The sequence below is a fragment of the Bidens hawaiensis genome, unplaced genomic scaffold, assembly GCF_021521415.1.
Source record: "Bidens hawaiensis isolate Kalapana, Puna unplaced genomic scaffold, B.hawaiensis_p1.1 tig00026291_1, whole genome shotgun sequence".
Classification (NCBI taxonomy): domain Eukaryota; kingdom Viridiplantae; phylum Streptophyta; class Magnoliopsida; order Asterales; family Asteraceae; genus Bidens; species Bidens hawaiensis.
In genome coordinates, this window is record NW_027494235.1 from 11,422 (window position 1) to 83,510 (window position 72,089).

At 35.9% G+C, this 72,089-nt stretch overlaps 3 protein-coding genes, 1 non-coding gene and 3 pseudogenes across 6 annotated transcripts in view; 5 read left to right on the forward strand and 2 right to left on the reverse strand.

Moving 5' to 3' along the window:
- The window catches only part of LOC143573277 (polyadenylate-binding protein 2-like), a 4,817-nt gene extending 1,130 nt beyond the window's left edge, over nucleotides 1–3,687 (forward strand). Inside the window, exons 3-9 of the mRNA XM_077058202.1 lie at nucleotides 428–1,084; nucleotides 1,181–1,258; nucleotides 1,908–1,997; nucleotides 2,065–2,205; nucleotides 2,280–2,456; nucleotides 3,054–3,239; nucleotides 3,315–3,687. Coding sequence (XP_076914317.1) covers nucleotides 428–1,084; nucleotides 1,181–1,258; nucleotides 1,908–1,997; nucleotides 2,065–2,205; nucleotides 2,280–2,456; nucleotides 3,054–3,239; nucleotides 3,315–3,551 — 1,566 coding nt within the window. The 3' untranslated portion in view covers nucleotides 3,552–3,687. The remainder of the gene's footprint in view (nucleotides 1–427; nucleotides 1,085–1,180; nucleotides 1,259–1,907; nucleotides 1,998–2,064; nucleotides 2,206–2,279; nucleotides 2,457–3,053; nucleotides 3,240–3,314) is intronic.
- Nucleotides 3,688–5,566: 1,879 nt separating this feature from the next.
- On the forward strand, nucleotides 5,567–6,943 carry LOC143573278 (putative acetyltransferase At3g50280). Its single transcript, XM_077058203.1, has one exon. It carries the CDS (start codon nucleotides 5,587–5,589, stop codon nucleotides 6,922–6,924), a length of 1,338 nt encoding a protein of 445 aa, XP_076914318.1. The 5' UTR covers nucleotides 5,567–5,586; the 3' UTR covers nucleotides 6,925–6,943.
- Nucleotides 6,944–8,525: 1,582 nt separating this feature from the next.
- Nucleotides 8,526–9,934, forward strand: LOC143573288 (uncharacterized; annotated as a pseudogene).
- Nucleotides 9,935–12,373: 2,439 nt separating this feature from the next.
- Nucleotides 12,374–14,433, forward strand: LOC143573284 (putative acetyltransferase At3g50280; annotated as a pseudogene). Its single transcript, XR_013142402.1, has 2 exons — nucleotides 12,374–13,414; nucleotides 13,904–14,433. The product of XR_013142402.1 is annotated as a putative acetyltransferase At3g50280 (transcript).
- A 3,002-nt stretch (nucleotides 14,434–17,435) lies between these two features.
- Nucleotides 17,436–23,747, forward strand: LOC143573289 (putative acetyltransferase At3g50280; annotated as a pseudogene). The gene is made up of 2 exons (XR_013142403.1): nucleotides 17,436–18,373; nucleotides 23,320–23,747. The product of XR_013142403.1 is annotated as a putative acetyltransferase At3g50280 (transcript).
- A 6,782-nt stretch (nucleotides 23,748–30,529) lies between these two features.
- On the reverse strand, nucleotides 30,530–35,561 carry LOC143573285 (E3 ubiquitin-protein ligase MBR2-like). Its single transcript, XM_077058207.1, has 6 exons — nucleotides 35,352–35,561; nucleotides 33,718–34,891; nucleotides 33,078–33,128; nucleotides 32,902–33,000; nucleotides 32,681–32,818; nucleotides 30,530–30,912 (listed from the first exon to the last, which is right to left on the reverse strand). Exons 2-6 carry the CDS (start codon nucleotides 34,882–34,884, stop codon nucleotides 30,757–30,759), a joined length of 1,611 nt encoding a protein of 536 aa, XP_076914322.1. The 5' UTR covers nucleotides 34,885–34,891; nucleotides 35,352–35,561; the 3' UTR covers nucleotides 30,530–30,756.
- A 7,430-nt stretch (nucleotides 35,562–42,991) lies between these two features.
- TRNAK-CUU (transfer RNA lysine (anticodon CUU)) lies at nucleotides 42,992–43,064 on the reverse strand. Its single transcript has one exon. It is a non-coding gene; the product is annotated as a tRNA-Lys (tRNA).
- Nucleotides 43,065–72,089: the final 29,025 nt, after the last annotated feature.

The following is a 72,089-nucleotide window of genomic DNA, read 5'->3' on the forward strand; positions in this document are numbered from 1 at the left end:
TCGTTTGTTAATTTTATTACTTATAAACGAACGTAAGTGAAAACAAACAAACAGTCACCAACTAAACGTAAAGAGTTAAAGGTGAATATCCAAATTCTAGTCTAACATACTGTCTGCATCTTTACATTTACATCCAACATTTTAGAACTTAACAAAAATATCACTCGTTTTAAATAGGTCTTAAAAGGTTCTGAAGTGTATAAATCAAATTGATTTTTAATTAATGTTAGTAATACATATGTTTTAATGATTATTTAAACAGACGTAGAACAATGAACATAAATGAACAAATATAAATAAATGTAAAAGACATTTGTTTTTGTTTAATTACATGAACAAAAATTTGTGTTCAAATTCGTTCATTTGTGAAGTAAACAGATTTTTCACCAACCGATTCACTTAATATCATTTTCTTTATCTTGTGTAGAATTTGGATAAGTCGATTGACAACAAAGCATTACACGACACGTTTTCAAGCTTCGGAAACATACTTTCTTGCAAGATAGCCACATACAACACCGGTCAATCCAAAGGTTATGGATTCGTGCAGTTTGACACCGAAGAAGCCGCTCAAACTGCAATCGACAAACTTAACGGTATGCTGATTAACGACAAACAAGTCTACGTCGGTCACTTCCTCCGTAAGCAAGAACGTGACTCGTCTTTAAGCAGGGCAAAGTTCAACAATGTCTATGTGAAAAACCTTTCTGATTCAGCAACTGATGAAGATTTGAAAAAGATGTTTGGTGAGTATGGAACGATTACAAGTGCGGTTGTTATGCGAGATGCAGATGGGAAGTCTAAAGGTTTTGGATTTGTTAACTTTGAGAGTGCGGATGACGCTGTTGTTGCGGTTGAGGGGTTAAATGGTAAAAAGATTGATGAGAAAGAGTGGTATGTTGGTAAGGCTCAGAAGAAATCCGAACGTGAACTTGAATTGAAGAGTCGGTTTGAACAGACTGCGAAAGAAGCTGTTGATAAGTTTCAAGGTGTTAATTTGTATGTTAAGAATTTGGATGACACTATTGATGATGATAAACTTAAGGAGCTGTTTTCTGAGTATGGTACAATCACTTCATGCAAGGTTTAGTTTTGGTTTTTAAGTTTTAACTGTTTTTTTGGGCGTCTTTGACTTCTTATTGCATTATTATGGGTTGACTTGAGATTGTCTTGTTAATAGGTTATGCGGGATCCTAGTGGAATCAGTAGAGGGTCTGGATTTGTGGCGTTTTCGTCTTCTGGAGAGGCTTCTCGAGCTGTAAGATTCATGTTGGTTTATAATGTTATGTGTATGATATTCTATCTAGGCTTGTAAGTGAGCCAAGCCAACTTTAACCGAGCCAGGTTAGGCACAAGCTCGAGTTTGAAGTTAAACGAGGTGGCATGGCTCTTTTGTTTTCACGAGCTAAAAAGCCGAGCTAGAGCTTGGCTTGTAAAAAGCTCAAGCCAGCTCGTGGCTTGTCGAACTTGCTTGTTTTTTATTTTAAAATTTTCCTAAAGATTAAGACAGAACTTATAATTCTTTTTTACATATATTGATATATAATAAACGAATAATTTTTTTTAAACGTACACATAATACAGATAAACTTGGGAACTTATTACATTATACGTATTATTTTTGTTTTTTAAGGATTGAGAGACAGAATCAAAGTAATATATGTATCATTTTTTGTTTTACTTTTCATTATTTTTGTATGATATATTATTCATATTATATGTTCAAATTTGGGGTTTAATATAAACGAGCCATGAGCCTGACCAACCCTTACTTGGCTCGGCTCGTATACAAACAAACTCAGCTGTCTCTGCTCATTTACAAACAAATTTCATCAAGCCACGAGCTTTTTAAACATCCTAAGTTGCTATGGGTGAAACTAACATACTTTACTTGAAATTATGTATAGCTTTCCGAGATGAATGGGAAAATGATTGTGAGCAAACCACTTTATGTTGCTCTTGCACAACGTAAAGAAGAGCGAAGGGCTAGGCTACAGGTAAAGTTTATCAGTCTATTATAAGTTTTTTAAGTTAATGACTACAAAAGAATTTGGTTGTCACCAGGCACAGTTTTCACAAATGAGGCCAGTTGCAATGACACCTTCAATGATGGCTCCTCGGATGCCCATGTATCCTCCTGGTGGGCCCGGTATGGGCCAACAGTTATTCTATGGCCAAGCTCCCCCTGCTATAATTCCTCCACAGGTATTTCTTAATTCTTGTTAAACATGTTTGTGTGTTTTTTGCATCTTTAAACATGTTGTGTCTTTTGTTTGCAGGCTGGTTTTGGTTACCAGCAGCAATTGGTACCTGGAATGAGGCCAGGCGGCGGTCCAATGCCAAACTTTTTTGTGCCCGTTGTTCAACAAGGGCAGCAGGATCAACGCCTTGGCGGGAGGCGGGGAAGCGGTCCTGTGCAACAGAATCAGCAGCCTGTTCCAATGATGCAGCATCAGGTATAATACATATGGTTTGAACTTTGAACTAGAAATTTTAAAACGATCAATATGTTTTTATAATAATATAAGTATAACACGTAATTACTTGACTGTGTTCTCCAAAAATGAAAAAAAGTGAATAAGTAGGGGGTGTAAACGAGCCTAGCCTCTTGTGAGCTATTCAAAATTGGATCGATAAAGACTTGAATCGAACCTGAGCCTATTAATAAGCTTGTTCACTAAACGAGCCTATTAGTTATATACTTTTTTATTTGATATACTTAATATTGTATAATAATAATGATTATTATTATATATAAAGTTATTATAAAAATAACAATATATATTTTGTTATTTATAAAAATATACTTAAAATAATTATAAATATAGATAAATAAATTAATATAAATACTAGACAAGCCGAGCTTGAGCCTTTCAAACAGAGCTTAAAACTTGCTGTAAGTTAAACGAGCCTAGTCTAGCTTGGGCTCGACTTGTTTACATGCGCAGGTCGACGTCTTTGCATTGAAGTTGGTTAAAATGAGCAAACTCTATCACCATGCATCAAGTTAAGCAAAAATAAGTAGTTTACACTTTCTAATATTCTTTTTTCAGATGGTTCCAAGAGGCCGCATGTACCGTTATCCCGCAAGGGACACATACGCATCGGCAGCGGCTGTTGGTGGAGGAATGCTTCCAGTACCTTACGACATGGGCGGCATGCTTCCACATGAACCGCCAATGCCCATCACAGCATTGGCTTCCGCCCTCGCTAACGCATCACCCGAGCAGCAGAGAACAGTATTCATCTCTAAACTAACCAAATAAAACACTAGTAGTCAATTAACAATTTGACTTTGACTTTGACTTTTTCAGATGCTGGGTGAGAATCTATACCCGTTGGTAGACCAAGTGGAACACGAGCACGCGGCTAAGGTGACTGGGATGCTGTTGGAGATGGACCAGACCGAGGTGTTGCATTTGCTCGAGTCACCCGAGGCGTTGAAGGCAAAGGTTGCAGAGGCTATGGAGGTTCTTAGAAATGTGAAACAAGCTAACAGTCCATCAGCTCAGCTTGCTTCACTATCACTCAATGAAAACCTCGTTAGTTAATGATGATGAGTTTTTATTCATTTATTTATTTTTTGAAAGATGGTTAGGAGATTTTGGTATTGCTTTTGTTTGTTTAATAAATGAGTGTTTGTAACCTTCACTTTATTGATGGTGATGGTTTATTTTTGTTGAATAAAGGGGAACGGTCACATTTTTTGTTCTTCTTATTCGAGTTTGTTACAAGGAAAGTTATTAATTAGGGTTTATATATTTAAACACCACGTCTTGGTGTGTTAATAACTTTATAGTTTATACGGATCGTATAGAGGCTATATGAGTTGTATAGTCTCACATGATTGACAAATATACGGAAATGACATGATGACAAATGTTTCAGTAGGCCGTATAGCCCATATACGAGCCATAAAGGCTTCCTGGCTCGTATAGCCTCTCATATCATATCTGACATATGCGATTTGTATAGGGTCTATACGAGATTCCATGAAAAAAGTTCGGCATGTCAATTTGTACTTTGACCCACGATTTGTATCCATTTTCTTTAGCCTATACGAGCTGTGGGTTGTTTAATTAGTATGAAACAAAATATGTACTTTTAAATTGCGTGTTTTTATTTTATAACTAACTCGGTTGTTATTTCAAATATTTATAATTTTAAAGTAATTCAAAACAATAAAAAATCAACCATACGAGTCAAATAAGTGTTATACGAGTCGTATAACTTTATACGGTTCGTTTAGGGGCTATACAATACAAGGAAACACCATCTGACACAACGACACAAACTGACAAACTGATGGCTATGGCTAGTGGCCGTTGATTAAAATCATTATGGGCCCTTTCCGGTTTTGGGCCCAGTGTGGCTGCACAGCTTGCACAGGCTCAAATCCGAACCTGGCTAGGAGCATTGTAACATCCTGGTATTCGACCACTGGGCTATAGGCCGAAGGATTGATAGATGTCCCTGCATTGATGTCATCGATTATGGGTTGGAAAGTTTCACATTCTGCTAGACAACTGTCCAATCTTTCCCATAGTAGTATTGCTGCAGTTTCTTGTGATGGTTGTGGTTTAGGTTGTGGTGTAGTTTATGTAATAATGACTTTCTTTCATCTTTTCTTCCTTTCTTCACATTTTCATTACAGATATCTTCTTTTCATATTCTCCAAGAATATTTGTAATTATTATTGTTAAATTGTAACATAAATTTTCATCAAATGTGAACTCAATATCAAATTAGTCTTATTTCGAGGACCGAGTTATGAGCTAGACATGTAGAGTAATAATCAATTTATTGTAAATATATTTTGGAAATAATTATAATAAAAGTTAATAATTTTAATAGGTTGATTGAAAAAACATTATAATGAGCAGGTTAATTAATAAAATAAATAATGGTTTGATCGAAGAAAAGAGAAAAAATATAGAACACCAGCTAGGTTTTTTTTTTAAATATCATTTTGTTAAATAAATCGTAGCCAAGGACTTTTGCTAAAAAAAACTCTTGTATTGACTATTGACTATTGAGAAAGTGCCTTCAAGGTATGGTAGGTTCGTCGAAGAAGTTAATAAAACAAAAAATTGTTTGGTCATGCACACCACTTGATAAATGATTATTATCATTAGTTTTATATTTGTTGTATACTTGTATCCTTGATATTTATAAGTCTTTTATAAACTTATTCGTAACAACATTCACATCTCATTTTTCTTTTGTGTAAATAATTAAAAAAATATTTTACTTTAAACTTCTTTCATGTTTTAAAACCTTTCACATCTTATTCTTCTCTCTCTCTCTCTCTCTCTATCTTTGATCTTTGTAAATCGTAAGCGTCTCTTTTCTAAGTCACCATGACCGTTCTTCATGGGCTTTTCCAATAAGAAGACCTTGTGAATAGTCTTACGTAGAAAAATACAAAGCAAAATTTAATTTGAATAGCTAAAGTAGCAAAATATTTAAGTTTCTAGAATATTTCCTATATTCAACGTACTATGACGCGTACACCCACTATAAATAATTAAACATATCCCCTAAATACATCAATTATTGTAACAAACACCTATCCATTTTAATCCAATGAATTCTACAAATGTTGAGATCATCTCTGATTGCTTTGTCAAACCCAAATACCAATCAGAAGAATCAAAGAAACCTATATACTTGTCATCATGGGATCTCGTCCTGGTGTCTATAAATTACATTCAAAAGGGTCTCCTTTTCGGGTTACCCGAAAATAAAGAGTTCTCAATAACCACTTTCGTGGACGACCTCAAAGACTCTCTTTCCGCCACGCTTACTCACTTCCACCCACTCGCAACCCGTTTATCCACCCGCAAACACCAAAACCCGCCTTCTTTAACCATCTTTCTAAACCCCGAGAATAGCCCAGGAGCTAGATTTATCCATTCGGCTGTTAATGTAACAGTGGCTGATATCCTTACACCCACTGACGTCCCGCTTATTGTTCAGTCATTTTTCGATCATCACAAGGCTGTCAATCATGATGGTCATGAGCAGTCGTTGTTGTCCATAAAAGTGACCGAACTAATCGATGGTATCTTCATCGGTTGCTCGATTAATCATATGCTAGTCGATGGAACCTCGTATTGGCATTTCTTCAACTCCTGGTCAGAAATGTTTAAATCAAGAAGCTTTAACATCTCACGTCCTCCGATTCTGGACAGATGGATTCTAGCAGGTTCCGACCCGATCGTCAAACTCCCGTTTACGCATGAAGATCAATTCATCAACAGACCAGACTGCCCAATGTTAAGAGAAAGGATCTTCCACTTCTCTTCAGAATCACTCGCTAAACTCAAAACAAAAGCAAACTCCAAGTGTAATACAGCAAAGATTTCCACTTTACAGTCGTTATCCGCCCTCGTGTGGAGGTGTGTCACACGTGCCAGGCGGATAACGGCTGATGGAAACACAAGTTGCTCACTAGCTGTGAGCAATAGAAGCAGGATATCCCCACCTATATTTGAAAACTACTTGGGTAATATGGTTCAGACATTGAAGGGAATAGCAACGGCTGGGGAGTTGCTTGATCATGGTCTCGGGTGGGCCGCATTACGGTTGCATGAAGTGGTGGTGAGCCACAATGACAAGGCAATTGAGCAATTGATGGATGCGTGGGTAAAGAGTCCGTTTGTGGTTAACCCGGGTGTGCATTTTGATAGAAATGGTGTGCATATTGGAAGCTCGCCGAGATTTGATATGTATGGAAACGAATTTGGATTGGGGAAAGCGTTGGCGGTTTTGAGTGGGTATGCGAATAAGTTTGACGGGAAGGTGACGTCGTATCCTGGACGGGAGGGTGGAGGAAGCATCGATCTGGAAGTCTGCTTGTTGCCCGAGAACATGGCGGCTTTTGAAGCTGATGAAGAATTCATGAGTATTGTTAATGTATAATTCATAAATTGTATGCTTTCCTTTTTTTAACTCTGTTCTATTTTCCTTAATGAACTTTACAAATATTTTTGTATTACAATAGGCATTTACGATTTTTATTGATTTTAAATTCATACCAAACAACTTTTGTGAGTTTATAGTTTGCCTGCAACTCTGCAAGCGGTCCACGGTTATGGGTGTTCTTCACGGTTAGCGCAGAGAGTAGTTGAGACATTCACAGTTCTTTTATTAATACAGTTCGTTAATAAATGTTCTTCACAGTTAGTGTCAATATCAGTTTATTAGTTTGGATCATTTTTATAGGTGCAGTTTTGTTGGTTTATAGCAATTATCAATCCTATTAACGAACTGTATTAATCAACGAAACTGCACTTAAATAAATGATCCAAACTAATAAACTGATAATATTGACGGTGTTTTATTAAAACCAAAAATGCATTTCGGATTCAATATATATACCTCGTTCCAAAACCTAACCATACTGAACCGAACCAAGCCGCATCAAAACCCAGGCCAATTTTATAATTTTGTAATCAATCCCATTTGAATTTGGGCATAAATGAATTAATCAAACGTTTTGGCTGAAGTGTTAGAACCCTTTGGTCAATTTCATAAATAATAAGTGAAAACAATTGATTCTATCAAAGGTAACACTCTACCTATCAAAGCTCACACAAACAAGTTCACACAATATTCACAATTGATGATAAAACAATGACTAGAAGCAAGTTGTTTATAGCTCAAGTAGGACATGCCCTTCGAGAGTGAAACATAACTTCTCCTCGGCAAAGGATATCACCATTGAGATGTCGCAGGTTGCAACTTATCTTCATTAGCGGAAACCCTTTGACAATGGTTACTTGCCATTAGCGAAAAATTCTACTTTGTACTTCATCTATGTTTAGCTATCCATCATCTATAACCTAAACGATTAATAGTAAGTTGTTATCACTAGCAAGTTGTTTTAAGATCTTTGATGATCGTTGTACCTTCAACTGCTAATTAATATCAACATAATACCAAGTTGGTCGATCTTTCTAGACCAAGTTTTCATCAGTGGTAAGTAATCATCACAAGCTACCAAGTGAACATCTGAAACTCACTTATCCACGTACGATCAGCATATCTACGCTTGTAGTAGGGACATGATCAGTATGATGATTATTAGTTCCAATAAATGTGAACATGTGCTTTCTGGCCACTTCTGGTCCCCATTTTTAATGAAGAAAAAGGTCAAATTTTGCTTCTTGTGGGCCAAAATTGGATTGCTATTAAAGATTCTAGGCCAAGGTTATAATATATGGCAAATTCTAATTCAAAGTTTTCATGAACAATTTATTATTTTCCCCTTTATTTGATGGATTCTCCAAATGTTGAAACTATCTCAGCTTGCTTTGTCAAGCCCAAATTCAAATCAGAAGAAGCAAAGAAACCGATCTACTTCTCGCCTTGGGGTCTCATCATGATTTCTTTGAATTACATTCAAAAGGGTCTCCTTCAAGAATGTTAAACGATAATTAACGCACAACTTAGAAATAACCGACTTATATTATAACCAGAAAATATAACTCAAAAAACTGATTACAACATCTTTGATAGTGATGGTTGTGATTGTTGTTGTATCTGACACTAACTTTGTACATGTATATATACTAGTAATCCAACTTGGTCACCAAGCATAAGATGTGTCCACCACTCAACTTGGCCAACAAGGTGAACTTGGCCACCAAGCAAATGAAAGAATGTTTCATAATACCCCTTAGACTTTAACCGACTTGTTAAAACCTCTTAGGCCCGGTTCACCGACTTGTGACCAGGAATAGAAATTAATCCAACACTCCTTTTCCACTTGCCCGAAAATAAAGATTTCTCCATAGCCACTTTCCTTTAAAGACTCTTTCTGCCACACTTACTCATTTCCACCCACTCGCCGCACGTTTAGCCACCCTCAAACACCAAAACCCGCCTTCTTTAACCATCCTTTTGAACCCCGAGAATAGCCTAGGAGCTAGATTTATCCATTCAGCTGTTAATTTGACAGTTGCTGATATACTTACACCCACTGACGTGCCATTGGCAGTTCAGTCCTTTTTCGATCATCACCATGCTATCAACCACGAAGGCCACGAGCTTTCGTTGGTGTCGATAAAAGTAACCGAACTCATGGATGGTATCTTTATCGGTTGCTCGATGAACCACGTTGTAGTCGATGGAACTACCTACCGGCATTTCTTCAACTCCATGTCAGAAATGTTTCAATCCAAAAGGCAAAACACTCGTTTAACTCGTCCTCCGATTCTGGACAGATGGATTCCTGGAGGATCCGACCCGATCTTCACCCTTCCATTTACCAATGAAGACCAATTCATCAACAGACCAGACCACCCAATGTTAAGAGAACGAATCTTCCACTTCTTGTCCGAATCACTCGCTAAACTCAAAACGAAAGCAAACTCCGAGGGTAATACAACAAAGATTTCCACTTTACAATCGCTTTCCGCCCTTATCTGGAGGTGTGTGATGCGTGCCAGGAGGATTCGGGCCGATAAAGAAACCAGTTGCTCAATGGCAGTGAACAACAGAAGCAGGCTATCCCCACCTATGCCTGAATACTACTTTGGTAATATGGCTCAGACAGTGAGGCGAATAGCGACTGCTGGGGAGTTGCTTGATCATGGTGTCGGGTGGGCTGCATTGCGGTTGCATGAGGCGGTGGTGAGTCACGGTGATAAAGAAATCAAGCAAGGGATGGATGCATGGGTGAAGAGCCCCTTTGTGTATAACATGAGTGTGCATTTTGACGAAAATAGTGTATACGTGGGAGTTCGCCCAGATTCGACATGTATGGAAACGAATTTGGATTGGGGAAAGCGTTGGCGGTTTTGAGTGGGTATGCGAATAAGTTTGACGGGAAGGCGGAGGAAGCATAGATTTGGAGGTATGTTTGCTGCCAGAATACATGGCAAGTCTTGAATATGATGAAGAATTCATGAGTGATGCTAATGAATAATTCATAAACAAAGTTTGTTTTGGTGTCGAACTGTTTAAGTTGAACTAGAGTATGATTCGAATTGCAAGTGTTATTAATTTTTTTTAAGTTTAATATTTAATAATAAGAAAAAGGATCCGGTTACAACAGAGAGGCAGGTAAGCGGGCAACAAGCTGCGCCGCCACCCCCTTTTGAATGGCAACCCGATCCTACTGAAAACATGGTTATCGTTCTTCGGCATCGCTGAGTTACTGTGCACGACCCGCTAAACTTTAAATAAAAACGAAGCAGCATCGGGGGCGAGAGACCCAAATGTATCAAAAGCAAAAGCGATGAAGGCATGTTGATTCTCAACACACGCCTTATCGTGATTAGTAATTTTTCATGCTTCAGCCTTTAGCACCGCTTGCTAAGCAACAAACCCGGTGTCCCTAAGCCCGTCGAGAGGGGACACTCCAGTAAGGTCCACACAAGCATGCTTCCCCCCCACCCATCCAAACACAATAATGTCCGCTGGTCGGAGAGTGGACCTTCCTTCACGCGGATCCGACAAGAAATTCACAGAGCCTCTTTTTTTGCCGAGATTCCCGCCCGTTTTAACACATCACAAAGGACATCCCTGACCAAATCATGTCTAAATTTAAACCCCGGGAGTTCTTTGCAGTGAACCGCGTGTTCACCAAAATTATCTAAACAAACTTTACGGCAGACCGGGCATGGCTCAGCAACTGGGAACATGGGATCATTAAACGATACTTAAGAATGGCTCGGTACTCCACTGCTGACATGTGCTGGCCTAACCCGTAGGATTTCTTTTTTAATTGTATTCGCTTTTCTTAAGTTAATCAAGAAAGAGTCGCATAAATGTTTTATGCAGTTACCTTTTGTTCTTCTCTTGAATCTTTTTTTTGATTTGTTCAAATACAGGAGCCAATTAACTTACCAAGCCATAGGCTGACCGGAGATGTAAACTAGTCGAGTACAAACTTACTCGTATAGGTTCAAACTCAGTGATCAGCTCAAAATAAACTCAGTATAACTATCAGTGGATTTTTTGTGTACACATACTATGTTGTCAATGAACAAATTCGTTAGTATTTTTATAAAGTTAATTCTAGTTTTGTCATTTATTTATAAAATTGTGTGGCCAAATAACTATAGGGGACCAGGGGTGGGGTAGAAATATGTTCCATTTATGGCATAAAATTTCGAAACTTGTATCACATCAATAATAACGATGGTAGTGTATTTAAGCTATCGGGTGTATTTTCCTCGTCGCGTTCATCCAGCCTTGTGTCACCGTCAGGTAAATACTCTACTCCCCTTCTCTTTTAAAAAAAATAAAATGTAAATTAGTGTTTAAAGTATAAAAATAAAAAACTAATTAAATTGAAATTTAAAATTTAAAATAACTAATGATAAAAGTACATAAGCTAAAATTTAAAACAACTGAATATAAAATTACTTAACTGAAAGATATTTTAGTAATTTTAAACTAGTCAAAGATGTTTTTTGACGATTTGATCTTGCAACTTCTTCAATGCTGGTGTACGCCACTCATTCGTGGCAACGATATTCTTCATTATGATTCTTATTCCTCCTCCTTCCCCACATCCTCATTCCGTCTATTTCATATCTTCCATTATTTTTTCTCTCATCTGAATTTTCTGTTCTTTATATTTCGTATACTTGGCGTTGAAAGCCTCGATAGTGCCTCCTGAGCGGGCGTGTCGATTCGGGTGACTCGGGGATGTCTAAGGGAGTGTTTGGGATTGTTTATTTTCACCAACTTATAACTTATTAACTTTTTTAAAAACGTAATAAGGTGTTTATGATTGCTTATATTGTAAGAGGAAAAATTTCATAGTTACAATGTTGTAATTTATTAATTAATTAAAAGTTATAAGGAGGTAATATAAGAAATTCCAAGCACACCCTAAATCCTCCATGTTGAGATCATGTTGATAATCTACATTGGAATCATTGAAGAACTGGAAATTTAAACACCTCGGGCTAGGGCTGGCAATTGATAACCTGTTAAAGACACGATAAAACTTCTTAATAAAAAAAGTGTGGTATGTGATTTTTTTATTTTCTTAAATAATTGAAATTAGCAGGCTAGACTCCCTCGTTATCCCATATTGGTACACAAAACTTAAAACTGTCTTATAGTCATGACTTATAAAGTAGTTAAACGAGTCGTATTCAAGTTTGATATTTGTGTTACGCGCGTCGCCTCTTACCTGTTAAACCTATTAAAACACTAATTGTCAGCCCTACCTCGGGCTAGCTAGGCATGCCATTTTGCCTTATCCTTGACAACGTGCCAAAACACAAACTTAGTGAAACTTCATCCCTCTATGGCTATAATATTTCTCTTCTCATTTACTTTCATTTAGAAAGTGGAAAATTGCGTGGCAACCAACATGCATATATATTGCATATAGATAATACAAAGGATTAAGTAAAAAATATTGGCAGATTGCATTTGGAGTCTTATCCTTTATTTGATCTCCCCCCGATTCTACTTCATGAACAAAATATGAATTTCCACACCATACTTTTCAATGGATTCCCCAAATGATGAAATCATTTCAGATTGCTTCATCAATCCCAAATTCCAATCAGAAGAATCAAAGAAACCTACATACTTGTCACCATGGGATCTCTTCTTGATTGCTATAAATTACATTCAAAAGGGTCTCCTTTTCCGCTTGCCTGAAAATAAAGATTTCTCCATAACCACTTTCCTAGACGACCTCAAAGACTCGCTTTCCGCCACACTTACTCACTTCCACCCACTCGCAGCCCGTCTAGCCACCCTTAAACAACAAAACCCGCCTTCTTTAACCTTATTCCTAAACCCCGAGAATAGCCCAGGAGCTAGATTCATCCATTCAGCTGTAAACCTGACTGTGGCTGATATTCTTACACCCACTGACGTGCCGTCGGTTGTTCATGAATCGTTCTTTGATCTTAACAAGGCTGTCAATTATGACGGTCATGAGCTGCCATTGCTGTCCGTAAAAGTGACCAAACTAATCGATGGTATCTTCATCGTTGCTCGATTAACCATATGTTAGCTGATGGAACCTCCTTCTGGCATTTCTTCAACTCCTGGTCAGAAATGTTCAAATCTAAAAGTGATCAGTTAACTCAAATCTCACGTCCATCGATTCTTGACAGATGGTATCCGGAAGGAACCGGCCCGATCTTCACACTCCCGTTTTCGCATGAAGATGAATTCATCAGTAGATCAGAATACCCTTTGTTAAGAGAACGATTATTTCACTTCTCCTCGGATACACTCTCTAAACTCAAAGCAAAAGTGAACTCCGAGTGTAATACAACAAAGATTTCCACTTTACAGTCGTTGTGCGCAATTTTGTGGAGGTGCGTGACGCGCGCCCGGAAGCTTTCCGCAGATCAAGAAACCAGTTTCAAAATGGCCATCAACAACAGAGGCAGACTATCCCCACCTGTACCTCAAAGTTACTTTGGTAATGTTAAAACAATGCAATTGTTTTGGTTAACTTAAAGGGTTTTTTTTATTAGTATTATTTTCTTTTATCGTGGATATATAGGACATGTTTTTTAAGGCCGTCTGTAGTGGGCGGGAAATGTAGGAACATGGGGGCGATTTTGATATGGAACACCGCCCCCTGGTGACAAATAGGGCAATAGGGGGATGAGTTTTACTTGCCCACTTTTATTATTATATTCAAATGTGTGTGATATATATATACACACACACATATATATAGGGGCTACAACACCACTACACCCCTAAAACAAAAACTCATATTTTGCTGATTGGACGGTACATGGCACAAAACGCCCCATTTTGTAGCCTATGAATTACACATAGCCTAACAACTAGTATTTATTTCTAGAACTACAAGAATCATACAAAACAGTTATAACATAGTGAATTAATATATACTTGAGAAGAATAAACCTTTGCCTGACCGGTATCCACAAAATTTCAGGTAATATGGTTCAGTCGGTGAGGGCGGTAACAACTGTCAAGGAGTTGCTTGATCATGGGGTAGGTTGGGCGGCATTGAGGTTGCACGAAGCGGTGGTGAGCCATGGTGATAAGGAAATTAAGCAATTTGTGGCTTCATGGGTAAAGAGTCCACATTTGGCAAAATTGGGTGTGCATTTTGACAAAAATAATGTACTTGCAGCGAGTTCTCCGAGATTTGACATGTATGGGTGCGAATTTGGATTGGGGAAAGCATTGGCAGTTTTGAACGGTTATTCTAATAGGTTTGATGGGAAGGTGACGTTTTATGCCAGACAAGAGGGCAGGGGAAGTATGGATCTTGCAATCTGCCTAAATCCGGAAAACATGGCGGCTTTTGAATCTGATAAAGAATTTATCAGTGTTGTTAATCAGTTAATGAATAAGGATTCAGTGTAACTTTTATATCTCTACTTTATATAATGAACTTTATAAAAATTAATCATGCAGCAGATTTATATGTATATGTAAAGTGTTGGAAAATAATAGTTTAAACTTAATGTTAACCTTAATGGTTTTAATAATGACCAATTAACTTAATGTTACTTGAAATGTTACTAGTTCATCAATGGTTCTATATATATGTCACATACATGTCCCTAGGCCTAAACACTTGATTAATCCAAACAAGTACGATTAAATCAACCAATTGTTAATTGAAGAATCTACATCAAATAATGAAGATGATGTAGTTGCAAGTCCAACCCTTTGGGCAATTTCACTAAAGTGAACCCTGTTTTCAAAACACAAATTCATCAAATAATTGACCGCAAATGAATTAGAAAAGTTACGGGATATATGATTAAACATGATAGGCATTGAATTTTGGATGCATACCATGTGAATCTAATTCAAATTATGGAATATCCTTACATCAGATAGTTAATCAATTGATTGGATTCATGATTTCATTGAATGCGATCACAATGAAAAATTATAAACTATCAAAGAACATATGTAATGATACCATGCTTTTTAGAAACAACTACTGATTTACTCGGCGGAGCAAGTCGGTAAAACCTAGGCGGTGGTAAAACAAAAGTGTTGTCGGTCACAAGAGTTGAGGTGGTAAGTCGACGCGATTTCGATCAGTTTCGGTTATGTGCGATAGTGTATCGTAACTAAAACCAAATATATATATATATAAATTAAGGTGGACCAATGGGGTGACGTCGGTAGGTGAAACTCAAGCATTGGTAAAACCTGACTATTTTCGATCTCGGGCATTGAGGCGACGAGTCTACACAATTTCGATAAGTTTCCATCACGTTCTTTACGGTACAGGAAATAAAACAAAAAACAAAACGGACATTCGGTCGGTTTTCGTTATGTTCGTTACGGTACCGCACCTAATATAAAACACGATGAGTCTACACAAATTCCGTCAGTTTTTGTTATGTTCATTATGCTATAAAACTAAAATAAAACAAAAAAAAAGAGCAAAAACAAATATCACTTCATATTTTACAAATCAATAGTCTCCCAACACTAAAGATCCGATATAAATAAGAAAAAAATACAAAAGAAAAACAAAATTACTCCTTGATATTTATCATAACATCCATGTTTTCTATTACATACATGAAGAACTGATCAACATGTTTTCTAATAAATGATTATTTGGCCAAGTGGGAGAATGTAAGAATAAATATATGGATATGTATATTTATGTATGGCCTACATGATCATTTATATTATAATAGATCAAAGTTAATTAAATTATACCTTATTATTATGTTAGCTAGGTAATTGTTGATGGACCAAATTACCCTTTCTTGCTAACCAAGGATTTCCCCTTGGATGTATAAATATGGAGAGACTAATTAACATCAAAGAACTTAACCCTAAACCCTCACATCATATTTCGTGAGCCTCTCTCCCTCTATATTATTCGGTTTCTCAAGAACCCTAATCCCCATCACTAATATACATCCTAAAGGGGAACCCGACCAAGCTGACTGTCATGTCGTCTGGATCGCTCTCATCAGTTGTGGCCTCTCTCTCTGCTGTGACAGGTATGTTTTAGTTGTAGGTTTATCATAACATCTATGTTTTCTATTACATACATGAAGAACTGATCAACAGAAAAATTCTACTTTGTTCTTCATCTATGATTAGTTATCTGTCATCTATAAAGCGTTGGCGGTTTTGAGTGGTTAAGTTTGACGGAAAGGTGACATCGTATCTTGGACGGGAGGGCAGGGGAAGCATAGATTTGGAGGTATGTTTGTTGCCAGAAAACATGGTAGTTCTTGAATCTGATGAAGAATTCTTGAGTGTTGCTAATGAATAGTTCATAAACAAAACTTATGTCTTTAAATTCCTGTACTTTATTGAATGAACTTTATCAATCTTTGAATTGATCATGATTTATCAAGCATTATGGTATTCTATATATGTTCTTATGAGTTATGACTACTCACCACCAACTTTTCCTTTGATTTTTACCATAAATTAAGCCGCTAGACTACTCACTACCAAACATACAATATTAACTACAACGATTCAGCCTCTTGTAGGAAATATATCCCTTTAGAAATCTCTTGAGTTGGAAATACTCCTTTTATTGTCTATTGCAAGTTACAAATATATATATGGCCATATGCCACTAGCCATGCTATCAAAAGGCAGCGACGCTAAAGCAACAGTATCGCTTGTGAGCCATGTGAAACGTAATCAACACTCAAAAACGTTAGGGCGGTTCGGTTTAGATCATGTGGGGTGGCTTGGAGGAGATCAAGATAATAGTAAATCCATTGTTTTATCATTGTCCATTTATTTAAGTTTTGGTTTACCAATTATATAGGTATTTGTTTCATTTGGTGTCAAACTGTTTAAGTTAATCAAGAATGAGTCGTATAAACGTTTTATATAAGTGATTGTGTTCTTGGTTTGTGATTCACTTGTTTATGTTTAACAAGCCACGACTCTTAATTTATTGTTTCCACCAAAAAATCGGGAACAATTAGTCACCTTTTGTGTTCTTTCGAAATGTTGAATCTGGTTTTAATATATTTTTTTTAAATACAGGAGCCAATTAACTTACCAAGCCATAGCCCATCGGCTGACTGGGGATGTAAACTCTTCAAGTACAAACTTACTCATAGGGCCGGCTCTGAAGGAGGGTAGGGAGTCGAATTTTGTATCTCAATCAATACAAATATTGATTCGAGTTATCATTTATTTGCTTCCACATATTGTCTTTAATTTCATTTTAAACTCCTGATAGCAACATATATGACAGGTTGCATATCAAGCCTTAATTATCCTTTATTTGATCCACACAAATTCTCTCTCTCCATTCAAGAAAAATAATACTCCAATATTTACTTCCGGTGTGTATTACGGCACGTGTTAGCTATAAAATGAAAAATTGTATGGCAACCAAAATGCAGATAGATGATTTTCTCTTATATATAAGACCACGAAAGAGTGAATCATATATGACAGATTGCATATCGAGCCATTACTCAACACAATTAAATTCTACTTCAATGGATTTTCCAAATGTTGAAATAATCTCAGATTGCTTTGTCAACCCAAAATTCCTTTCGGAAGAAGCAAAGAAACCCATTTACTTGTCGCCCCCTTGGGATCTCTTCTTAGTTTCTACAAATTACATTCAAAAGGGTCTCCTTTTCGGGTTACCCGGAAATAATCAAGATTTCTCATAACCACTTTCTTGGACGACCTCAAAGACTCGCTTTCCGCCACACTTACTCACTTCCACCCACTCGCAGCCCGTTTATCCACCCTCAAACACCAAAACCCGCCTTCTTTAACCATCTTTTTAAACCACGAGAATAGCCAAGGAGCTAGATTCATCCATTCGGCTGTTAATCTGACGGTCGCTGATATCCTTACACCCACTGACGTGCGTCGGTTGTTCATGAATCGTTCTTTGATCTTAACAAGGCTGTCAATTATGACGGTCACGAGCTGCCATTGCTGTCCGTAAAAGTGACCAAACTAATCGATGGTATCTTTATCGGTTGCTCGATTAACCATATGTTAGCTGATGGAACCTCCTTCTGGCATTTCTTCAACTCCTGGTCAGAAATGTTTAAATCCAAAAGTGATCAGTTAACTCAAATCTCACGTCCACCGATTCTTGACAGATGGTATCCTGAAGGATCCAGCTCGATCTTCGAACTCCCGTTTTCGCATGAAGACGAATTCATCCACAGATCAGAGTACCCATTGTTAAGAGAACGATTCTTCCACTTCTCTTCGGATACACTCTCTAAACTCAAAGCAAAAGTGAACTCCGAGTGTGATACAACAAAGATTTCCACTTTACAATCGTTGTGCGCAATTTTGTGGAGGTGTGTGACACGCGCCAGACAGATTCCGGCAGATGAAGCAACCACTTTCAAAATGGCCGTGAACAACAGAAGCAGGATATCCCCACCTGTACCTGAAAATTACTTAGGTAACTTATAACTACAATTTAATGTCGCTAAAGTATTTTAAATTTATTTTCAGTGTTTTTAACAACATTTTTAACACTGGACGTTCACCAAACGTTACATTAGTTGCGAGTTTTTTCTCAAACTAGTGTTGGTGGAAAAAATATTTACCAAAATAATGCTAATTAAAAAATATTTACCAAACTAGTGTTTTAATCACATGTTTATTTCTCTCTCCTCATATTATTAGATAACTTCAACTATTTATTAACTACTGAGTTAATTAATTATAAACTAATTAGATTATTGTTTGTGCCATGGTATTCTAAACTTCTAATGCTTAAAGTGTACCTGGAACAAAGCAACACTATTTTCCTTAATGAATATTATTTATTCGTACGATTCATTTCACTGGTTCCATAAAATTACATTTAAGTTCATAAATATTACCATTATTATATACGTAAAAATAAAAATGAATCATTATAAATCTCTTAGATTTAAGATATATATGAATGTTCTTTTAGTATTTTTAATCTCTTAATTTGTAATTGTATGGCAACTTATTAGAAAAATCTTTATAAATTCGTTGTGCACAACAAAAATTTAGATAAAGATTTGTTATATTTTAAACAATATGTATGTTACAATATCTCTTGATTAATATTCAACAAAAAACCAAACTAGAAGCCAGTAATTCTAACATGCAAGCATCAAATTTGATAAACCTAACTAGGAGCTTATTTTCTTGACATGATATAAATATAACTTGAATGTACAAGTTTACTTTGATAAAAAGTTTTTAAAAAATATGTTTTTTGCCCTAGTTAAACCTACGGTGCTATAATATACCTTAAAATAGAAATTATAATCATGTTTTACAAATACAAAAATAGTCATTTATACACATTAGTATAAAATTCATATTTTAATAAAAAATGTTATGAACCTTGTCACATCTAGAAACTATAAATTTTACAACAAGTAACTAAGACCATGTGTAGTCATAACTCTCCACATCCAGACATTATGCGCCACGTGGCGCCCAGTCAGAGTTATGGTTTTTTACAAAAACAGGCTGTAGTCATAACTCTCCACCCCCAGGCATTATGCGTCACGTGGCGCCCAGTCACCTTTACACTTTTTGTTTTTTTTTTAATTTTTAATAACAATAATCAAATAACAATAATATTTTATTAAATAAATATTACATGAAAATAAAAAAAAAACTATTCGTCGTTGTTGTCGTCGTCGTCTTCGCCCTCTTCGTCGTCGTCGTCCCCGTCCTCGTCCTCGTCTTCATCGTCTTCATCATCGTCTACATTGTTGCCCTCGTTTTGATCATCGTTCTCACCAGGCAGAGGTCGATACATCCAAAGATGTTGGACAAAATCCTCCTTTAGTTCGTTATGTATCTCTCTTGACCGCACGGAATCCGAGTTTTCCAGTCGTTGCTCCATACTTGCCGGAGTCCGTGGTGGATCCGGGTCCGGTATGAAAGTTTGACATATTGCTCTTCCCTCGTCCTCGATGATCATGTTATGCATTATGATACACGCATACATAGCACATCTCATTCTTTCTAAAGACCACAGACGACAAGGATTTTTAACATAATGCCATCGTTGTTGAAGAACACCAAAACACCTCTCGATATCCTTTCTCGCAGACTCTTGCACTTTCTTAAAATACTGCCTTTTTTCATCCATCGGGTCTCTGAATGTTTTAATGATTATCGCGAACTCTGGATATATTCCATCAACCGATTGTAGGCTTCGGCACGATCTCGTTCGATATATGCTCTTTTTGAAACGGGGGGTGGCGAGCTAATCGCACTCGTAACGGAAGTCATATACTTTGTCGCGAGCATAATCGCACTCGTAACCGCTTGTTCCTCCTCCACGTCCTCGGCTTGTTGGTCGGGCCCGAAAAACTGTTTATATATAGATGGAGGATCCATATATAGTGATTTTTGTGTAAGGAATTATAGAGTTGTAGAGTTGAAAGAGAATTTTTAGAGAGTTGTAGAGTTGAAAGAGAATTTTTATAAATTTGATGAGTTTTGATTGGGATTTAGTTGGTTTAATATATAAAGAAATAATTTTTTTTAATTCTCTAACTAGTGACATGCAACGACCATTTTTTTATTTCCGTGCCCTTTTCACGCGTTTTACATACAACGCTTAAAAAAACACACATAACGCGGGGGGGGGGGGGGGGTGTACCCCCTGCGTTTTCACCCATAACGCAGGCCACAACGCGACCACTACACATGGTCTAATATCTTTAAATTATTTAGTAATTTATGGCACATTTAAGAATTTTAGTTATTTTGTATTACGTATTCACAAAAAGAACAATGTGGAATAAAAAATACTGATTAAATACTTTATATTCTTTGATCCATGTTCATGTAAAAAAATATTAGTGTTAAGATATGATAATCGTGTTATAAATAATAATTTTCATTTTACCTTTTATTTAAATAAATAGAGTGGTTTGAAAATTATAAATATAGTATAGTTAATATAATAATTAAGACAATAATCATTTAATTAATGTAATTCAATAACATTAGGAGAGAGAAACTAGCATGTGATTAAAACACTAGTTTGGTAAATATATTTAAACCAACATTATTTTGGTAAATATTTTTTCCACCAACACTAGTTTGGGAAAAAACTCATGTTTTTAACAAACATCTTTAAAAAAAACTTTTTTTTTCCTAAAACACTCATTAATTATAAAGGACGACGTGGGGTGACCGGCTAGGGAATTTAATTTTTGGGGAAATTTTTTTATATATGTTTTTATGAATATATATATATATGTATATATATATATAGGTTTAAGTTCAAGAAAAAAAATCAAATTATTGCAAGAAATGAGAGAAATGAATATAAGCCACTAGTTTTATTTTAAGTTTTAAATATTTAAAAATAAATAAAAAAGATGTAAATGCAACAATAAATGCGTTCTCTCTCTCTCCAATTAATACAAATAATATAACCATAATAAATATCTCTCTAATTAATATATCTAACTAATTTAACTATAATAATTAAAAAGATAAAAACACTACTTTAGTTTTATTTTTTGTTTACACATTCTTCATTTTATTCAACATAAATACAATTTGTTCATATAATACTTTTATTTATATTAAAAAAATAATTTCCACTCAATTTATTAGCATATATCAACGTATTTTTTAACACTAAATATCAAAACATAATACATATTTTTTTTCAATTGGTATGCATATAAAAATTATTATCATAAATAACAATAAAAAAATATCATACAAATGTGTCCATTAAATGTAAGCAATAAATATACAACCTACACAAAGTTATATACTACACTTGTTTTGAGCAATAAAAACGTACAACATACAAAAAACATATAACTTGCTTATGTAATTCGACATCAACAATTATATAAACTACACAAAGATACACATACCCTACATATGCATAGGTCATATGTTTTTCGTATGTAAGCTATATGTTTTCTTATTCTTAGAACAAGTGTAGGTTATATGTTTTTGTGTAGGTTGTATATTTGTTATTGATATTTAATGCAAACATGTGTAAGATAGTTTTGTGTATTATTCATCACAATGTAACTACGTGTTGATGGATATTGATATGTTGAGTTTGAAGAAATTGGTTTTGAACAGAAATTAATGTATGAATAAATTGTGTTTGTGTAAGATAAAATTTTAGTGTGTAGGTTATATGTTTTTTGTGTGTATGTTATATGTTTTCGTGTGCATGTGTATTTTATTAATGATGAATTTTGTGTGTGGGTTAAATGTTTTTTCATATGTTGGTTATATGCTGTCTTATTTTTAGAACAAGTGTAGATTGTACGTTTTTGTGTAGGTTGTATGTTTTTTGTTGATATCTAATGCAAACACATGTAAAATAGTTTTTTGGTATTATTCATCATAATGTAAATATGTATTGATGGATATTAATATATTGAGTTGATGAAATTAGTTTTTGATAGAAACAAATTTTAATGTATGAATAAGTTATACTCGTGTAGGATAAAAATTCGAGAAACAAAAAGTAAGTTATAAAAATGAGTTCTTAATATTTTCTAATTATAATAATTTAATTAGTTATATTAATTAAATAGATAAATATTATGGTTTATTAGTTATATTAATTGAAGAAAGAGAATAATTAATATTTTCTTTATTTAGCTTTAAGCATTTAAAACTTAAAATAAAATTAGTGGTCTATATTTATTTCTTACATTTCTTGCAATAATATCATTTCTCTCTTGAACTATCTCCTATATATATATATATATATATATATATATATATATATATATAATGTTTTACCCTAATTATATATACAGAACTAGTTTGGTCTAATTGTAAAAGGGTATGACTCTCAACCAAAAGGTTGTAGGTTTTACTCTCAGTTGAGACATTTTTAAACTTATTTTTATACAAAAAGGTTTTTCCACAAGCTTAATCATAACCAAGTTAGCTCATTTAAAAATTTAATTGTTTAAACCAAACAAAAAACCATTTACATAAGGCCTAAGAAAAATTTTCCTATATTATTTCGTTACTCGTTAGGATCTGCGGGTATTTTATTTCGACTCGAGCGAGACATAAATTCTTGAAGACGGCCCTGAAAATAGTTTATATTATATATAAATATATGAAGTGAGCGCTCAGAGAGTGGTGGCCAACCCCCACCATTGCCGTCCATCTGCAACCCAAAACTTCCAAGCCAGACCTGAGCTCCACAAAGCGGGATGTCCATTTAGCACTTGTCCGCCTAGCTCCACGTTGGCCATGGACAGGAGCACTGGAGATGCTCTAACAACTAGTATTATGTATAGCACTACGAGACCATATATGTAAAACAATTTTAACATATTGTATTAATATATGCATGAGATGATTTAACTTTAGCGTGACCGGGGATCCACAAATTTTCAGGTAATATGGTTCAGACGGTGAGCGCCAAAACAAGTGTCGGGGAGTTGCTTGATCACAGTGTTGGGTGGGCGGCATTGCGGTTGCATGAAGCGGTGGTGAGCCATGGTGATAAAGAAGTTAAGCAATTTGTTGACTCGTGGGTAAAAAGTCCATTTGTGGCAAACATGTCTGTGCATTTTGACAGAAATACTGTACTTGCATCGAGCTCACGGAGATTTGACATGTATGGGTGTGAATTTGGATTGGGGAAAGCATTGGCGGTTTTGAACGGTTATTCTAATAGGTTTGATGGGAAGGTGACGTTTTATGCCGGACGAGAGGGCAGAGGAAGCATGGTTCTTGCAATATGCCTAATTCCGGAAAACATGGCGGCTTTTGAATCTGATAAAGAATTTATCAATGTTGTTAATGAAGAAATAAAGGATTAAATGTAACTTTTATATCTCTACTTTATATAATAAACTTTATTAAAATTATGTAGCGGATTTTATATGTATATGTAAACTGTTGGAAAAAAAATAATGGTTTAAACTTTAATAAACTTTAATGGTTTTAATAATGAATAATTAACTTAATGTGACTTGAAAGTTACTAGTTCATGAATGGTGCTATTTGTCACGTAAATGTCCCTAAACACTTGATTAATCATCATTAGTCACCAAACAAGTATGATTAAATCAACAAAGTGTTAATTGAGGAGTCTACATCAAATAATGAAGATGATGTAGTTGCAAGTCCAACCCATCAATGATAATTTTATAAAATGAAGAAAACTAGTTTTATAAACTCAGAAAAAGTTTACAAACTTATTTTAATAAAATTATTACAAAATTGTTTAAAAAATATTTTTCAAAGAAATGGAATGAAATTGGTAAATCGAACTGATTCAATCTACCATAATTGTTTTAATTCACATAAATAAAAACATTAAAACCACTATAATGAGGTGGCAAGTAAAAAGGCAACAAGCAGCGTCGCAACCCTCTTTCGGATAGTAAACCTAATCATACTAAAAACAAAGTTTTGTTCTTTAGGGACCAATAAATTACTATGCAAGACCCATTGAATGCGGTTCAAAATATCAACGGCCTCCGAGGCTAAGAAACCAAATGTGTCAAAAGAAAAATGATAAACATGTGTTGATTTTCTAACCAAGTTTTCTCGTGAACCTTGTCATATGTCGCCTTCAACTCAGCCCGACCTGCTACAAACTCATTGTCCTTTAGCCCAACAAGAGGAGACACTCATGTGAGGTCCACACATGCGTGTTTCCTCTAATCCATCCAAAAACAAGTATATTGGTCGGTCGTAAAGTAGACATTTCTTCAAGTAGATATGTCAGAAAGTTAACAAGGGCCTCCGTTTTAGCATAACCGTTTTAGCAGAAATTCTTGCTCGTATAAGAACATCATATAGAACATCCCTCATCAAATCGTGCATGTACTTAAATGTGGGTAGCTCTATGCAGTAAAACACATGCTCACCAAAAGAATCTACCACAATGAAAGACACGCAAACCCTATCTAGCGCTTGATGATTCTCATAAAAGTGGCACAACAAGTTTGCTCGAAAAGGTTTCTAGGTATGCTTGAAAGTTGAAACAACCTATGTTTTCTAAATTCAATTGTTTTATAATATTTTAACTTGTACTGGTATTTATCTCAAATGGTTTAGTTTGCATTGTGTTTTATCTCAAACAAGTCGGTTTATATTGGGTTTATCTAACGGTTTAGTTTGCATTGTGTTTTATCTCAAACAAGTCTATTTGTTTTGTGTTTATCTCAAACGGGTCAGTTCACATTGTGTTTTATCTCAAACAGGCCAGTTAGTATTGCGTTTTTATCTCAAACGGGTCAGTTCACATTGTGTTTTATTCCAAATAGATCAGTTCAGATTGTATTTCGTCTGATCGTCTCAAACGGGTCAGTTTGGATTCTGTTTTATCAAGATTAATACGTAAATTCATGAAAGGGACACCAACATTAAGATTAAGATTTCATTTTAAATTTATATTATTGTTGCTGCAGGTTACAACACATTTATCAACGGGCACACATAAGGATACTGAGGTACTCGACGGAATATGGAGAAAGGGTAAGTATGCTAATGGCTCACTGGCAGTGACTACAAGTCTGAAATTTTCGGATAAGTTTAACTATATCCCTAATTTGGTTCAGTCTCCTGCACGTATTCTGTTTTCGTTTCATGAGATGATGAGAACCTGACACACGTTTACGCGTTTTTGTTATTTATTTATTTTTTTTTTTTTTTTGCTCAAGGAGGTTATGTTATATTTATATGATCAATTTGAAGTAATAGTTACCCTTTTCTATATGTTCTAATACTAATAGTAAAGTGAGCAACAAGATATCAAATACATATTGTTAAAACTAATGATCCGTACTTCTTTTTATTCAGGCTCATGATGTTGAAAAACGTTTTATGTTCTAATTCTGATAGTTGTGTGACCAACAAGATATCAAAATACAATTTGTGAAAACTAATGATCTGCTTTTATTCGGGCTCTTGGTGTTGAAAAACATTAACATTGTCTTTTTTATGTTTTAATACTAATAGTTGAGTGAGCAAAAAGATATCAGACACATTTTGTGAAAATTAATGATTTGTACTTCCGGCTCTTAGTGTGTATAAGGTGGTGATTACTGCAATCCTTGAACTTTTTTATTACTTGGGTACAGGTAAAAGAACATCTGTTATTGAGATGGAATTAACATTTGAAAAGGCTTTAGAAAAGGTAATGCACTTATGTAGATTCATGCATAAAACTTTGTTGACAATTAGTCAGAAACACTTTATTTAGAGTATCCACAAGTCAATTTTTCTCGTATACGATTATTTATCCAGATTACATTAAAAATTATATATATATATATCCAGAAAATCTCAATAATAGTAAAGACTATTTTGTAAAACAACACAGATATAATATTATTATGTAATTTTAATAATTTTGTAATATGATTATCTCAATACTAGATTGGAATAACTACAAAGACTTTGCTTCATCAGAAAGCATCAAATGCATCAAATGAATGAATGTTTGTCTATATGCTCTAAGCAAAAGGATAATATGATTATTAATTCTTCAAAATAGAGTCAAAACAACATCTGAAAGTTAAGATTATTATAAATCTTATATATAATATGATTTTATAATTATACGATTTAATCAACATAGATGAACTTACATGGGACATGTATATCCAAAAGTTGGAGCGCATGGATCATATAAATCCAAATGTTAAAGTCCCCATATTTGCAAAATATAAATGTGAATGTGAAGCAAAATGGGGTAAAAGCCAAGAAATGTTCTAGTTTCTGTGAGAAGTTTTAACACCAAATTTTAACGTTATGAGAATTGCAAATTTCAAAGAAAATGGTTGCACATGTAAACAAGATAGAAAAGACAAAGAAGTGAAATCTATCTAAAAGATGGAGGAGTCTATAAAAGGTAGGAGGAAAGAGTAAATGCATCAATCTTTCAACAATATATTTAAGGATGTTTCTAGGTTCATATATTAAAAATAAGAGTATGTTGTATTTTTTTATGTACTTTTTCTTACATCTTACTGTCATATTTCCATCATGAAATAAAACTTTTGCTTTTCCTTGTAATACATTTTAGTGTTATTTCTATTTAGATGTATTTTTCCTTTAAAATGAAGAATTCCCCAACTACAAATTGTTTCTTTTTTACCATACAGCGGAAGTAGGAAACAAAATCTGGTTGTACTCAATATTGTTGAAGAAGCCAAAGAGAAGTTACCTAAGGCTACTTAGGTTTGGTCTAAACAACATAGTAAAAAGACTACTGGTTGGTGTAACCCAAAAGTATCTTGGTTAAAACAACAAAAAGGTATGGAAACATGTTGGACCCCTTCTCCTTTTAATTTTGAAATATTTGAAACTCTTAGGTTTTAAAATGATATTTCTCATAATCAATTTTAACCAAAGACATAATATAAACTTGTTTTTATCATTTTGAATCATACTTAATGTTATATAATAATAATAATCTCTATGTGTTTAAATTTTGTATGACGCTTGTTTAAATAAATTTGTTATAATATGTGATTTACAAAATTAATAAGTTTCTTAAACTTATATATAATCTTAAATTTTGTGGATAATTACTTACTTGAACTGATAATTTTAAATTGCTCATTTTTTTTTCAATGGTACCTCTTAAATTGGTATGTACGTACGTACGTACGTACGTACATACATACATTTTGGTTTTACTTTGTGTGGTTTTTCTGAATCGTAAAAGTATTATTAATAAAATTTATATTAAATCGTTAAAATCAAATTCATGTATATCAAATCATCTACAAGAGCCCCCATGAAGAAAATTTGTGTGGCTCTTAAGAGGAAAAATATAAACGATTTAAGACTATTAACTCAAGTAAGTAATTATCCATAAAATTTAAGATTATATCTACGCTTAAGAAACTTATTAATCTTATAAACCTTATACTATAACAAATTTATTTAAACATACATCATACAAATTTAAACACAGAGATTATTATTATTATTATTATTATTATTATTATTATATAACATTAAGTATAATTCAAATTATAAAATAACAAGCATGTATTATATCTTTGATTAAAATTAATTATGAGAAATATCCTAATAAAACCTAAGAGTTTCAAATATTTAAAAATAATTCAAAATTAGAAAGAAAAAGGGTCTAACATGCTTCAATAATATTTTGTCGTTTTGACCAAGATACTGAGGTTACACCATGAGTCTTTTTACTAGGTTGTTTCAGACCAAACCTAAGTAGACTTATCCTTTTCTGGCTCCTTCAGCAATATTCAGCACGACCAAGTTTCGTTTCCTATTTCCGGTGTATGGTAAAAAGAAATAGTTTGTAGTTGGATAATTATTCTTTTTAAAGGAAAAATACTTCTAAATAGAAAAAAAAAAACCATTCAAAGGTATTATAAGGAAAATAGAAAGTTTTATTTCATGATGGAAATATTACAACGGAGATACAAGGGAAATAAAAATACAACATTCTTATTGTTAATACATGAACTTAGTAACACTCGTTTTAAGTCTTAGCTGAAAGACCTACAGAATTTAGTAACACTCGTTTTAAGACTTAGTTGAAAGACCGATGCTTTTCTTTTGTGCCTTCTTTTTTTTTTTTGTTTAAATAGCCTCCTTTCATATTTTGGATAGACTTTTAAGTCTTGTCCTCCTTCAATGGTACCTCTTAAATTGGTACGTACGTACATACATACATTTTGGTTTTACTTTGTGTGGTTTTTCTGAATCGTAAAAGTATTATTAATAAAATTTAAGTTTAAGTATATTAAATCGTTAAAATCAAATTCATGTATATCAAATCATCTACAAGAGCCCCGTGAAGAAAATTTGTGTGGCTCTTAAACGATTTAAGACTATTAACTCAAGTAAGTAATTATCCATAAAATTTAAGATTATATCTACGCTTAATAAACTTATTAATTTTATAAACCTTATATTATAACAAATTTATTTAAACATACATCATACAAATTTAAACACAGAGATTATTATTATTATTATTATTATTATTATTATTATTATTATATAACATTAAGTATAATTCAAATTATAAAATAACAAGCATATATTATATCTTTGATTAAAATTAATTATGAGAAATATCCTAATAAAACCTAAGAGTTTCAAATATTTAAAAATAATTCAAAATTAGAAAGAAAAAGGGTCTAACATGCTTCAATAATAATTTGTCGTTTTGACCAAGATACTGTTAGGTTACACCATGAGTCTTTTTACTAGGTTGTTTCAAACCAAACCTAAGTAGACTTATCCTTTTCTGGCTCCTTCAGCAATATTCAGCACGACCAAGTTTCGTTTCCTACTTCCGGTGTATGGTAAAAAGAAATAGTTTGTAGTTGGATAATTATTCTTTTTAAAGGAAAAATACTTCTAAATTAAAAAAAAAAACATTCAAAGGTATTATAAGGAAAATAGAAAGTTTTATTTCATGATGGAAATATTACAACGGAGATACAAGGGAAATAAAAATACAACATTCTTATTGTTAATACATGAACTTAGTAACACTCGTTTTAAGACTTAGCTGAAAGACCTACAGAATTTAGTAACACTCGTTTTAGGACTTAGTTGAAAGACCGATGCTTTTCTTTTATGCCTTCTTTTTTTTGTTTAAATAGCCTCCTTTCATATTTTGGATAGACTTTTAAGTCTTGTCCTCCTTTATTCACCCCCCCCCCCCCCCCCAAGTGAACATAGTAATATGGTTGTCTTTTAAACTTTATCTTGTTATATTGTTAAAACAGTATGCTAAAGTCCATTCCTTGGAACTTGATCTTTACTAGTTATTACTTCACGTGTTTGTCATAACTTTTGCAGATATATAAACTCTAACTTTTAGATATATATATGATTCGTTCATTTATTTTTTTTATAGATTAAATCTTATTTATAAAATCGTATTTAATATATAAGATTTATAAAAATCACAATCTTTAGTACTCATACTATCCATTTGTTTAAAACAAGCTGGACAAACATTCTTTTAATGTTTTCTTATGAAACATTCTTTTATGTTTCATTTTGATACAAGTGTTATAGCATCAAGCCTTCAGGCTCAACATAGACTTTGCTTCATCATAAAGCATCAAGCTCTCAGGCACATACACACATTGTATAATATAATTTTAATATTTTTTAATGGGTTCGGTGTTAAAGAAAGTGAGGTTTTTTGCAACACGCATATATTATATAATATAATTTTCGTAATTTGTTAATGCGTTCGGTGTTAAAGAAAGTATTTTTTTGCAAAAGTTTGAAATCTGATGTAAAAGTTTATAAAAGTCCAACGATATGGATACTCTAAGAATGGTAAAAACAAAACATGGCACTGGAACAACCTAAACATGAAAAATGTACTTACATCGTTTAACAAATTATCCAACAGATGATTTGTTTCTTGAAGAAACGAAATAAACAACCCACTCACACTAAGCTATGCATGAAACCTAAGCTATGCATATAACATTTTTCGGTTTTAATTCGCACATAAATACTATTTGACACTGAATGCATTCTTATTTTACATTGTAGTCATTTCCTTGAATTCCATCATAACTTGATTCATTTTTCATATTCATTATATTTATATTAAATTATAAAAGGCTCACATGCCAACTACAATATGATCATATGAAATGGCTACAAAACCTTAAAACCTATGAATAAATGAAAATTTGACATAAGTTGTGCCTTTGGCTTCGGTTCATCATGAAAAAGAATCCAATATATAAAAACTTAAATAAATTTCTAGCAATATAACAGGCAAAGAATATCATTTGCAAATAGTTTCCCCAAATACAACACCTTACTTGCGATCCGAGAAACCTTAAAATCTTAAAGCAGGCTTGTTTCGTCTTTTGTGGTAGCAAACCCCGTTGACTTACAAATCGGGCACAAGTTCTTTTGTTGCAACCATTGTTTGATGCAACCATGATGGAAGACATGCCCACAATCTAGTGTTCCCAAATCATCTCCATCCTTGTATTCCTCCTAAAAATAGTTAAGTAGCGTTTAAACCATGAAACATTATCCTCGTTTCTATTTTAGTTTTAGCAAAATATACCCAAACACTTTAATTGTTGACGTAATAGTATTTTCCAGACTAAATTACACGGATGGTCTTTGTGGTTTATAATATTGCAAGTTTGACCTGCATGTATCAAGAATTACATGGATGGGCCCAATTGTTCGCTTGCGAGTAACACATATGATAACTTTTTTTCATAAAGGGATGCCTTGACTCACTAAGGAGAAAAACCTTTTCATCGTAACACAAATGGGGTGATTGCAAAATGTCAATATGAGCTTGTATCAGTCGCTAGAGTACTTCACGATCACTTTGAACTTTTAGCCAACTCACTCATTGTCACATGCTTGGTGAGGACTATTAAATAAATAAAGTGTTCGCCAAACCAATTGAGGACTAGTCATTGACTTGTCACATCAACTGTTTATGACTCCCATGCAAGCTTTTCTTAATTGATGTGCCATTTTAATGATAGGTCCACAACCGATTCCTACGGCCACTTTAATCTTTTTAAAAATTCTTCACCAAGTACGTGACAATGGGTGAGTCGGCACAAAAAACAAAGTTACCGTCAAATGCTTTGGCGAGTAGCATAACCTAATACTAACATTTAGGATTAATAGTACAACACAGGTACGGGGCCTAAGTGTTCGCCAAACTGTTTTGCAATCATCCTATTTGTGTTAAGATTGCAAGGTTCTGTACTTATGTGAATTGTGATGCATTGGAGGGTGGGTAACTTTTTATGAAAAATTTTCAAACATGCTCCTTATAGTGAATGACCATTAATTTTTCATGAAAAGACTATTATACACCTTTTAGTATGAAAAAATAAAAATTCCAACTACAAGGCACATATCTTTAACACAAAACGAAATTTAATAAAGAGAGAACTGTGGGTTTCGTCCTTGCGGTCTGACCAAATCTGCAGTTTTAGTCCAATAGTTTCAAATTCATGGTTTTCATCTAATAGTTTTGTTTTCACTTGCAATTAAACCCGACTCCACTAACCCTGTTAACTTTGGTTGTTAAATCCATCAGCGTGCCCCTCACGTTAGGTGACATTTTGTACTTTTTCTTCCACGACTAAGATGAAAATGGGATTTGGGAATTAGGGTTGGGGTTTATTTGGAGAGAAAGAGGACAAAATTGCCCCACGTTAGGGTTACGTTGATGGGTTTAACGGCCAGAGATAACGAGGTCAGTGGGGTCGAGTTTAATTGCAAGTGAAAACAAAGCTATTGGATGAAACCCGCAAATTTGATACTATTGAACTAAAACCGCATATTTGATCAAACCACAACTCACAAGGACGAAAACCACGGTTCTACCTTTAATAAATAAAATAAAATAATTAACTTAAGAAAAACAAAAGAAATAAAAGTTACTAATTATTATTTGTTTTTATTAATAAAAGTATTTTAGTCATTTCATAAAAAACTTCATGCTTTTTTTAACATTTGTAAACGTCAAGGGTCATGTGTGTTACCTGGGAGTATATACTATCTGTGTAACTAACTTTGTTTTCAGAAGAACTTATAAACAATAAAAGGTTAAATGATTTGACCTGTGAACCCGCATTGGTCAACCCGAGCACGGCCTGTTAGCTAAAGTATCCACAGATTTGACCCAAAACTAACCAACACCGTATAGACTTAACCCAAACCCGTGAATATTGTATACATGTCATTGCCGTATCATGAAATTCACACCCTGACTTTAATTATTTACCTGGCATATGCAGCAAGGTTCTGCAGCAGGCTGGCCCGTTTCAACCACATACTTTTTCTGCATGATATGCTTTAATATTGTTTCTTCGGTCAAACCCGTATTCACATTTCCTATGCGTTCTTCCAATGCCAATAGCTCCTGTGAACCCCAAGTTCAAATTATGATTAAATTAAAAGATGCATAATTTATTTTTATGAACATATAAAAAAATAATATTTTACCTCATATGACATATTATCTATATCAAGCCTCATATCTCTATGCCTGTCATGTATATCTGCAACACCAAAGAACACCGATTGATCTAAGACCATAAGATCCTGCAACAACACAAAAGTCTTTTAATCATCTTTATTCTCAAAATTTTAAAATGAAATTACTTTTATTAAAAGCTAACCTCGAATCTCAATGGTTCACCCCTGCGCATGAGATCCAATACATTACGAATCTGCACCAAACAAAAGTATTAAAAACAAAAGCATGATCTTAAAAATACCCTAGCCTATTATATGTAGTTTACATATATTATTATTTGATATCTTAAATATATACTTTCATAATGATTTTTGTTATATATAAAACTATGATAAAAATCACAATAAATGTTATGTTATATACAAAAGTTATATAACTCGAATTATAAATGTCAAAAATAAATGTTAAATATTAAACGAGCCGAGCCCGAGCTTTAAATATAAAGCTTAAACAAGCCAGTATCGAGCTCAGCTCGGCTACGAGCTCGGATTGCCTCTTTTAACTTACAAGAGCTCGTGCTCAGCTCGTTTATGTTAAAAGCTCAAGCTCGGCTCCTTCAGGGCTTTATATCTAAAGCTTGAGCTCAGCTCATTTATGTTAAAAGCTCAGGCTCGGCTCATTTAACTTAAGAGCTTAAGTCTTGCTCGTTTAACTTAAGAGCTCGAGCTCGAGCTCAGCTCATTTAGAGCTTTATATCTAAACTCAAGCTTGTTTGACTTTAATTCAATATATTAAATAAATACATTTTCTATAATCATTATTTATATGATTAAAGATCAAACCTCTGAAACGAGTCGGCCTCTTCCTTCACTGCCAGGTGTCATGGTCCGTGAATGAAACGGGAAAGCAAAAGCACCCTCGAGCTGTCTACCAAGCAACAAAGAAGATCTCGATAGCGATTGCTGTTGACCTGGCAGACCTCCAACATCTTGGGAAGAAGAAGATGACGAAGACAGACCACTTAAACCCGGCGGAATTCTTGGAAAAATACCATTCTGCCCTCCACCACCATCCAGATCAGCAGTCGACAACAGTGACCGCCTAAGAAACGCCGATAGCCTTCGAGGATGTTGACTTGGGGTTGACCCAGAACTCGGCGCGGGTCGAGAACTCGTAGCAACACCATTTCCATTATTATTTACGTTTCCACCAACGTCGCCGTTTGAATTCCAATCGCTTGGTGGCGTGAATAACCAATGATTGGAAATCGAATCAGGTTCATTTCGATCACCCGGCATAAAAGGATTCGGTGATCTTGTTACTCTCGAGCTAGTACCCCGACTCCATCTCGATGTCGATTGAAAATTTCGTCTCAAACCCGGGACCCGCAAAACAGGCTGGCCTGTATGGGTTGATGAATTCTCAACAGGAAGATTATTATTATTATTATTATTATTATTATTATTATTATTATTATTATTATTATTATTATCGCCCACCAACGGGTCAACTTGTTGAACCGAAGAACCAATCCTCAAATTAACATCTCGGTGAGCGGCTTCCATAACCGGGTCACCGATACTCAATCCAAGTCTCGGAATAGTCGGGTCCGAACTCGAACTTCCAACCCCAGAAGAAGATTGCCCAATGCTTAATTCAACCGCTTTTCGTTTACGTGACATGTGGCGGGCCTCTAACTCAAACGGGTCAGAAGACGGCCCAAACGGGTTGGGAAATGATGAGCTGGACGAACCATGATCACCCAACGAAAGCACACTCGATGGCGGTTCGGGACAAGATTTCACAGACCATGATGGTTCAATATGACCCGAGTTCGGTTGGGTCGGGCCAGAACTTGAACCGGGTTCATTTGCTTGAGTTGTCGGGTTTAATAATATATAATCCGGTAACCGGTGTGGCGGTGAGCTGACCACGTCACTGGATGTTGACCCGTGTTCAAACCCTAATGTTTCTTGAAACGAACCCATTGCACCCCTCTGTTCTTGCATTTGAAACCTTCAAATTTTCAAACTTAAACAAAACTCATTAAACAGTCAATACATAGTCTTTCTTCAACATTCATTAGCCAAAAAACATCAAAAATTAACATAAAGTTTGAAACTTTAAATCAACCCATGAACACAACTTGCATCCACATGAAAACAATTAACCTCTTGTTAACAAAATTCATTCAACAGTCAGCAGTCAGCACATTGTCTTGCTTCAATATTCAAAATCATCAAAATATAAACATAAATTTCAAAGCTTTATATCAACCCATGAACACAGTTTGCATCTACATCTAAACATTCAACCTCTTATCGATAAACCCCAAAAACTTTGCCCCAATTTTAAATCAAAATGAAACCCACATAAAAAAAACAAATCTTTAACTAACCCAATAGTCAATTTCAACGGATTAGTTAAGCCTAATTTACATATATACCAATAAAGCAAGGGATAAATAAGAACATACCCAGATGAAATAGAAGGCGATAGATCCAAAATCAGACGAAGATGATAATAATAATCGGAATGAAAGGAAGAAAACCCTTATCTTTATTGTTGAAGCAAACGAATGAATGAATTGGGTTTCTGATTCTTGAAGCAAACTGATACCCCTTTTGAAAAGAAAAGGTGGGGGTTTTGAGGGTGAGAATCAAAGAAGAAATTGTGGGTGTAAAAAGAGAGAGAAAGAAATGGTGTTTGTTATTGTTGGTCCCAATGCATGCCGAAGCGATCAACTGTTGAAGATGGATGGGTTGTTTCTTTCTTGATCACCCCTTAATGTCTTTCTTGTCCCTTGTAATGTAAATACATCTCTGCTGTTAATTCTTTTTTCATTTTCGGATGGATTTCTCTGCCATTAAATGCCAACTTGACTAAATTAGCTGTTTAGATATTATTAACGTAAAAGAATGAATTTTTTAAAGTTATCAAAACTGTTGTATTTATTAGGTAAAGTATGCAATATAGGTATTTAATGTTGTTGACTAGAATATATTGGATTTTTATTTAATAATGGTACATAATTGTAGAACAGAGGTGTTTTTCGTATTCGGTATTCTGGTTTAAGAGTATGGTGTGATGATTTGGGATTTTTGAGGTCTCAGATTCGAAACATGATTTATAGTGGCGGTTTACTTCTTGATGGTGTTGTTGAGTGAGTCAGGTCTGGAGCGTTAAAATCAATATGGACACTTGACGTTTCGTTTCATGAAGATTTAGTCGGGTATATGATGTAATTTCAAATGTTGTTAAAACAAATGTCGACAGAAGGAAGTTGGTTGGTTTGGTTTTGTTTCAAAGTGATATATTTTGGGTTGGTTCCAACAGAACCATGGATACGATCATACGAACCACACCAATCCCATAGATCTTAGGACTTTGGTCACCAAAAAACCCGATTTGCAGCTAATCTAGTGTAGGGAAGAAAAAATCAGTGGTCGACGGATGTTAATTGATTTAGGGGAATACGTGATCGGTAGTGGCGTTATCACAGCTCCCAATTACGAGTGTTGGTTGATTTGAAATATAAAGAGTTGTGATTTATCAAGAGTTAATGCCGGGTTTTAGGTAGAGGTGGTGGGGCAACATTGGTGGCAGTGTTGTCGGAGTGATAATAGTGATGGTTGTCAGAGTGCTTGACATGTTGAATGAAGAAACCTTAGGTTAGGGTTAGAAAGAGGATTAAATGGTTGGGTGAATTATTGAGAAGTGAAAAAAATAAAGAAAATAGCAAATGCATAAAGACATTTATATCCTGAATTAACGTTGAAAATTAATGAAATTGGGGGAGTTTGCATGAGAAGAAAATAATGATGGCATTTCTCGGCTATTTCGCGCTTTGTAGTATATATCGGTCATTTCTTCGCGCTTTGTAGTTCGCGCTTTGTAGAAAACAATGCCATCAAACTAACCCCTGTACAAACCTTCATCCGGCCCTCACTCTCTCCGTACGAGCAGTAATTATTAAGCTAAATCTCCGTCACTTTCAGGTGAATTAAGCCATGGATTACGTCACATTTCACGCTTAAAAAAGGGTTTGTTTGGGCGTAATTACGGAGAATACGGTTTACTGTGACTACTAATTACGGGTTTTCGTCATTTGTTTTGAGCCGACCCCCAAACAGATTTGCACCACCACCGTTGCTACACCTTCCCCTAAAGAACAACCCGCCGTCACACATCAGTAACCAGCATCATCTCCTCGTCATATCCTCGTCCTCTCCTCACCACCACCCCTACTGCTATTTCAATTTTGCCTTTAATCCTCGGTTTTGGGTCTGCCCGCCAGGTGTTCGATAAAATGTCTCAATGAGTTAATCGGTTTTTTTTGGGTTTACGGAGGGGAGAGCAACTGGCGATTGCTCTCCTTTCTCCTCTTATTTCGGGTTTTTACTCCCAAAACTCAGCTCGGGTTTGTTTGTTGGCCTTTTTGTTGTGAGGGGTTATGACAAGGGCTCGGATTGTCAAAGGAGCCCCATCAGGGGAGGTGGGCACGGGAAGTGGACATGGTTGTGTGGTTGATGAGGGTGCTATGTCTAAGACCCTAGACAATAGTGTGGGTTCGGTGGGTGTTTGGCCATGTCCTTTTAGGGGGTTCCATTGTTGCCCGGATGGACGGACGGGGTCAAGGGGGATCTCTCGGTTAATTGCGCATATCAAACGGCTTCATTTGTCGTCGGATGAGCGGAAAGTGACCCTACGGGACGCCATTTCCACGGATTGTGATTTATTTATTTCGGTTGGGGAGGCTTTTAAGGCCTCGGACCAGTGGCTATGTGGGGTGCGTATGCGTCCAAATGCTCTTAAACGGACGTGTCATCATGCTGATGGAGTCACCAAGTACAATGAGGGTGTGGGAGATGTGGAGGAGTTTATTGTGGGGAGGATGTTGCTCCCTTGGGAGGGATAGTGGTGGATGAGGTTCTCCTTGACCGCGTCTTCTCTCTTCCTATCACAACTGTTAAGAGCATCCCTCATAGTTGTTGTATGGCATTTGCTCAAGCTGTTAACTGCGGCTCTGGGTAAGGTAGTTGCTATGCCAGACTCTGTTGAGGTGTGGGTGAAACTTTTCTTGTTACCGCGGTGCACGTTGCGTGTTTTCAGACCTTCTAAACGTCAGGAGCGCATGTACGATAATAGAAAGTCTTTGCAATGTCATAGTATTCAACAAGCACTAGCAAGTTGGAGTGTTAAGGATGGTTTTGATGCGCTTATTTTATCCCTTTTTGCCACACCTATAGGGGTGAACTCGAGTCATGAGAAGCCTCTCGCTAAGCACGATGATGTTGCGGTATGCGCCAATGTGAAACAATGTTTACGAAAAGTGGCGGACGGGCATTTCACTGCCGCCATTAAAGTATTATGCTCTTCAGGGGTTGCACCTTTCGGCAATGACACTTTAAAAGCGTTAGTGGCTAAGCATCCCAATTTGCCCCCGCCGGTTATGCCTGCTTCATTGCTTTCTGAGCCTCCTCTTGTTGTTGATGAGGATTGTGTGCTTGGATGCATTAAATCCTTCCCTAAAGGGACGTCATGCGGACGAGATGGATTGAAGGCACAACATATTTTGGATGCATTTTGTGGAGAGGGGTCGCCGATTGCTGTTGGGTTACTAAAGGCTACTACTACGATGGTTAATTTATGTTTGGGAGGGAGATGCCCAAGGGTTTTGGCAGAGTTCATTGCGTCGGCTCCTCTCACACCGTTGCTCAAACCGGACAATGGGATTAGACCCATTGTCGTAGTACCATTTGGAGAAGATTGATATCTAAGGTGGCTATGAGGGGTGTTGGGAAAGACATTACTAAATACCTGTGCGACTTTCAGTTTGGGGTGGGAGTCCCTAGTGGTGCAGAGGCCGTTCTTCATAGCGCGAACAGGTTTTTAAGTAAGTTCCATTCTGATGGGTCATTTGCTATGCTTACTATTGATTTTTGTAATGCCTTCAACTTGGTGGACAGGACTGCCCTTCTGAATGAGGTTCGAGCCCGATGCCCATCTATTTCCTTATGGGTGAACTTTTTATATGGGCAACCGGCCAGGCTATATGTGGGGGATGGCCACATTTGGTCCACCACTGGGGTTCAGCAGGGGGACCCTTTGGGACCTCTTCTTTTCGGCTTAGTTCTGCACCCACTTATTCATCTAGTCCAGAGTTCCTGTAAGCTTCTCTTTCATGCTTGGTACCTAGATGATGGTACAATTATTGGAGACTCTAAAGAGGTTGCTAAAGCTTTAGATATTGGTCGGAGGGTCCCCGCCTGGGCCTTGAACTTAATATTAAGAAAACCGAAGTATTTTGGCCGTCGTGCAATGGGGTTAAGGTGCAGGAGGGGGTGTTTCCCTGTGAGATTGGAAGACCGATGCTAGGTGTGAAACTCCTCGTGGGAATCGTTAGCCGGGATGCCGGGTTCATCAGTGAACTTGCTATGAAAAGGGCTTCGCGAGCTGTGAAGTTGATGAGCTATCTCCCGCATTTGCGAGACCCTCAATGCGACCTCCTTTTGCTCCGCTCATGTATGGGAGTTGGAAAGTTGTTGTTTGGTCTCAGAACATGCCAACCTGTGTATGTAGGGGAAGCAATTTCTGTGTTTGACAATGGCCTTCGGGGGGCGATTGAGGACATCGTGGTTTGTGGTGGTCCCTTCTTTGGAGATTTTCAAGGGAGGTTGGCATAACTTCCGACTCGTTTTGGAGGTTTGGGTTTATGTTCTGCTTCAAACGTTTCTACTTATGCGTTTGTGGCCTCGAGGGCGCAATCTTGGGAATTGCAAGACCACATTCTTCGAGGTTGCAGTATTGATGGGTTTGACTCCGATTATGGGAGTGCGATAGATCGGTTGCACATTTCACTTCCCGATTTTGACATTAGCGGTTTCTCTAATAAAGACACCGCCCCCCTAAAGCCCAACATGCTTTGGCGAGTGCCCTTTATAGTGGAATCATCAAGAGTTTGGAAATGAAGTTTGATTTATCCCCTCGTCAGAAAGCGGTGTTTGAGTGTCTTCGGGCTCCTCGGGCTCAAGATTTTTTAAGTGTTCTCCCTATTGAAGGATTGGGCCAACATATGTCGGGTTTGGAGTACCGGGCTATCCTGAAGTATCGGTTAATGATCCCTTTGTTTCCGGTAGATGAGCCGTGCCCAGTTTGCCGTAAGGTTTGTTTGGATTCTTTTGGCGAGCATGCGGTTCACTGCAAAGAGTTGCCTGGGTTAAGTACAGGCATGATTTGGTGAGGGATGTTCTATGCGATGTTCTTAAACGAGCCGAATTTCGGCTAAAAAGGAAGCCCTCGTAAACTTTCTTATGGATCCTCAAGAAGGAAGATCTACATTACGACCGGCCGATATTCTTGTTTTTGGGTGGGTAGGGGGAAAACACGCTTGTGTCGACCTCACAGGAGTATCCCCTCCTGTTGGGATTAGGGACACTGTATTTGTAGCAGGCTAGACAGCATTGAAGGCGGCATCGGGCAAGGTTGCTAAACACGAGAGAGCTTGTTTGGAGAATTAACACGTGTTTATCCCCTTCGCCTTTAACACTTTTGGTTTCTTAGCTCCGGATGCCGTGGACCTTTTGAATAGGGTTCAGAAAGTTGTGTATAGTAACGTATCAGCCCATAAGAATCAAAACTTTGTTTTTAGTAAGATTGGGTTTGCTATCTGAAAGGGGTTACGGCGCAGCTTGTTGCCCGCTTACCTGCCACTTCATTGTAAATCGTTTGAATGTTTCTATGAAGTCACTAAAGTTTATCAAAAAAAAAATAAGTTTGTCAAATAACCACGTTTTCTCCCCACTGCCATATTTGCTCATTATCCACCTTCGGCTTTTCCCACTTAAGATGGAGACGTGGAATATCATGCCACTTGATTTTTTTTTTTTTTTTTTAAAAGTAAATTTCTATAGAACTTTACTTTTATTGAGTTGATGACATAGTAACAACTAGAATAATTAGTAGTAGGCTAGTAGCCAAAAAGTTCTTCACTTTTGGTGGGCTCTATTTGCGACTAAGAAATTATTCCAAGATGAGCCCACAATCAACATCCGGCCCATGTTAATTTTGGTCGGCCCTACTGGATTGTTGCAACCAAACTAAGTCGATGACACGATGGACCAACCCTTCCAAATTATTGATTCCGGTTAATGTCATTCGTACATTCATTGACCCATGAAGCCAGCTAGCTCCATTATTGGACCCTAAATCGTGACCCACCTTCACGGCTCACGTATACTTGATTCCAGCCGCACCTTATTTCAGATGTCTCAAGTCCACAGTCCACGGATGTGATTTTTTCTCCTTGGCATTATATTATTCCTAAACTCGAAGCATATTTTTATGTATGCTATATTTAATGTGTTAAATTATAATTTTATAACATGATAACACATGTATTTTTAATATTTTTAAGTATTTTAGATCATACATAACAAGAAAAAAAAAGTAAATAGTTTCGTTTTGGAATAAATGTAAAAATATGTTGATCATGCAGAAATGTAAAGATGTTTTTTGAAGAATATAGGATTGATTAAGAGAAAAAGAATGTTTCCAGTTCCGTCCCATAGGGGTGGGCAGAGTGGCCGACGGACCAACCTTTTTCGGAGGCCATTATAAGTTTGTGCATTTATACAGATAATATACAAACGCTTATAGTAAAAAAAATATGAAGCTAGCTCAATTCGTAGAACGTTTCACCATCAAGTGCAGTCACCCGCTAAAATTTACGTCTTATATCTTAACTAAAGTTGATATAAGGCCCGTTACTTGGCCAACCTCATGAGCATAATTCTTTATGACCCCATTTAACAGATATAGTATGTTCTTTTTAATATTTAAAGAACAAAAACCCCTTTAGATTTAATACCAAAAATGATAGCATAGCTTCATGAATTATGATTCATCTAAGTACTTAAATCAAATCATTTTTCTACTATACTTTTGTTTTATTTATTGTTATCACCATTATCATCATACTATTGACTTTTTAGATAGGAGTTAGTGAGTTTATAGTTTAGAGTTCCATTCTTTGCCCGGGCCCCTCGAGTTTTAGGGCTTGTTAGTGACGATCCTTGGTGTTTATATAAATGTATGAAGTATGATATGACAGCGATTAAACGTGTTGTCTTTGTGTTATGTTTTGTATTGGAGAAGCTATGTGAACACTTGATCCGCCTTTTCCATAATTCTTATATGCATTTGGTAGCCCATTATTCACAATGATTGCGCTCGTGGCACATGCAAACCCTATCATGCATTGTTGTCAGAGAACCGCTTCCGTGTATGTGTGTGCACTTTATGATTATGGATGTAAGTGGCATTATGTTTGTTTACATGTTTTTTTAAGTTGGTATTGATAGCGAACACGAATTACTAGGGGTGTTTAAGAATTTCGGATCGGATCGATCTGAATATCCGAATATCTAAATCGGATTAGAATAGGATTCGGATATTTCAAAAAAATCGGATAGTTCGGATTATTCGGATATTTGAATAATCCGAATAAATAAAATGAGTTTTAATTATTGAAATTTGGTTTTATTGGTGAATTGTTTTAATTTTTAAAATTAAGATGGATCAAGGATTTAATTAGACTTTAGTTTGAAGTTTGACTTTTTTTGTGTACGCTTTATTTTAATTTTCCGGTTTTATATTTTTATTTAATTAGACGTTTGTGTAAATGTTTGTTATACGGTTTATTTCGGATTTGTTTGGATCTGAATCTATCTAGAGTCAATTCGGATCGGATAGGAACACCCCTAATTCGGATTAGATCGGATTTCAGATAGGGTCGTAAAAATTTCAAATCCGAACAATCCAAATAGAATAATCAGTTATCGATCCGATTAACACATTTTCGAGTTACCAATGACAAGCGTAGTTGCTACTCTAAGGTGATCGTGGGGTTCTTACTGATGTCACACATTGCAGCTAGTTAGAAAACCAATGTCATGAATTCCTATTGCTATCAAACTAATTAAGTTGTCATTACAAAGGTCCAATACAGTTTAACCCATTATATATAGTCCAGTTAACTTGCTTAACTAGTTATACAGTTTAACTCTTATATGGTAGTTATGTTTTGATTTAAGAGTACTCCTGTCAAAAACAAAACGCCCACCGGGGGGCCCGAACCCACGACCACAAGGTTAAGAGCCTTGCGCTCTACCAACTGAGCTAGACGGGCTTTGTAACATTTCTGAACTTAATCACATAAATAATTAAATCCATTCAAACTTGTTTTTATGAATCATTGAGATTCTCATACTTATATTCCTTTCTTCTCGTCAGCATTGTAAAGGAATTAAAAATGATTCAGTTAACCAGCGAAACCGAATGATTGACACGACTGAATATGAACCTAATTAGTTATCGGTTTCGAGTTTTTAGAACACGATCAAAATCAATGGTCAAGGATAAAAGAATCAATGATGAACAAGAACTCAATCCTAATCATTAACTATTACAAACCAAATAACTTATTAAAGTAAATGCACTTCATAATAACTCAAGACCATTTAACCAATAAAAAAAACAATAAAAAATAAACATAAAGACTCTTCACCAAATGATTAAATCAGAAATTCAGAATCTAAATCCAAAAACAATTACTAACAGTGGAGTATAGGAAGGTTGCTAAGCATGAGACATTGTGTTTGGAGAATCAGCACGTGTTCATTCCATTTGTCTTCGACACTTTTGGATCCCTAGCTCCCGAGGCGGTTCGCTTCTTGGAGCGTGTGCAGAAGGTGGTCCACAGTGACTCGCAGAGCCCGAGGAAACAAGGATTTATATTTAGTAGAATAGGCTTTGCGATTCAAAAGGGGATAGCGGCGCAGCTTGTTGCTCGCTTACCCATTATCCAGATGTAGTTCGGTTTGTGTTATATATAAAAGGATCAATATTACTAACACAAACTCTAGGCCCAGAGATGATCACGTCAGCTCATCTTCATGTTGAATCTTGGATGTTCTCGACTCGAGTGTGGAGCAGCCCTCAAATTTCCAAATCCCGAACCTGCGAATCCCATACAAAACTTTCGCAGCCAAGGCTGATGCCTCATCTCCTCCTGCCAATTCGTTAGAACTCTACTTTTTTTTTTTTTTTTTTTTTGTGACATGCTGTTTTCCTTTGTTCGGCTAGTTAAGTAGCTAGCACTTCAAAGTTCAAACCCATTTAGAAGCAACTGAGCCCAATTACTTATTAGCCCAACTTTCATTCCTTTGTATATATTTGCGAGCCCATACTGTGTTTCTTGTACATCTGCATTAAAAATTTGAACTAGAAATCAAAAGAGTGATCACCTTTTTTTAAATATATTTTTTTGAAATGGCTAACGTGGATCACTGACGGCCCCATAGCCCACACATTCATCTCCATTCCCATAGTACAAAGATCACCCTCACAAATCCCTCTTTCCCAAACCTCAAACACCATATTCTTTTTTCATTTAAATCACGTATCATCGTACTTAGATTTGAGTTATATAAATAATAATATTAATTTTTTACCTTTTAAATATATTGGGGAAACTTAAACTTTGTGAAGCTGATGATTTGTTACGTTTGATGAAATAAAATGAGAAATAAGTAAAAATATATATTTATAAACATATAGATGTATTTAATAAATAACTAACATAAAAGAAACGTGTGGTGGCAAAGTGATACAAATTTGATCGGAATCAATGATGTTGATACTAAATAAAAATAAAATGTTATAGCTAAGAAAATTACTTTAAATAAAAAAAAACATATAAAAAATTTGTAAAAAAAAGTATGAGCCAACTTTCATTATTAATTTTTTTTATCTAAAGCTTCATTAACTAGAGTGTGTGTGATTTTAATATACTATTTATTCTTAAAAATTGTAGTAGTGATGGCACACGTAGTCACGTACTATGTTTTATTTTTCTTTTTCAAAGTTCTATCTTTATTATGTAGTTGTAAGAATTTGAACATATAATCTTACACTCATAAAAGATACCGAACCATTAGACTAATAAGTCATGAACATGTGCTATTGTTTTTTAAAGAAAAGTTTCACAATTGAAGTTAAAATAATGGAGAGAGCTGCAATTTTAAATAATGGAGAGAGCTGCAAACGAATCTTTCTTTCTTCAGTGTTATCATTTTCAAATATGCACGTACTTGTTTATCTAATTTACACACCCACTGACCTTAATTTCAAATCTACATGTTTTATCCACGATAGGAGTATGTGGAGCCCTCAATTAATCAACATCTTTTTACCTAATAAATCGGATGTAGTTATAAGGTTGTCAACCAGGGTTGTCCAATCAAGCAAAGCTTGGTACTAGGGTATAATCCCAAGGTTTTATCATTTTTATTGAAGCACTCTTTGTATGTAGTTATAAGGTTGACAACTAGGGTTGTTTAAATTGCTCGACACTCGATCAAAAAATGCTTGTTTGATTTTGGCTCGATCAGTATGGTTAGTAAACGAGCCAAATGCGTGGCTCAAACTATTTTTCTGTTTATTTTATATATGATTATAAATACACATATATACAAAATACATTGACTCACTATCTAATTTCTATATAATAAAATTGGTTCAATACTATAAAGCAACAAGTTTGCCCCCTTACCTGATTGTCTAAGTTCTAAAAACTCAAAGCCTAGTTTCATTAATATTTTACCTAACTCGGCTTTCAGCCGCTCTTGTCCACTCTCAATTCTTTGTCACACTTCACATCCTTATTAATCACACTAGAACTGTCCAAATTGCATGACGCCCAAAATTTGATTGATGCTTGATCGAAAAATGCTTGTTCGATTTCTTAGTTTGTAAACGAACCGAGCAATGATCAAAAAATACGGCACAAGTCCTGCTAGGTTCAATTCGGCATGTGAACAACCATCGTGTCAACCATAACACTTGTTCTGAAGTCTCTCTCACTTAGTGAGAGTGTAGTTTTCTACAAAACATTAAAATAAAAAGTAAGAAAGAGAAAAGGCAAGTGTTGTTGGTCTCTCCTTTTGATGCAAATTGTTTTCTTTCCAAAAGTAATTAATTAGTTGAAAAAAAGACGCCATGCAAATGCGAATACCCACATCCATATGGACCAAATAGAAAACTACTTTTGGGTGGCTATGCGAATAGAAATTTTCTCTTTTTTGACATTAAAGGAGCTTTTCCCTTTTATTAATGCATCTTTAACTGATAATTAATTCATAAAGTTTCCCACTTCATATGTCCCCTAGTTTTGTTTCTTGTTGTTCGGATCTTCTTCATTAGAATTTCTTTTATGGACTCAATCATGTTTAAATCATATGATTCTAAAGAAACATGTCGAATTATGGGAGATCTTATGATAATATGTTTGGACCCATTAACTCATTTAATAACCGGACTCATCAATTTAATACATTAGAGTTTAAGGGTCTTCAATTTTTTTCCTACAACAAAATGGATGATTATCACCGAAGGTAGTGCCCGTCAAAAACGACCCCTTAGTCTCGATGAATGTGGTTACCTATGAAAATCGGTCAATGATACTCCATTGGAGATAAGGTCGTGGGTAATTTAATTTATGACAGATTACCATAAGACATTAGGCAAATCATTGGCAGCCAAATTTCGTATATTTATCAAATAAATTACCAACATGATTTTACTGATGAATTACGTAACGACTTCTGAAAAGTTACCTATGATATTTTTCATAGTAACCGGTCAATATTAAAAATTTTATTTATTGTAAACTAAATAAATTAAATTTCTTTAAGTTATAAAATAAAATAAAAATCACAATAATTTAAATGAAATACAAAATCTAATTCGGCAAATCCAAGGTGGCACTCGTCACCCCACCATCAAGCTCTTCTATCATGGCATAAGCCAAGTCATCAAGATATGAGGAAAGATGGGTGAGTGGGTGACCATTGTCACATAACTATGGAGTATTGGCTTTTAAAGTTTGATCAGTTAGAGTGGATCTTTCAAACTAAATTAGAGGGGTTTCCAATTAAAAAAAACTTAATAATACTAATTTTTTTACAAACTTTTACGTCCTGTTCTTAAGTTTTTTTAAAGGAGTGAAAGAAAAGGAAAACTAAGGAAAATTAAAAAATAGGTGTTTTTTGAGTTTTTTTTATGATGGAAATGAAAGGAATAAGAGGAGTTAGGAGGAATTAAATTGATATTTTTTCTCAATAAATTATCCTCTAAAAAATGGGCTGATTACTAAGGATAAAAATGTTATCCTTTCATTTCCTCTAATTTCTTCAAACTCAAAAACACACCTAATTAAAAAAAATTTCCTTCAATTCCATTCCCTTCCATTTCTTATCCTTCCCTCTCATTTCCTTTCTTTTCCTTTCCTTAATTAAAAAACTCAAGAACAAGGCGTTAGCCCACTTAAAAATTTTCAAACCTCTGCTCCATAATACCCTTTTTAATACTATACAAATTCTTTCTAAACATTTCTCTTGTCCATGGATCCAAACAACTTGTATTAGTTTTTTTTTATTGAGTATGTTAGTTTCTTTATTAACTTATAAAATTGTCGTTAACTTTATTTTACTTATAAATTTGTCTTCAATGGGACTTAATTCCCGATCTCGAGTCAATGAGATGGGTTGGGCCAATTTCAAGTAATAGTGTGGTTCAAGTTGGGGCTGGTTTCGAGTTATGGAACCGGATCAACTAATTAAATCAATTAAAAATAAACTAAAAGAGTTATATTTAATTTCTAATAGCTAATTAGATTAGTAGATAAATATAAAGGTTTTATTTATTATTTAGTTATGATTTCGAGTCCATCTCTAATTGTATCGAATCATGGTCTATATAACCTAAACAAAGTTGTGATTATGGATAAATGAGTTTGTAATCCATTTATGAGTTATATTTTTCTTGTTATATTGGATAAAATATTATTCAATCTAAATTCATTGTTTACATAATGATGAGTTATATAAATTTATTCTTGATTTAATTAAATAAAAGTAAATAAAGTAACTAATAAAATAAAATACAAAACCATAAAACTAAAGATAAAAGTTATATAATAATTGCGGTCAAGCACATTTGTCAAGTGATGCTTACACATATTCAAATGAGTTCATGAATGTGGTCTAAGTTCTCCTTATAAGTGAATGTTACGTAGGGTCAAGTTATTTTATAAATCAGGTAAAAATAAGAATGATAAGAAGAATTTGTAACAAAGAAAAAAATCCTTAAAAAAATAATAAAAAAGTAATAAAAAAATCATAGCTCATAATTTAATAAAAAAAACATACCTCAAAATTAGGGGTTGGGACGAGTTTGGGTTTAATTTTGAAATTTTCCGTGGGTTTGAGATTCGTAATATACGAGATTGGATTACCCGATAATATTGACCCATTTATCCGATTATATACCTGATGTATCTGACATAACTTTTTCTATTTTTTATACAGTATACTCTAAATACTTTAAATATATTGTTTGTTGAAACTTGTTTATAACAATTATTTGGGACATTTTATTTTTATGATAATCATTATTTGTAATCAATTAGTTATATTTTGTCAAAACCCGATAGAAACCCAACATGTCGTGGGTCGGGTATACCCAACGGGTATTTGACAAAACTCGTTTAGAAACCCGATGGGAAAACCCAAAACCCGACGGGTAATTACCCGAGTAAAACTCAACGGTTTTGGAACGGACTTTTACAACTAGGTGTGGGTTTGGAAATACCTAAACATGGCCGATTGGTACACGTGGATACTCTCCAATATGAAGAGGATCCAAGAATTAATCTACAGAAGCCCATTGGAAGCGGTCTTAAAAATGTCTGGTTGTATTTTGTGGTCGAGGTTATGTTTATTTGTATTTGCAACAATAAAAAAAAAGAAAATAAAAATAACGGGGTGCGACTGGCACAGTCGGTATGTTAGTGGAAAAGGTCAAGGGGAAGAAGATGCCAGTGAATCGGACAAAAGAGAGTAAGACTGAAGAGATGCAAGAACTTTTGTCAATTGTCTTTTACATTATTCCACCACTCGGTTCTATCACTAAATTCATTTTATTTCACAAGTTAACTAAAATATAATGTAATATTATGATTTGATACACAAATTCTTTAGCAGCTCGTTATAAATTAAGCAAAAATAGTTTGTCGAGTGTAAGGGAGTTCATCGATTCTGTTGTTTGGAAAAAAAATCGAGTCGGATGCCAAATTTGAATTTCGGTTTGGTTTGATGTATTAAATAATTAATATTAATCAGTTTAAACCCTACTTGGGTTAGTAACAACAAACTATAACTTACCATATTGGAACTACTTTATGCTTTAAATTGTTACCAACAGTTATGAATATGTAACAAGTGACGTTGAAATAACACGATATAAAAATATTGAAAACTCGGGTGGGCTTGAGATACGAACTAACAACCTTGTAAGGCTTGGCTCAAATCTTTCACTTCCAATTAATATCCATTCAAAGTGACACAAATGAGAATCAAACTTGAGTTTCCATCAAAGAACCCGTGTCTTCCTATCGCCAGGCCAATGGTTTAAATTATATAGATCTGGATAATTAATACAAACCTATTATTTATATACGCTTAAACCTAGGGGTTAGGGAGTGACATAATGTATTAAATATTACTATAAGAGATGACTGGACACCCATATGAGTAGGGTGTATGACTTTCAAACGACATGGCAACACCATCTCATCTCACATGGGTAAGGTGCATGACTTCATTCTATAGCAAATGTTTGTCACACAAAATTGATCCATTGTTGACCATTAAATGAATCAATAAAGTTCTAGAGTACTTGTTGGCACGTCCTACCAGTAATTTTGTGGTTTGTAAGTAATTAAGGGAAATGTAATGACAGTACATGATTGACCGATTCATATGTAATACCAATGAATGCATTATTTTCCACCTAAAAATATCTTTATAATCAAATCATAATCTAAGTTTTTATATAATGAATTTAACAAATTGTAAGAATATAAATACTTTTAATAACTTTCACTTACATGTTATTATTAATTTATTATATTACTTATTTAATCTCCTATATAAATAAGTTCAGGAGACAACCTCTCTAGTCTTTTAGGATTACTCATAATAAAATAATTAAACAATTCATTCTTATTTCCTTTCGGTTTGGAAACATACAAAACAATATATGGCAGTACCGAAGATTCTATTATATATGTAGCGAAATGGTGTGAATATGAAATGAACACCATCTCATCCCATCACATGACCACCGCCGATGCTTTCGTTCAAAACATATAAAATAACAAAGTTAAATAAATATATATTCACTGCATATTACAGATATCGAGTACCGTGCTTAATGAAGGTTTCAAGGTGAAACAACTTTAAACCCAGAGAATATCAAAGTATTAACTAATTATTTAACATTATCACTCATAATTAGATTCCATTTAATAAAATAATATAGAATATTTGTTATAATATGAGACTCATGCTCATCTCGAGGATCCCATGTCTTTTACTTCATGTATTCAAATGAGACATGTTAGAAAGATCTACGAAAACGTTTTAATAACCGGCATAGGTGGTTTGCGAGCCCTCACTCGGTTTGGTTTGACTCATGATCAGCCCTAAGCCCCTAACTAAAATCTAGGGCTATCATTTTTTAACACGGATGAACATGTTAACACGACACAACACGAGTTTTAATAAGTTTGAATTTGAACTTAACATATTTCATGTCTTAAACATGTCGACCTGATTAAGAAACATGTTTAAATTCATGTCCTAACAAGTTAAAGACCTATTAACTGTGTAGATTTTTAATTCAAATAAAAATTAAATAGATAAACGCTCCTAAAGTCATACTCACATACAATGTTTCAATATTGCTCGTTAAAACCAGATACTATATTTTTAATGGATGCTGTTATGATTTGTTTATATGGTTTTTTGTTTCAAGTATATTATGGATATGTGATCTTTTGTTTCAAATTTGTTATGCATTACGTGTTAGTTAAGACTTTTATGGTCGTTTTAAAAACTTTTTATTTTATTACATATGTATCATTCACTATGTCTTTAAACACACCCTTAACAGGTTTTTGTGAGCTAAGCGTTAACCTACTAATAAACAACCATGTGTTCATGTTTAGAAGGAAATGACATGATTTGTTATCGTGGTATGTGCGTATTTAGTACCACAAGTCATCTGTCTTATCATGTTGTGCCTAATATGCTATGACAACCCTACTAAAACCATATAAATATTTTCACATATACAATCACTAGGTTAGTATCTTGTGTAATATATGGGTTGAATAAACCTGTGTATTACATAACATAAACAAAATATAATGTATCTATTAATACGTATAGTCGTTAAGACATGTCTTTAAAAAATGAGCCTTGATAGAACATTTGTAAGACTGTAAGAACTCCTATCAACTACTCAAATTTTATTATATATTCTCTTATATGTATTATATGCCAGTAATCTTTATGTAAATAAAACAAAAACATACACAGGTCAACTATTTACATATATTTAACGAGCGATTGAAAAATATGTAACTCCTGCAAGTTGCATATGCAACTACGTTGATTATATATTTTTGCATCAAACATATATTACATGTATACATGGTTGTAGAAATAGTTAGGCATTAGTTGGATTAAACTTTGTATTTATAAATTTTTAATTTTACACACACGCATACTGTCATACCATGACTTAGGACATAGGCATGTGACACATTAGTTGGTACATGTTTTGTAAATATATTAGAGGTACGTTCTTTTAGCGAAAGTCTTTGAATAAAATATTATTATATTAAAACTTGGGATTAAATACCCGTTTAATAATTCAAATACATGTCTTTTGAAAATATAATTTCTTATAATATTTTGAAATAAAATATCAGAGTCATCATATAACATTTAATTACTGTATCTCCAATTAATCTTCTAATCCGATCTTCCTGTCTTTTTAACTGTACTGATTCCTTGAAATGTGGTGGGGAAGCACGTCAGACAACCAGTAAATGATGTTGACTCTGTTATAAAATCTTTTCAATACCATTGTGAAATCAACAACAATACGTTTGTGACTACACATTAGGCACCCAACTCAATGGTTAAGAGCTCTTAAAGTTCTTAAATAAATTCAAAAAAAGTTAATTGTTAAGAGCTTTTAAAGTTCTTAAATAATTTACGAGTTATGTAATGAAATAATATTAATATACAAATATAATTTCAAGAAAAAAGTTAATTCTTAAGAGCTTTTAAAGTTCTTAAACAATTTACGAGCTATGTAATGAAATTCATCATATATATATACATATATATATATATATATATATATATATATATATATAGTGAAGGGTTATTACAAAAAACAATAGCTTTGTGAGAAACATTATAATAGATCTAAGCCCTTGGATCAAGGATCTAGTATATGAGATTAATTGTTTTTTATTTAAACCATCTTCTTTATACATACACACACACCGATATATATATATATATATATATATATATATATATATGTATGTATATATGTATATATATATAGTGGAGCGTGTCTAAGAAGTCTAAGAAGCAACCTGGTGCGTTAGATATATATGTTGATATGACGGTGGATATGGAAAATGTGTTTATTGTGCGGTGTGTTTTATTAGATCTAATTATGAAAATACACTTTCTACAATTCTTAGTAAAAATCTACTTCTTATTATAATATTGCTCTATCTCTCTCTCTATACATACATACATACATATATATATATATACACAGATATGACATCACACATCGGTTGATGAGGAGAACAAAGTCTCCTTTACAAGGAGATAGATACCTTCCCCACCATAGCGTTTTTTGTGCGCTTAATGGTAGTGAATGAGAGGAGAATTCCATAGTTAAGCGTGCTCAAGTGGATGTAGTATCAGGATGAGTGACCTCCTGCAAAGTCTTCACCTGTGCAACCGTAAAGTAAATCCCTAGGACGATGGTGGTACGTCTCGGCTAAAACCGTAAAGTAGCTGTACTGTTACAATCTTAAATATATATAAACGAAACCTCCATAATCATGTGTCTCATCAAGCTCATATAGATTTAAACGAGATACAACATCTCATTATTTGTGAAACCATTTTCATATTCAAATCAAAGTATATTATTAATTTCTTTACAATAAATAAAATTAAAGTCCAAAAAATATATAACTATTAGAAACAAAAAATGTAAAAGTAACCTCGTAATCAAACCCTAATTTAATTTCTCAATATGGATTTAGTTATATTAGTGATTCTTTTTTTAAGTTTAAGACAGAATTACAAATGTTGTTCTTTAAAAAAAGCCAAATTACGGTTCGTGTCTTTTTTTTTAGTACCTTTGCAGGCGGTGTACTTTAAACATTTTTTTCCTACACGTTATGTCCTTTACGCTAACTGGGTTAGAAAAAGTCAGTTAAATGCCCTCACGTGAGGCGCATGTGAGAGCATTTTTGTCTTTTCGTCTGTACCTGCAAATTTATAACATCTTCCATTCTTCCTCTCTTCTTTCTCTCTCTACACCACCACCATCACCACACCATCACCTTACCACAACCATTCCGGCCATGGATTTCCTCAAACCATCACCACCGCCACCACATCTTCGCCACCAGCCACCGCTCCATCTTCGACGAGTTCCACACACTTCTCCAAGCCGACTCACCTCTTCGTTCCGAGAGTTCCACACACCTCTCCGAGTTCCACACACCTCGACGAGTTCAATAACCCAATCATTGGAATAATAATAATAATAATAATAATAATAACCCAAATCAAGGATACCCAATTCACCAAAACTATCCACCAAATGTTCCCAACCAAAACCCTAATCAAAGGCCCAATTTTTACCCACAAAATCAGTATCAAAATCGTAACCCTAATTACCATCAAACTCAAAATTATCCACCACCACCACCACCACAAAGTCCTAATCCTGGTGTCAAGAAAGTTGATTTGTTGAGTGTGTGTAAAGAGGGAAAACTTAAGAAAGTTATTGAGTTGCTGGGCCAAGGTGAGCTTGCAGATGCTGAGTGTTTTCATGTTCTGTTCGGACAGATCTCGAACCACCGGAAACGCCACTCGCCTGCAACTGTCTCCGGTCGCTCAGATCTGTTAGGTTAAATGGGCTCGCCGGAAAATCTGAGCAACTGAAACACCATTGCAGTCAACGGAAAATATATTTATGGTGGCTGGAATTTATGGCTCGCCGAAAAATATATTTATAGTGGCCGGAGTTTATGGTGATAGTGGTGGCTTAGAGAGAAAGAAGAGAGAAAGGAAGGGAAGGTATTATATATATTTTCTTTTCTTTTTTTAAATTTAAGGATACATTAAAATTACAATTATGCTCATCACATGTCTGGCACATGTCATACTTAACTGTGTTTTTTAACCCAGTTAGCGTAAATGACATAACGTGTGGAAAAAAATGTTTAAAGTACACCGACTGCAAAGAAACTAAAAAAAGGACACGAACCGTAAATTAGCTTTGTTTAAAGGACAAAATTTGTAATTCTGTCTAAGTTTAACTTAAATGAAAAGTTTCATAAAATAATATCCAAATTATAACAAATGAGCATAAACGAATAAATATAAAATTTAAGTAGATAATTTATTAAACGTTTCATTCAAAAATGAACATAACCCAACGTAAATTAATCAAAATAGGTTCAAGTATATAATTAACTTCTTACAATAAATAAACTAAAATTCAAACAAATACATTCACAATATTAGAAACTAAAAATATTAGAAACAAAATATATAAAACAACTCACGTAATACAAGAGATAAAAACTAGTACACACACACACACACACACACATATATATATAGAAAAGGGTTAAAATAAACATACATAGTTTTGTAGGAAGAATAGGAAGAGCATAAAATTTAGAGTTAGGAAACTATGTAGCATAAATCCTTGATCCTAAGAAACTATTTGCTATTTTGAAAACTACCAATCTCAACCACTAGATCATAAATCCAAGGGTTTAGATTTATTCTTACTCTTTCTAGAAAACTATTTATTTTTATTATAACCTACCACTATATATATATATATGGGTGGGATCTAGAGAGAACTCCGCTTAAAGAGAGAACTAGAGAACTAGTAAAGAATTATTTTTAACTATTTTTAAAAAATTATTTTGTGATTTTTTTTCTTTCCTCCTAATAAGATGATACTGTTCCTAAAAAAAACCGTTGATGTAATGCGTATGTGCATAATGTGTATTGTATATATAAAATAGTGTTTTATTGAATATAATACAACACAAATACATTATCTAATACACACTATTGAATATATGCAAATACGACACTAATAATTGTATGCAAAACACATTATTGCATATATGTAATATAACACTAATACACATATGCACTATATCGATTTTTTTAAATTTTGTATATAATATAACACTATTGCAAATATACAATACAAACAACTATATATATGTTATTCAACACTATTTCAAATATCAAAATGCACATTATTGCGCATATGCATTATAAAAAAAATCAATGTATTGCATATATGCATTAAAACGTTATTTTTTTTTAATTTTTATATTTTTTTGTGGTGAAGAATAACAACATATAAGAATGATGAAAGAAAAAAAATTTAAATTTTTTTTAATTAAATTAAAAATACTTTATTATTAGTTCTCTAGTTTTCTTTATAATTGAAGTTCTTTCATGATCCTGTTTCTCTCTTTCTCTCTCTATATATATAGACATGATCCACGTGAATTAAATGACTCTATACGAAATATATCACTTCATAAATTATGGCTACATATAGTGGAAGGTGGATACTTAGAACAAAAGCATATGAACGTTGAACACATGCAACACCCTCTTGCAACTACCCCAAAAGTATCAAGAAGCACATAAATCATTTAGGGTTTGGTATTCCTTATTTTATCTTTTTATGATTTATGAAAAAGTCATCTCATAAATTATAACTTTGTGATTTTTGGAATTTTTCCTATCACATATTAAACAAACTCATACAACTTATTAAAAAGACTTTTTAATAAGTTATAAGTAATAAAAAGATAAAAATAAGAATTAAATACAGGGTCTCAATTCAAGCTAAACTAACGCATCCAAATGCAGGGTCTCAATTCAAATTCGTTAAATGGAATTTCAATAAACTCACATGAATTAAATGATCAATAACGAGATTTAATCCCCTCATAAATGTAATAAAGAATTAGACTGTTAGAGCTAGGGGATACAAAACCCTTTTAAACTATCCATGTTTTGAAGCTAAGTGATTAAGTTTTAAGACATAGAAACATACATTTATACATCTATAATACATTTAAAGGTTTAATTTTTAGAAAGAGAAAGTGCACCTAGGAAGGTGTGGTAAAAGAACAAACAAATGAACAACGAGGCACGTGAAATATTATACCCAAAGATATGCATGTCACATAATGAAGACATAAATAAGAAGTGAAAATGAGAAACAGAATAGAAAAAGAAAACTTAGAAAAGAATCAGAACAGCTATTTTTGTTTTCAATATAAACAATTATTAAGTTAAAGAACTTGTACTAGACTCCAACTCTCCAAGTCAGTCGCTTCTTAGACTCTTCTGCATAGTGTCTGTCTACATGGACCCTGGGAAGCTTAAACACAAACACACATGCCATATGCTGGACCCTGTTTCACCCATCGATCAACTTCATTTGAGATAGTAACGAGACTATAACTTGTAATTTCAGTCTAATACTTGATTATAAAACCATGTCTCATGTCCATTTAATGTACACCAATCGAGTATTGGGCACACCCACATATGTGTATAAGGGTACTTATTAGTTTGTTAAATGAATATATGTAGTATTCAAATGTAATTTTTTTTCTTTTTGTACTAATTTTTATAGCATTTTAAGTTTTAACAACTACAATAAATTTAAGTAAGATTAATTACATGCATATCATTATCATTATTAAATGTTTATAATATCTAAGATCATTTACATCCTTCAATCATCTCTCATCATATTATTTAAGTAAAAATCATACTTTTCAAAGTACACGGACTAAAACTGATAAAATGGAAAAATCTAGGTAATCTACCCATCACGTGGGGATGACCTTCACTCAACACGTAGCGCGACGAACTACAAGCACAAACAGTTCGTTTGGTTCGTTTTAAATCGTTATATCCGATTATTCTTCCTAGTCTCATTATAATTCAAACCTTGGACTCTAGAATCTTCCTAGGTGATATTCTATCGAAAAGGAATCATCTTTATCATCAATTGATGAAGTTTTATGCACCATTCGTTAAATTTTAAACTCGAAAATCGACCCATTTTAAAAAAAAATTGGCTATATATATATATATAATGTTATTTATTAATCGCAAGTTTTGTTTCATGTTTTTATGCATTTATTACATTTAAATCAAGTCCAGGGTACAAAGAGTCAAATCCCAAAAAATATTTAGAAACCCACCTGTCGCGCTACACGACGAACCCAATGTTTCCGCGAACCAGATTTGATCGTGCTACGTGATCAGCAGGCCAATGGCCTTCGCATAGTGCTACACTAGTCGTTGTTACAATGTTTCTTGTTTAATCTTCCATTACCCGTTTAAACACCAATTCAAACGATTTAAAAGTGTTTCAACTCATTTTTATGATGATAAACTAGTTTAATGAATATAATTCTTATGTTTCAACTCAACTCTTATGACTAATTTAATTCAGTTGAAACATCTTCATTACATTTTCCCTATAAATAGAGTCTCATTTCTCCTCTTCAACTTTTCCATAATCATATTCTTAAACTTTGTTCCTTTCTTTGTATATATAGTTGGGAGTCTTTTTTTTACATACTTGGACTTTATAAAGTCAACAGTTCAAGTTCAAGACCTTTTCTTTTATCTAATTTCTTCTTCCGGGCATGTCATGTTTGTATTTTTCTGTGTGTTCGGGGTGTTTAGAACTTAATACTATATTGAAATTAATTTAAAATTAGTGTTAGTTCATCAAAACCGAACTTGATTCGCCTATGTATTTATTCAATTCAGTTATTGTTTATTTATCCAACATCTAAAACAAATTATTATCTTCACGTCCTCCGGAAAGTTGTATTTTTATCAAGTGAGAAATGCACCCGACATAAAAGTTGAGTTCAGATTCGACCAGAAACGAACCACTCACTTAAACCAATTTTTATACTTTTAGGCCCGTTTAGGACTTTTCTTGAAACGAGTCCGACTAATTGTAGGTTCCCAGCCGGATCTACACGGAATACCTCGTTCTACGTAGGTGAGGAATCCCTACGTAATACGTTACGAGCGTAGAAGACGATATACGTTAACACAATCGAACACACGTTACAATAAGCAAAGACTCGTTATATTGCAACCGTAAACACGTGATATCAATCACAGACACTGGACTCGTAAACTCGATACAATGACAACTCTATCAATCCTTAATAACTTCAGCCGTAACCTAATGCATATATATCACGACAACTTCGCCTGGCATGTTCAGGCGAAGTTGTCACTAACTTCGCTTATCTAACAAGTTCGCCTATATCAGCGAACTTGTTAGCTAACTTCGCTTAATACACAATACTAATCTAAACGACTCGATTACAGACACTAGACACTGAACTACTGACATCATGTACCAACAGACTCCCCCTTGGCAGTAGCTTCATATCTTTAGCTTCAAACACGTGTCTTGTAATCTTCAACAATCTTGCATCTTCATCTCTAAGCATGCACTCATTCTCGTACACATACCGAAACAACTCTTTGATATTTCCTCGCTTCTTCTTTCCAAGCAGGAATATAGAATATCTTCTTCTCATTCAGCATCTGTAGATCAGCTTGAGACAAGTTCACTAGATGCATCGGATCATAAACTCTCAGTAGCTCTTGTTCATCTTCGTCCTCCATTATTGCTTCAGCTGTCTCACAATCTACATACCACCACTTCAGATCTTTCAGCACATCCTTGGGCATTTGTTTCATCGGCACTTCTTTTAAACACCGGATCGGCTTATACTTCATAATCATCCAAGGCTTGCCATCTGCTCTCAATCCTCTATCTTTGTCTTCGATAAGTTTTCCCTTTTGTGGTTTCAACAGCTCGAACTTCTTCTCTTTTATACTTTCCTTCCAAACAATCTTCCCAATGACTCTAGTCATATTATCATCACTTCTGTTTATTAACCCCAATCTGGCTAAGTCTTTCACTTCACACTCAGGCAAAGTATTCAACGATCTCAACAGCCTTTTGAAGTACTGAACACCATCATATCTTTTAATCACGAAGAGCCTCAACTGCTCATCATATATCCAGCAAATAATCCCCTTTTTCGCTTCAGCATAGCCTCTAATGTTGTAACTCTTCTTAAACATAGTAGGGACCGCCGGTTTCTTCGTTTTGACGAACCACTGAGCATAGCCTTCTTTCCATCTTGGCTGCTCTTCCCATTCCGTCTCATCACTTCCAATCTCTTTACTCATATCAGCCTTATCCACTTCCGGAATTTCATGCTCAATATTCTCTTCTACTATCTCTCCCTCTTCAATCTCATTATCAATCACAATCTCTTCACCAATCTTCTCTATCTCATCACCAGGTAATACATCATCATCACCTATGAACTCATCATCCATCTCCTCAACTTTCACGACCACCACATCATCACCACCAGCTGCACTTGTTGACTCCCCCTGAGTTGTGGAAGTCCCAAGAGCTTGTTCAGTTCTTGGCAACTCTTCACCTGCACCTTTCGATGCATTGGGATCATCGTCTCTATCATTTCTCTTCTTAGTCCTCAGCTCATCGCCTTTACAGCTCGTCTCCCCCTGAGATGCCAAGAACTCCTTCAAAGCATCAATGATTTTGCCATGTTCGACCAGCAGGGACGACTGTATCTGATTCTCTGCAACTAGGCGTTGAATAGCATGGGTCTGGATAAGATTCACCCTTGATTGTTCTGCCACGACCCGTTCAAGTGCTGCTATTCTTTCAGAGTCTGATAAAATTGCATCGAAATCAAACCTCTATCTTGAGTGTACTGAGGAGGGATTTCCGATGTAACCGGGACCTCAGAAGTAGGCATAGACGTAACCGCAGGTGGTATCGTCACCGATAACCTTGCAGTGGCCACAACCGTCGACTCAATAAATCGTGCCACGACCTCCGTTGGAGTAAGAGTTGGAGGTGGCAACGATACAATCTGCGGAGCCGAAAGTTGGAATGAAATGGGTGGGAGGCCAAATGTAGATGAGGTAGCCACCACGGGAACATCCGTGGCGCTTGGCCTTGTAACTTGTAATGTTAAGGGAACCATTGTCATACCGGACAGTGCGGGTGGAGTGAAACGTACCACCTTCGAGCTCTCACCAGCTCCCGATCCTGCACCTGCCCGTTCCCTTCTTGATCTACGAATCAACTGTTGAACTTCTTCCTCATAATCTGACTCGCTGTCATCATCAGTTCTCTTTCTTTTCCCATGAAAACGTTCTTGATTTACCAAAAATCGTCTCGCTACATTCACATCATTATCAGAATTAGAGTCAGCTACCGTTGTAGCTCCCCTAGTCACGTTCACACTCGAGACTTGTGCAATCGAGACTTGTACATCTTCCTCAGGGTCAACCCTCTCCATGTCAAAGAAGCCTTGACCGCCAAACGCGGCATCAAGGTCTACGTTCTCCTCCGGTGACACAACAGGAGCAGCATGTATAGCTTGAGGTGCTCCAGCCTGTTGTGGTGCCGGGTCCCGAAACTGTTGGTACATAAATGTCAGTAGTTCATAGTCTAGCGTTTGTAATCGAGTCTGTAATGTAATTATGTTTAAGTTTATGTTTATGTATGTAAGCGATGTTATCAACAAGTTCGCTTATACGAACTTGTTGAACAAGCGAAGTTGTTGACAAGTTCGCCTAGGCGAACTTGTTCAACGAGCGAAGTTACAGACAACTTCGCCTGAGGCGAAGTTGTCGTGTATATAAGTAACCTACGGGTTTATGTGAAACAAGTTGGTCAGTTAGTGTTTTGTTTATTCACGTGTAATCCAGTAGTTCAGTGAACGTGTCAAGAGTCTGTAATAGACGTGTTTCAGGTTATAATACATAACGTGTTCGTTCGTATCGCGTGTGTTTGTTATTAGTATTCTACGCTCGTATCTACCTACGCAGGGATTCCGCACCTGCGTAGATAGCGATATCCCGTGTAAGATCCGTCCGGGAACCTACAATTGGTATCAGAGCTTTTGGCTCGATTGTGTGGTTCGGGATTTCACGCGGGTGTAGAAAACGTCTCGTTTGACCTATTCGCGGGACGCGTTTTCGTTGATATTGTGTTATACTCACCTTATACAGTCATATTCAAGCCGTTACACCGACCGGAAACTGCTAAATCGTCGAAATCAGATCTGAATATTTTCAGTGTTCTTCGGGCGAAGTTGTTGTTCTTCAGGCGAAGTTGCCGTCACTGGAAGTAGGGTTTCGGCGAAGATATAAGGTTGAGCGAAGTTATCCACAACTTCGCCTACCTCATAAGTTCGCCTAAGCGAAGTTATCCTCAACTTCGCTTACCTCCTAAGTTCGCTTATTTTAAGCGAAGTTATTCTCAACTTCGCCAAGTCACGCGAATTTAAAGTTTTTCCAGCGAAGTTAACACTTAAGCGAAGTTATCCTTAACTTCGCCTATAGTACTGTTTGGAAGAATTTTTGTTTTTTTCGGGTTTTTCGTGTTTTCGAGAAGATGTCGCCGATTAACATCTCAGAGTTAGTCAAAATGGAAGTTGAAGCGAGGTCGGCCACTAAGGCCCCAAGGTTGATGAAAGGAACAGACTTCGTAGCGTGGAAAGATAGATTCGTTCAGTATATTAAATACCAGGATGCAAAGATGTGGGTGTGCATCCAGGATGGATATATTCCACCGACAATGGAATACGAAGGTCGGGATGTGATAAAGAAGTACAGCAAGATGGAGGAAGAAGAGAAGAAGATGTATGAGGCCGAGAGCAAGGCCCATGCTGCAATTACTATGGCTCTTCCTCAAGAGATTCTCCATACATTTCGGAAGTACACTTCTGCACGAGAGCTTTGGGATGCTCTTGAGAATAGATTCGAAGGGAACGTGGGTATTCGTGCCTCGAAGATTAAGCTGTTAAAGACTCAGTTCTCTATCTTCAAGTATTTGAAGAACGAATCGCTCGATGATATTATCACCCGATATTATCATCTGATGACGGAGCTGAACAACTATTCTATTGCTTACAGAGAGGAGGAAATAGTTGAGAAGCTTCTCGATGCTCTCCCACCGAAGTGGGAAATGTACACTGTTCTAATGAGGGAAGACAAAGACTTTCCTAATTTTGACTTGGAGACAGCAGTAAACAAGCTCAGAACCTTTGAGCTTAATATGGTTCGTAAAGAGACACCAACGGATCAGGTTCAAGACCCTGGTATGTATGGTGCCAAAGTTAACTCAGGCTCAAGCTCGAAGTCTGAATCTGCTGCTTACTACTCCAAAGGAGAGTCAGGTTCTAACTTTTCTCATGAAGGAAATGTGTCAGTAAACATGAACGGTGATGTTTGCTTTGTTGCTGGAGGATCAAGTGCTTCGAAACCTCAAGCATCCAAGAGTAGTTTCTCTCCCAGTGCTTCAAGCAATAACTACACTAAGATGCCAATGAGTGTCAAATCTGCTGAAGAGCAGTTTGCACTCTATGCATCTTTTATTGCTTCTTATGAGAACTACATACAAGGGAAGATTGTGGACCCTGCTGCTTTGGAAGAAGACTATGACCAGATCGATCCTGATGATCTGGAGGAGATGGATCTGCAGTGGCAGATGGCGATGATAGTCAGAAGAGTGAAGCGTTTCATGAAAAAGACTGGCAGAAAGTTCGTAGGTGGAAAGCCGGGATTTGATAAGTCAAGGGTGAGGTGTTACAATTGTCAACAAAATGGACACTTTGCAAAGGAGTGCACTAATGCACGGGTTGAACGTAGTCAGGGGAGGACTACACAGCAAAGTGGAAATAACAATGGGAACAATGCCATGATGTCTGATGCTGGTGAATACAACTGGAACATGTTCTCTGGAGAACTCTTTGAGCAGGCACACATGGCAAAGGTTGCAGCTGAAGAATGTATGAAAGCTGCTGAGAATGAAAAAGCTTTCATGGCTGATGACCGGAACTCCGAGGTATGTACTAAACCTATCTGTACTAAATGTGAGAACTTGTCTGAACAGCTTGCTACAATTACTGATCAGTATGTTAAATTGGATGCCGAATTTAAAACCTTGAAAGAAGATCATCACTTCACAAAGACAAGAGAAAATAATTATAAAATAAAGATTAAAGCTTGTGAAAAAGACGTTAAAAGTTTAAAAACAAAATTAGCTGAGAAAATTGATGTGATCGATCTAAGCTACGAGGTTTTAGAAGAGAAAACCAAATTAATCGCTGAAAAAGAAAAACAGATTGCTGACCACCAGGTAAAAGTGGTGGAACTAAATAGGAAACTGGAGCGATTCCGGAATTCCTCTGCTATTCTTGATCACCTCGTCAGTGATCAAGGTTCCTCACCTAAAAGGGGAGGAATTGGTTACCATGAGGTTCCACAACCTTATAACCATAATTATACTTTCAATCCTAGTGTTCATGAATCTGTTAATTTTGTAGCTGATCAGACAGGTCCTGCTAAGGAAACTGGTAAAGTACCGGAAGTTAGTAAAGGCGAAACATGTTCGCCTGTCTCAAAAGTTAAAATTTCTATTTCAAGTCCTGTCTCATCTGATTCGGATAAGTCATCCGAGTCGGGTAAGACAAAAGAGAAGGAAGTGTTACCCACTAGTGGAGAAAAAGTTAATTCAACTAAAAGGAGTACTCTACTCAACCCATATGTCCCACCTTATGTGAGATGTACGGTTGGTAATACTGCCTCCACATCTAAAACATCTGCTGAAAAGAAAGCTGAATATATGTGTTGTTTTAGATGTAATCAAACAGGGCACCTTGTTGCTGATTGCCCTCTGAAGCAGCGTTTCAGAGAGGTGAGGCCCTCGAAAACTGAGACTAAGGTTTCTGGTAATCGTGTAAATGTTAAAAATGAAAACCATTCAAATTTGAAATATAATACAGGTTTTCAAAGAAACACATCTTGTTTTTACACTACTAATAACCAAACCAAATGCTATAATTCTTTTGATTCTCTTAATGTGCGTCGGTTTGGTTGGCCTCACTATCAGTCTCCAAGGAGGTATCCTGTTAGGACTCATGGAAATTTTTCTAATGCTAACTTTAGTCAGCCAAGGTGTGTGAGTTCTGTTAAGAAGGTTAATCGACCCAAGACCAAGAGGTCTTGGGTCCCCAAATTTTAATAATCTCTTTTGTTTGTGCAGGAACAGTTGAACAGGGCTTCCAATAATCTTTGGGTTGTGGACAGCGGCTGTTCCCGGCACATGACTGGTAACAAGGATTTGTTACAAGATTTAAAACCTGTTCAAGGAGCAAGGGTCAGTTTTGCCGGTGAGAGTGGTGGCAAAATAACTGGAAGGGGTACGGTAACTAACGGGAAGATGACGTTAGAAAATGTGAACTTTGTTGAAGAACTGAAGCACAATCTGCTGAGTGTGTCGCAGATTTGTGATAAAGATTATACCATACACTTCACGAAGACTGATGCGATTGTGTTGAAGCCTGGTTTTCAAATACCAGAGGAGTGGATAGTAATGAAGGCTCCACGTGATCGAAATACTTATATGATGGATTTAAGTTCAACTGAAATGTCAACGGAAGAATCGTGCCTTTTGACGAAAGCAAGCGAGTCGGAATCTGAACTGTGGCACAGGAGAATGGGGCACATTCATCTTCGGAAGATGAACCATATTGTCAGACATGGGCTTGTGTTGGGTGTTCCCTTAAAAAGTTTCAATTTTGAAGACAAATGTCTTGCGTGCAAAAAGGGAAAGCAGCACAAGAAGTCCCATCTCACCAAGAAAGTAAACTCAATTGCCAGTACACTAGAGCTGCTTCACATGGATCTCTTCGGTCCTGTGAATGTAAAAGTCTAGGTGGTACAACTTATTGCTTGGTGATCACTGATGACTACTCACGATACTCGTGGGTATACTTCCTGAAATCAAAGGACGAAACGGCTCAAATAGTGAAGAATCTGATCACCAAAGTTGAGAACATTATGGATAAACGAGTGAAGTTCATCAGAAGTGACAATGGTTCCGAGTTTAAAAATTTTGAAATGGAGATCTTCTGTCTGTCAAGAGGGATTGAACACCAATTCAGCGCTCCGTATACTCCGCAACAGAATGGAGTGGCTGAAAGGAAGAATAGAACTTTAATTGAGGGAGCCAGGACTATGCTGGCTGATTCGAAGCTTCCGGTGGTGTTCTGGGCTGAAGCTGTTTCTACAGCTTGCTATGTACTAAATAGAGTTTTAATGGTAAAAAGACTTAATAAAACATGCTACGAGCTTACGCATGGGAGAAAGCCTAATTTGTGTGGACTTGAAGCTTTCGGGTCCCCGTGTTCAATTTTAAAGGCACATTCAAAGTTTGGTGAAGCAGCCGCTGAAGGAATCTTGGTCGGCTATGAAGTTGGGACTCCCAACAGGCGTGTCTTTAATACAACGAACGGCAAGGTTGAGGTGGTGTGTAACACCGACATTACGAGTTACAGATCGCCAGGACCGAGCATCGGACCTCCTGGGATTTTTGACTATGATAGGCTCTTCAAGTCTTTTAACATACCTGATTTGTTTTGTACAGAAGAAGAAGAACGTGTTGCTACGAAGATGATTCTGGATGAGGAGGAAAATTTGGCACATAGACAGCTATTTGATGATAGTCAACCTTCCTCATCAAATTCTATCGATTCCCCTGGTGTCTCTCCTGAAGAAGAGTTTATCAATCCATTTCACTCTCAGCCAGAAACAACCATTGATGAGCTCTCTTCTAATTTAGAAGATAATTTGCATGTCGGTGCTATTCCGACCACGAGAATTCACAAAGATCACCCTCTGGAGAATGTTATAGGTGATGTGTCCTCCAGTGTACAAACCAGAAGTAGCTTGAATCAGCACACCTGTGTTTATACAATCATTAAGGAAACGGGTATAATGAACGAATGTTTGTACTCATGCTTTATTAGCCAGATTGAACCGAAAAATTATCAAATGGCTCTTAAGGACAGCTCGTGGGTCGAGGCCATGCAAGAAGAGTTGGCTCAATTTAAGAAGATGGAAGTTTGGACTTTGGTTGAAAAACCAAGGAATGTGCATGCGATAGGCACAAAATGGGTGTTTAAGTGCAAGAGAGATGAAAAGGGGATTATTATAAGAAACAAGGCGAGACTGGTCGTTAAAGGTTTCAATCAGCAAGAGGGGATAGATTATAATGAAGTGTTTGCTCCGGTGGCCAGGTTGGAAGCGATAAGATTGTTTTTGGCGTTTGCTGCTTTCAAGAAGATGAAAGTGTTTCAGTTGGACGTGAAGAGTGCGTTCCTCAATGGGAAAGTTGATGAGGTTGTGTATGTTGAGCAACCTCCGGGTTTTCCTGACCCAGACCTTCCGGATCATGTATACAAGTTGAGCAAGGCGCTGTATGGATTACATCAGGCACCTCGTGCCTGGTATTCAACGTTATCGGACTACTTGCTAGAGAATGGTTTTGAAAGGGGTTTGATTGACAGCACACTGTTTGTGAAGAGAGATGGAAGTGACTTCCTGCTAGTCCAAGTCTACGTGGATGACATCATATTTGCTGCATCAAGAGTCTCCATGTGTCAGGAATTTGAGGCCGTCATGAAGAAAAGATTTGAGATGAGTGCCATGGGTGAACTAACGTTCTTTTTAGGTTTGCAGGTTGATCAAAAGAAGGATGGGATGTTCATTCATCAAACAAAATATGTTCATGATGTCCTCAAGCGCTTCAAGATGGAAGACTGTTCTCCATTTGACACTCCAATTTGCGTCAACCACAAGTTGGGAGCTGAAATAGACGGTGACGCAGATGTGGACCCAACTCAGTATCGGGCTATAATAGGTTCTTTGATGTATTTGACTGCTTCTAGGCCTGATATAATGTTTTCTGTTTGTCTTTGTGCTCGTTTTCAGGCAAACCCAAAGGAATCTCACATGAAGGGTGTGAAGAGGATTTTGAGGTATCTCAAAGGCAAGCCGAAGCTAGGGTTGTGGTACCCGAAGGGAGGAGACGTGGAACTGGTTGCTTATACGGATTCTGATTATGGCGGGTGCAATCAGAGTCGGAAGTCGACAACAGGAGGATGTCAGTTTCTCGGTGGAAGATTAGTTTCCTGGCAGTGCAAGAAACAGACATCAGTCGTAATCTCAACGTGCGAAGCTGAATATATGGCAGCATCCAACTGCTGCTCTCAGGTTTTGTGGATTCAGCAACAATTGCGCGACTATGGTCTGAATTTCTTACTCACTCCTATTTTAATTGATAACACTGCTGCGATCTCAGTAATTAACAATCCCGTGAAACATAGTAAAACTAAACATATTGACATTCGTCATCATTTCATACGGGATTGTGCTGAGAAGAAACTGATTAAGGTCGAAAAGGTCGATACGCTAGAAAATTTCGCTGATTTATTTACAAAAGCGTTTGATAAATCCAGATTTCAAAACCTAATTGAGCTGAACGGGATGATTAATCCCGAGTAACCATGTTTGTGTGTTAATAATAAAAAAAAAAAAAAAAAAAAAAACGTCACTATTGCTTAAAATTAGTCGGTTACCCAGTTTGATGGACATATCCTCGGATATGTTTTGGTCCTTGTTTCTACTTGTAGTGAACGAGGGTAGCCATTAACCAGATGACTGAAAGTGACCGGGGCGGTTATGATGTGTTTTCTTTCTGTCGCTGAAAATTAGTCGGTCATACTTATTTAGAAGGACACATACTTGTATGTGGTCGGTCCAGTTGATCCATTGGATCTTCAGGATTGCCGTTTACCTGAAGACTTTGACGTGATTGGGGCGATTGAAGTCAAATTTTTTTTAAGGGAAATGAAATTACTTTTCAAGTCTGTTACTTCGTAAGAAGTTCGTTAGCTATGTTAAACGGAAAATTGATCCAACCTTGGAAAATGATATATATATATATTGATTGTGTGTGCTTAACTAGTGAAGTTATTAGGCTTAAAAGGCTTTAGGACAATCATTGTATGTCATGGTAACTTTTTATGGTGCGTAAAAGTAGATGTGATACAAACTAATTTTACTTGATTTTACGTGGAAACTCCTTAAGAGTTTTGCGTGTCTTCAATATATCTTTTCGAATGATAGGCAGAAAAGCGATTACCCAGTCATACACGAGCCCATGTGTGTTCTGATTCCCGTGAAGAAGGCATTTCAAGACACTGCAGTGATCCAGATTCGGGACTTGCAGTTGTTTATTACTCCGAAGTCTATAAGTATGTTTGTTGAGAAAAAAAAAATATTTGAAGTTAATGTAACATATTAGTGATCATAAAATCAAGACTTCTCTATCTTAGAATAAGAAGAAGAACGGGAACCAGAAGAAGAGTACATACATGTTTCATCAGACACTATGGGTCGAAGTCAATTCGGGGTGACTTGGGGAAAGCCAAATACGCTTTGAGGATAGATAGGAGGCATCAATATTTCTGAGTTGTTGCCCACTTAAATTTTAAGGATTAATTGAACCTAACTCGTATCACAGAAACGATGAAAACCACTTTAAGTTATACCTGCTTACAACCTGTCTCTATATGTCATAATACAGCTAAACACAGATCTATGTGACAGTCACGTAGTTAGTATGATTCCTGTTCGGATCTTTTCTAAAACGTAGCAGTCCCTATCGAGACTGAAATTTGATCCCTTATACTTTATATTTTTTACGTTTGTGTACTTAGATAGTTTTATGATTTTTTAACTGGTTACTTAGAATTGATCATGTTATTTATTTCTTAAAGGACAACTGTTAAAATCTTAAGGGTTAAATTTGGAAATTTTAGGCGATGTTGTTGAATAGGCGAAGTTGTGAATAACTTCGCCTAGGCGAAAATAGCTTCACTAGAGCGGATTGTAGCTGAGCAGTCAAAGACTATACAAAGCCTAGTGGAAGCAAATCAACTGCAGGCATCCCTCCTGGCTGAGCACGGGAAAATTATAGATGCCTTGAAGGTGTTCTTGGCATCTCAGAGGGAGATGAGCTGTAGAGGAGATGAGCTGAGGACCAAAAGAAGAGAGGACCGAGACGATGATCCCAATGCACCGGAAGGTGCAGGTGGTGAGTTGCCAAGAACTACTATAGCTCTTGGGGCTTCCACAAGAACTACTATAGCTCTTGGGGCTTCCACAGCTGAGGGGGAGTCTGCAGCTGGTGATGATGTGGTTGAAGTTGGTGATGATGTTGAAGATGTTGATGATATGATTGATGCACTGAAAGAGATAGACGATATGTTAGAGGATGATGAGTTGATGAATGAAGATGATGTTCTGCCAATCGATGAGATCGAAAAGATTGGTGCAGAAATTGTGGTTGAGAATGTGATAGAAGAAGGGGAGATTGTTGAAGAAAATGTAGAACATGAGATCCCGGTGGTTGAACAGTCGACTATATGTGAAGATGCTGCAGTTGACAACACTGAGTGGGAAGATCAGCCAAACTGGAAGGAAGGCTGCGCTCAGTGGTTTGTAAAGACGAAGAAGCCAGCAGTACCGACGATGTTCAAAAAGTCGTATAATATAAAGGGATATGCAGAATCAAAGAAGGGAATCATATGCTGGTTGTACGATGAAGAGTTGAAGTTATTTGTGATCAAACGTTACGACGGCATTCAGTACTTCAAGAAGATGTTAAGATCCCTGAATACCTTACCGGAGTGTGAGGTGAAAGACTTAGCAAGACTGGGGCTGATAAACAGAAGCGATGATAACATGGCAAGAGTAATTGGGAAAATTGTTTGGAAGGAGGCCATTAAAGATAAAAAGTTTGAACTTCTGAAGCCTCAGAAAGGGAAGTTAATAGAAGACAAAGATAGAGGGATGCGGGCAGACGGCAAACCATGGATGGTTATGAAGTATAAACCAGTCCGTCATTTAAAAGAAGTGCCGATGAAGGTGATGCCCAAGAATGTCTTGAAAGACTTGAAGTGGTGGTACGTGGATTGTGAAACTGCTGAAGCGGTCATGGAGGATGAAGATGAGCAAGAGATCATGAGAGTGTATGATCCTATGCACTTGGTCAATCTGTCTCAAGCCGACTTGCAGGTACTACACGCTAAGAAGATTTTCTACATTCCTGCTTGGAAAGAGGAAGCTAAGAAGTACCAGAAGTTGGTTTCTGTATGTGTTAGACAGGGAGTGCATGCTTGAAGAGGTGAAGAGAGAAGACGAAAGATTACAAGACTCAAGCTTTGAAGATCAAGATATGAAGCTACTGCCAAGGGGGAGTCTGTTGGTACATAAATGTCAGTAGTTCATAGTCTAGCGTTTGTAATCGAGTCTGTAATGTAATTATGTTTAAGTTTATGTTTATGTATGTAAGCGATGTTATCAACAAGTTCGCTTAGGCGAACTTGTTGAACAAGCGAAGTTGTTGACAAGTTCGCCTAGGCGAACTTGTTCAACGAGCGAAGTTACAGACAACTTCGCCTGAGGCGAAGTTGTCGTGTATTTAAGTAACCTACGGGTTTACGTGAAACAAGTTGGTCAGTTAGTGTTTTGTTTATTCACGTGTAATCCAGTAGTTCAGTGAACGTGTCAAGAGTCTGTAATAGACGTGTTTCAGGTTATAATACATAACGTGTTCGTTCGTATCGCGTGTGTTTGTTATTAGTATTCTACGCTCGTATCTACCCACGCAGGGATTCCGCACCTGCGTAGATAGCGATATCCCATGTAAGATCCGTCCGGGAACCTACAGAAACTCGTCCCCACGAGCAGGCACATACTCCGGGTTGATCAAGTACCCAAATAGTGGAGTATGTCGAGGACGGAGCTCAGGTTTGCTCCTCGCACTGGAAGATCTGCATTGGGCGAAGATTCTTTTACTCACACTTTCTACATATCTGATAGGGCGGCGCTGAGGTAACGTTGGAGAAACGTGATTCAAGATCATCTGAATGAATCTTGGATACATGAGAAATCTCTCACGCGCCACCGCTCTTCTCTGTCGATCTATCTCGTAGAAGACCATCTGACTAAAGCTGTAACGCTTATTATAAGTCAGAGCAGTCATTGCCGATTGCATGGTCGCGCCCATCCCATCAGTGCCCGCCTTTCTCCCTGACATGCACACAATCATGACATGCATGAGAAAGCGCCACTGGTCAAGCAAGAACCCCTTCCTTCTCTGGGTATCTCCCAAGGGACCAGAGTATCCCATCCTCAGAAACGCTCCATCTCGGAAAGGAGCCACAAAATCTGTCGGGTCATCCCTCGTCTCATCTCCAAACCGTAAAGCCGCCCGGATCTGTTCAGATGAGAACTGAACAATCTGATTGTTAACCGTTGCACGCATCACCGGGGGCTCGACTCGACAGTCATATTCCACGGTCTGCCAGAAATCCTCGATGTTTGGCAAGGATATCGGCAGAGTTGTGGTAATCGCGTGGAATATACGCGAGCGGAGTAAGAATGTGATGATCTCGCGGAAATCATCAACACCACTCGCGTCCGGGTCTAATGTTATGTACATGTTATGACCCGGGAAAAACTGTCTTTGGTTGTCTCCTCCATCATCACCACCTGCGCCTCCTGCTCCAGCTACAGCAGCCATTTCTGCAACAAACAGACTAAGTTAGATAAACGTCAAGGCAAATCACAAGTTCGCCTGTTACCATGAGCGAAGTTGTGATCTATTCTGTATAGGCAAAGTTAAAGGTGGGGCGAAGTTGGGAAACAACTTCGCGTCAACTTGAACTTCGTCTGTTAACTGTTAAGTAAAAAGGTCCAGGCGAAGTTAATGATAACTTCGCCTAACCACAACATCGCCTCATAAACTGTTTCAAAATTAATTATCAGGCGAAGTTAAACCTCAGGCGAAGTTACGGATAACTTCGCCTAAACTGTAACTTCGCCGAATACGAATCGGCAACAGTTAATGTTTCAATTCGACGTGTAGATGATGAATTTGGAGATTGAGGACTCCGTAACACATGATTTTA

Bases quoted from the DNA above. Each gene is read 5' to 3' on its own strand.
- LOC143573285 (XM_077058207.1), bottom strand. From the start codon at position 34,884: ATGCAAGAACAGAGGGGTGCAATGGGTTCGTTTCAAGAAACATTAGGG. The intron at 33,129-33,717 runs GTTTGATCTTTA...TGTTTGGTGCAG, and splicing joins GAGGCCGACTCGTTTCAGAG to ATTCGTAATGTATTGGATCT. The intron at 33,001-33,077 runs GTTAGCTTTTAA...GTGTTGTTGCAG, and splicing joins GTGAACCATTGAGATTCGAG to GATCTTATGGTCTTAGATCA.
- LOC143573278 (XM_077058203.1), top strand. From the start codon at position 5,587: ATGAATTCTACAAATGTTGAGATCATCTCTGATTGCTTTGTCAAACCC.